Source organism: Perca flavescens, chromosome 4, assembly GCF_004354835.1.
Source record: "Perca flavescens isolate YP-PL-M2 chromosome 4, PFLA_1.0, whole genome shotgun sequence".
Classification (NCBI taxonomy): Eukaryota; Metazoa; Chordata; class Actinopteri; order Perciformes; family Percidae; genus Perca; species Perca flavescens.
In genome coordinates this window covers 33,301,924-33,366,838 of record NC_041334.1, presented here as the reverse complement: position 1 = coordinate 33,366,838, position 64,915 = coordinate 33,301,924, and the positions used below count along the sequence as shown (strand labels likewise).

The window sequence follows — 64,915 nt, the reverse complement described above, 5'->3', positions numbered from 1 at the left end:
ATTAATTTCAGGTATTGATTAATGTGATACTCATTGTACAATCAGTCACTCTTTAAAGTAACCCTACCACCTTTGTAATTGGATGGCAAAAAGCGTTTGACTGCTGTAATGGGTCAAATCATTATTGACATGTTTTATTGATCCTAGCTGTGCACAACCAATAAGGACCACAGCGCTCTTCTGAGACTTGTGTATTTGCCCTGAGCTTTAGATTCTGATTAAGGGACTTCGGAGCAGAAGATATGAATATAACAGACTTTATTAAAATGTCAGAAAACTGATTATGCAGGGATTATTTTAAGATTAATGGAGTTTATTTTGGGACAAATAACTGTGACAAGATAGACAATGCATTATTAAACAGAACCACATCATCCGCTGGTAGCCAAGAAACTCAGGTGTCTTTATGCATGAAAATAGTTTTGTGTAACCTGAGTCAAATAAGAAAACCCTGTTGTCAGCAGTGTGTACTCTCCCAACAATATGAAGCCAGGACCCCCTCCCACCAACCCCCAATGACTGCTTTTGCACGCAAACACCCACCCACACACACACACACACACACACACGCATGCAAGCACGCACGCACGCGCACACACACACACACACACACACACCATGGTAGACCATGGAAGTCAGCACTTCATCAAAAAGCAGCAAATACAGGTTTAATTCCCCACAGGGCCTTCAGAACTCCACAGCAAATCAATGGAACTGGCCTGTATCATTGTTGTCATTTGAATAACAAAGACACATTATATTACATTCAAAAATGTCTGAAGAATGTTATTGTTATAGTGCTGTAGTCATCACAATGTGGATTTTCCCCATGTGTAAGCGCTCTTTAAAAAATGACACAACTTATCCAAATAATGATTGAGTGGTGTTTCAGAGGCTCATTAGGTCACATTACCGTAACTTGTAATTTCAGAAGAGCTGTTTGTGTTGAGACTAGCCTACTAACCTAACCTAAAATAAAGTGGAGGCACTGATCCATTACTGAAAAACAGAGCATTATTGCTCAGCAGTAAAAGGCCACGGCTACGGCACAATAGCTGTCAGATTGCCGTTAATTAGCCTGAAGCCAAGAGAGTAGGTCAGACTCTGATAACAGACACATTTGTTATTCTTTTTCTCCATTGCTGCAGAGACAATCTTCCAAGCTGCACTGTAAAAACAATGATTTACTGGTTCAAAATAAAATGATCAAGGGGCCCTATAAAAAAAAGAAGCATGAATGTCCTTTCTAAATAAAGCACAATAGCACAATCATAACATTATAGGCGTCACAGATTACCGTAACTAGCACTGTGGAGGCCTTTCATTGTGAGGTACTGTTGATTTCATGTGGTCTGTGTCTCTGCAGGATTTTACTGCATTCCTCAATCTCTGCAGTATGTTTGTGTTTACCATTTGAATGTTCCTTGAACACTCCCCATGTGGCAATGTAACATGAATTCCCTGCATGGAATGTGCTCTGAGCATGTAAGGTGCGTGTTATATATGTGTTCATGCAAGTGTGTGCTGTAGTATACATACAGCAAGTGTGTGTGTGTATGTGTGTGTGTGTGTGTGTGTGTGTGTGTGTGTGTGTGTGGGGGCAATCCACCACCGCCAATTCTGACTGTGTACAGCACTAACGGAACTAGAGGGAAAACAATAGGATCACGTAAAAAGCCCTGAGCCAGAATTTACTCTTAATGTGAGTGTTTTGACATTTCTCAGCCAAAGGAGACAGGGAGGATGCAGACACTCCTGCTAGTGAAACACACTTCTTTGGCAGAGCCTCTACGTAGTCTCACACAAGTCTAGCTGTAGGTATGACTTATGTAACAACATGCAATAGAAGAAACTGTGTGATTTAAACCCTTATATGAGGCTTAAATGTATCCATCATCTGCCTAGAGTGCATTCACTGTAGAGCCCTAATGTAAAGCCCTTTGAGTTTAAGGGTGATGAAAAGTGGTTTATAAATGAAATTGCTATTTCTGTTGCTATTTGTTTCTTTGTGATACGTCAGAGTTGCAAAATAAAATATTGTCCTTGATGACGTCACATGAATTGAAAAAAAAACATACAACATCCTGCACAATATCAGCACAAACCATAAGTCCTCTGATGAATCAGTACAATTCATTCTGAGCAATAGCATGTACATAAATTGTGCGCGTTACAAAAACAATGATACTCCTATACGCACACATCACAAGAAGGAAAACATATCTGGGGGCTTTCCTATTTCTTCTGACAGTGCATCTTTCATCACACGGCCCAAGTCCACAGATATGAGTGAGCGATGTGATGTCTGTGTGAATGTGTGTGTTCACTCAGCCTGGCTGTCCGTAGTCTAGATAGCTGCACCGGAGTGTGTGGAAAACACAGATGGTTGTTGCTTTTGCTTCTTCCGCCAGACCTGTGTGACCTTTTACACAAAGATAACAGGGCGGTCTCTTATCCCCAGGACCCCCCCGCCCAAAAAACAGCTAGGCCTGGCAGCTCAGACAGAGGACTTCCTCCCTTCGAGCTGTCTGATAGAACAATATCAACAGCCAGCACCACCACCTCCCTTTTGTGCCTCTCCACCAGGCTTTTGTTTTGGAATAATTAAGTCCTTTCTAATCAAGACGCGTCCCTGACAGACAGGAAATGAGAGATCTGCGTTAAAAATAGAATGAGGCTTTAGGTAGCCTTTGCAACAATGTGAGACCGCTTCTAACTCAATGGTCATGTATGTTTTTGCACTAAGATAAGACTTACTGTTCATGTCATGAAACACATACAACACTAATAGTGGCAGTCAGATCATTAGTTTGAGCATCTTTTGAAATTTAAATCAAAAACATGTTCATAAAAAGAAATTAAATTAAGTTTTTAAAAACAAACTAGGCTTCCACTTTGGATCATTTTGTGGACTTTTATATTCTAAATTTCCACTGACACTGTGTGTCTCTGTACTGTACTGTACATCAACTTTCCGACAGCAATTGTAGAGGATGTAGATTACTTTTTGTGTGCTTGGCCATTTGTAAGCAATCCAAGTGCTTTCAGACTATAAGATAAAACCATTAAATTATATGTATTGTATATTTTTTATTGTTCTCAAAAAATCCCATGAAAATGCTCAAACCAAATCCTTAAAAATGGGTTACAATTGTTTACATTAATGTAAAAGAAAATCTCAATACATTCCTATCACAGCTGGGCACTTTAGTTTTTGAGCAAATGTTACTCAAACAGGAATAAACGAAGATTTATACACATTTGGTTTTAGTATTTTCAGCATTAAGAAAGTGCAAGTGGGAGTGACTCAAATTAAACCGTGTTCATGGTAATGAAGAAACATGTAGTCCAGTGCAACAATGTGGTTCGCTGATGTGTTTCTAATAGGTTTTGGACAACAATGGAGCTCTATGGCACATAGGAATAAGCTGTGCATACACAGACAGTACTTGTTGAGCCCCTGACACATCAACCCAACGGCAAAAAAGGCAGTCAGACTGATAAGTCGGCTCCCCGAGGTCCAAAAAGTGCCTCGGAACACACCGAAGTGACGGCGACTTGAGCGTACGTTCTGCCGCTAATCTGTACTGTCGCCCAAAAAAATGAAAACCGGCAGCTGATTGGATGAATGTGTCACATGGGTCTGGCTGCTCCCGGATTTTTTAACAGGGCATAATGGTGGCTTCGTTCGGAATATGATCTCATATTTTAACAAAGATAGTTCACTGAAACGTGTTTCTGAAAACATTTTAAGCGAGAAATAGGCCGTGCAGTTGCTGAATCCGTCTTCATTTCAGATCGTCAGATTTTGAGAGGCTTCGTCACACTCATCCCGCTCGTCATTTCCGGGTTAGCTCTCCACCAATCAGATTGGTCACTGAGTCCGACTGCCCGCCCTCAGACCCAGCAAGTCAGACTGGAGTCACTGACCTCTCCAGACTGGACACTGACCGATTATCAGGGTGGTGTGTCAGGGCCATTAGTTGGATCGATTTATTGTTGGTTTTGTTCTTTTTATGGGATTTGTTGACAACAAAAAAACTATACATCACCAGACTGATCATTTATCAATATTTTATTACTTATCTTATTTCATTTTAACTTCTCTCCAGGCAGCACATTTTGTTCTCTATATTCCTTTGTGTGTGTTATTGTGTCCTTCCTGAATGTATGCTATGCCAACTGATGCTCAGATTCACATTAGGTGAATTTCCCTTTGGCAGGACAATATTTCCCCAGACATTGATGCCCATTCTGTGAACACTAGGTGACCATATAGGAGGCTGTTATGGCAGCACATGGAAGCCCATTTGAATATATTTGACTGCTAATATCTATTTTACCCATTATTTTTCTCTCCGTTCTCATTCTCAGTAACATCCTTGCTTTCTTTTCTTTTATTTCTTTTTATCTCGCTTTCACACATACACAGTGAAACATTCTCAAGGGACATGAGCGATCTAGCTGTCCCGTCTCCGGTCAGGTATTTTTGCTGAGGTGGTTTCAGCCGGGCTCTTGTGTATTCTCATGCACAGTGAGCCTCAGGGGATGAAGGGTGTGGCGGGGGGAGGATGCTTCATGTACAAACTGGAGGGTTTTCTAACAACATCAGCACAAACAGCATGGTCAATTCTCATTTATGGAAGCCGCAAAATCACCAAAGTGTGGAATATGCTACAGCGTGTATATTTGATCATGCGATTTATCATGACAACAATGCAAAAGTCACAACGTATACAGTCTGGTGGTGTGGTTAAACTGGCGATAATGATGTTGCATTGATGATGCATGTGTGCTCATCTGTCTCTCAGTGGGAGAGAACATTTATAATTACATTATCTATAAGCAATATCTGCCCCAAGTGATGGGTGTCATTCTCGACACTGTGTCCGCTGATGTCAATCTGCTGCTATCACTCCTATTGAGACCATGTATTTCCATGGCAACCTAGAGGTCAAAAGGGTCAGCTTTGATACAATGAACCACAACCGATCGTTACTGTCGTCGCAACACATTGGCAGGGCACTATTGCCTAACTTGTCATTATTTGGTGCAGTGAAAATCCCTCTTGCTCCTCCCCTGGGACTCACTTTCTCTCCTCACCCCTCATTGACCGAGTGGCCATTGTCTGTAATGCCCACAGTTGTTTTCTTGAGAGTCTTGGCTCTGCTGTGTCATATTGGTTTATGAATTTAGCACTGCGGCGCCAGTGCAATAACCGAGATTTAAATGTCAGGTGATGGAGCCACTTAAAGTGCAAGTAGGTAATAAAGCTATATTGCTATCAATGTTGAATATGTAACGGTTGAAATATGTGTTTATATTCCATGTGTGTGTGTATGTGCATGGGTAGACAAATATATATTTTGTGTATTTTTTTTCATTTTCCTCTAATGAAGTTAAGTTGCACCTGGAGGTGAAGCACAGATGCGGTCATAGCTGGACCACTAGACAAAATAATTTGGAGCATTCATTTTTGTCATGTTTTATTCAATTGAGTTTGGTTCCCCTGTAGTGAAGCCAAATTCAACCCAAAGTACAGAGCAGCAGCAAAACATATCTGACTTATTGGGAAATACAATTCTGACTGAGCTAATGAAATATGGCTGATTGGATTAACTAGATGTATTCAAATGGCATTGGTGGCAATTAACTGAGATATCCAGCAGGCCATTACCATCATTATAGTCTCTCCAGCTCTCTCTGTATCTGCAGACTGTATCATATTAAACTGATTTAACCTTGGTATAAGTTGTGTAGGATGCCAATCTTGCACAGCAAAATGTGTTTTAAAGTTTTTAGTGTGTCACTTGAAAATGTAGCTATGAATGCCTCACTTTTAAACGTTTAGCCAATTGTGTTACAGAATATATGAAAATAAAAGAGTAAAAATAACATTCAGAAAAGTACAAGCATCAGTGCCCCTTCCATTGTAGCAGCAAAAAGCCGAACATTCAAGCAGTATGCACATTTTATGAGCTCCATTACTAAGTTTGTGCTAACACAGACATAAACTGGCCATAAAACCAGAGATATCATCCTTGGGGCAAACCTCACTATTGGATTCCTGTTCTCCTCAGGATGGACACATGCTTATTGTGCTGAACAAACCCCTGCTCCCTTTAGCAACAACACTTTTCAGCATTTTCCCCCTCGTGCCTTTGGGAGGGGTGAATGTGTGTGTGTGGGCAGGGAGGTGGTTTACATTCATCCACAGCGGCACTTTTCGTTACTCTCATAAGGTGAGGTCAAGGGGTAAGGTCTGTTTGGGTCTTATAGCGGAGGTGCGTAGTGTCAGTGAAATGAGATGTAATATGTGGCGGAGTGGCTTTTATCAAACCATGCGTCCTTGCAGAAGACAGCGAGCTGGGCGGCCGTGACAGGCAGGGAAATTACTGTAAGCTTTAGGTGGCCGATGAGATGGAACAGGAGATGTCTCAGTCAGATAGATAACAGCAAGCTAACAGCAGAGCCACTGAGCTTCCTGCAGAGACTGTCAGTGGAGCACAACGTAAATCATAAGACAGACACATTTGCACTAGTAGGCTATACGCTACAGTAACTGCAGACTAAAGGGCTGCACATAAACAGAATATTTCATCAGTAAGGTGCTGGTTTTCAAATTTGAAGCATCAAATTTGATGAGATTAAAACACATTTATAAAACAGATTTTGTTCTGTGCTGTGACCAGTGTCCTAACACGCAGAGGACAAGGCTGTCACAATCTCATCTCCGATGTGCATCCATTAGGCCTACTGTGAGGAATTATAATGGGACAGAGCCACTACAAGGGCAGAACCAAACACTAACATGATTATGGTAATGACTGCCAACAGCTACTCCTCTAAGCGCCAGCGAGATGTGCACTGAAAAGACAATTCCTAACAATTAATCAAAACACATAAATAGACATAATGTCATTGACTTTCACTTCTGGCAGACAAGTGATTGGTGAATGTTGTTGATACCTCAAAAGCTATTCAATCAGTGGATGGGATGCATGGGGTTGGAGGTGGGGGGATTTGGCAGGCTACAATACATCATGCCAACATTTAGTTCACACTTTGTCAGCAAATGTAATTAGCCAGAAGCACAATTTTAAATGTGAGAGACCTGTGACAGATATTTCTAGCATCCATCTCTGAAACTGGAGTCTAAAAATTGTCTGGTTGTATTTCAGATTAAACAGTCCCAAGGGGTTATCAAACCACATGGAGCTAAACTATGAATTTCCTCTGGCATGATAAGGAAACGATATTGATAATAATGCTAATTATGTAAATTGGCAAAAAAAAAAGTCTGAGCATGAGGAATTGTAATTAAACAACCACAGTCATGCTAGCGGTTCTGTGAGGCTGCACTTAGGCACAGCTGTGATTTGAGCTAAATTGCTAACGTCAGCATGCTAACATGCTCACGACAATGTTAACATGTTAACAGGCAGGTATAATGTTTACCAACTTGAGCCATGCTGCTAGCGTGGCTAAAAACAAAAATTACATTCTGTTTAACAAGCACCATAATGATGAGGTGAAAAATTATGAAACTATTCCCTTAGCTTTATGTCTGATCACATTAATATCATAAATACATGCAGTGATTACAGAACAAGCTGTATTTTCATCAAATAATATTGCATGGATTGGAATTATATGTGATAAAAACAAGTCTATGCTAATTTATGGGCTAATCAGAGTCAGTGTAAGGTTTTAAAGCGTATTATAACAGCTCTAGCTGCTTGACATCCTAATGATTGGATCTTTCACTGCCGAGGGTAGCAGCAGTCACCCTCACAGGGTGTAAATCCCAACACCTCCTGTGAGCCACCAGCCGTTCACAAGAACATCCCACCTCAGCACATATGATCTAATATATGTGTGATCAGTCTAGCATGTGCCTAAATGCAAGTGTTCAGTACCACTTTGTGCACAGACACAGATGGTTTCACCCCCCCTTCCAAAACCACCTTCCTCTATCTCCTTTTCAAAAATGCATGGGTTTGATTTATGTTCTACTCCCCCATTAGCAACTTTCTCTTGCTTCTCTTTTTTTCTTTTAATTGCTATTTTTTTTCTTCCTCTCACCTTTTCCTCTCTACGCACAAAGGCGCTTACTGAGGAAATGATAAAAGAAGGTGCTGCTTTATTGTGGTGCTGGAGTAAGCTATATGGCTGTTAGGCTTTGAATCAGGAGACAAAGCCTATCTTCTGCTGATACACCTGAGGCTGGACCCACATGCAGGACGGGCCAACCATCGGAGAGAACTTTATACACGTTTCATATAAACTACCATGGAAATCTCAAGTGGTCTCTCTGTTTATGTTACTAGTTTCAGGCAATATGAAAATTCCTAAACCACAATAAACGATGATCCTTTCCGTTTTACCCCCATTTATGTTTTTATTGCTTTCCCTTTAACACATGGTGTGATTTCTCAACCTCTGTATCACCATGGGAAGAATATAACCAAGACAAATATATGGTTCTTATCAAACAGTAGCTTAGGGGTCGCTGTATTTCAGCAAGAGCCTGCAACTCTAAGATATATACCTTGCATTATTGAACACTTGCTCTTATTTGATTTCTCACCATTCATATCAAGGCATTTACAGCATGTTGTTCTTCTCATATGGTTGCAGAGGATGCTTTAGTTCAACACTCACAGTGATGTGGAGCTGATAATAGCTGTATTCAAGGCATCAAATGCTAAAGATATTTTAAGGGCAGATAGAGCAAAAAAACTATATATATATAAATATATTTAAGAAGCACCACTCTGTTTATTTGTTAAGCCCCTTGCAGTGTTTGTTGGATATGGTTTGTCCCTGAACATCATAAAGGGTTGTATGGTTTGTGTGTATAGCAGTGCGAGAACAGCTTAACCATGACAGAGTTGTATTGATCCTCCATCAACACCCCACATGCTAAAATGCTAAATCTTCATCTTGACAACTGTGATTGAACCTGTAGGTTGTTTGTGACAAAGAAATCTGTGGTAAAGATTGTCAGTTATGTGTCTGGTTTTAAAATAAAAATGAAACTTTCTGTGTGCTGAAACCCCCCCCCCCCCACCCCCACAGCAGGTGGTTATTGCAGCGCAGATGTGGTACGGTTGAAATGAAAGACCAGTGCACCAGTTTGTTGCCAAGGCAATTAGGTAAATGTTGTAAATGGGTATTTTAAACTACTTCCATTTTTTTACTGCCGCTGCCTTATATTTTACTGTGGCCAGGTAAAAATGGCATGTGTGCATTAGTGCAAAGTTCAAAATAGTTTTCTCAAAAAGTCAAGACCTACACTGAATTTCCTTCTTCTGAGGTAAATGAATTTGTTCAAAATACAGCTTGATGCTAATGACAACCATTTGTCCCGTGCTGTGCCAATAGATTACTTCACTCTGAAAGACTGTAGGAAGACATTCTAGGCTGTTTAACAGTGGCATTAATACAGTTGTATGTGTGTAGAAAGTGCCAATTCTGTTCTACATACCTGTGCAAGCAAACAATTTGTTGTGGTAATGGGGTAAATACCTGGCAGGACACTTTTACAGTCTTTGTCTCAGTGAGCTGAAAATGCATTTTGTGGAGTGGCGATGGTAGGATGCACACAAAATGCACGTGACAGGACATTTTAAAAGCATTTACACTCTATCAAATGTAACCGGATGGAATTACAAGACATTATAGATTGTTTATGTCTTATTGTCTTCATGTCTTATCTTAAAGCTATAGTGCACAACTTGGTGCACAATCACCAAAGGCTTGCGTCATGTTGATGTAACGTTGTTGTCATTACTTAGAATTCCTCATGGGGGTGACTGAAACTACGCAGTGTAGCTTTAAAAAACAACTACGAAATGTTATTTTTAATGCATTACATACACACAGCACAATGTAGTGAAATTTACTGCATTTAACCCATCCTAAGTATTAGGAGGAGCAGACAGCTACATACAGCATCCGGGGAGCAACTTGGGGTTCAGTGTCTTGCTCAGGGAGAGCTGAGGGGTTGAGGGGCAACCGCTCTACCTCAGAGCCTCAAGCCACCTCCAAAAGTATTGTCAGAAGTGGGATTTGAACCCACACCTCCATTTGGAGACCAGAAGTCCCATATTCAGAAAAGGGTTGTCACCTTGAATCTGTTGCTTAGACTGCTCGGCCATCCTGACTAGAACTGAGTTATCTGACTTTCCCATTAGGGTTTTTATTTTTTTAAATTTATTTATTACTTTTTTTTTTACTACTTTCCCTTTTAAGAGACAAAAGACTGTTGGTAACTCATAAACTGATGTTGCAATAAAAAAAGTTATCCAACCCCCAGTGGAGGAAGAGTTGAAGGACTTCATTTATAATCAAGCATTCTGGTGATTTTGTGCCAACAGTTATGATCACTAGCAGAATCATTATCTACTTCTACAGAGAGTTATAAACTTAATGACTCAGCATAATCTCATTTTTGACTTCATTATTAATTTGTTCCTCGGCAGCTGTTATCAGGAGGGACAACCTGTTCAAAATGAATGGTTTTATGATATGCTTTGTTGCAGTCACTGTGAAAGCTGTTCATACTCACTAGCTAATACTGAACAGACAGCGGTATCATGACTATTAGGAAAATTATATTGCTATTACGATACTAAATCAAATAAGGTAAGATTTAAAATATAAGTACAAGTATGCAAAAAAAAACACTCACAAATAATGCCAACATACCATGTGAGTAAAGCAGAGTAGCAGGACTTTCACCAAATGCAAAAAATGTACAATAAAATGCATGAAACTATTTTCGCTACATTATGACTTGTTGCAGAATATTTATGCCCAAACACAAACTGCCCGGCACACAGCCCACACGCAGCACGGACTAAGACTACAGCTGAAGGCAAGCTTTGTTTTGGAAAAGCGGTAAATCCCCACATGGTGAGGTGTAATGAGGGAGTGCTGGGCTGTGATCCCCTCTGTCCTGGGCTTAATATGGTAATGCCTGCCTCCCCAACACCCCCGGTCGTCGGCAGAGAACACAACCAGAATTGACTCTATTTATTACCTCGGCAGAGCATTTGGCTTCCCGGGCATTTGGGTGGATTAGTGGTACAAGCAGGTGGGTGCAGGACTGGCAATCACTCAGGGTGACGCTGGGAGACAGTGACATACGATAGAGTCATCACTTCAGGCCGTTTTGAGTGAGTGTTGTTCGTGTTGCTATGATGAGGTGGCAGCTGGTCTGGGTTGAGAAAGCGGATGTGTGCTAAATACACTTGCAAGTGCTATATAGATGTGTGGGTGCCTCTGTGATTCCATGTCTATTATACACTCAGTATACTGAGTCATGTCATTGGACGGTCATTACTTCACTGAGTGGCCCACAGGAGCTGGTAAACACCACTTGGCATGCACCTTAATAAATAAGTTAGCACCCAAATTGGTTTAATCAACATAATTTTTTTTTAGTTGCACTTCAATGAATTCATTATGGTGGGTTGGGGAGAACACTGAGTTTAATACTGGTTGGCAAGTTGCTTATATCTATATCCACGACCTTCCACTTCCGGGACAGCCACGTTGCCGGCGGAAATTCGTTATGTCCTTATTTTCGGCCGGATTTCCGTTACCTAACGCTTCCTTTGTGTTGGAATTCTAAACTCTGGTCGATTTATGGTTAACTGCTCCTCAGATCTCTGCAGGGTAAACATAGGCAGCTACCTAGAATATCTGTCCAATCTGAGTTTTCTGTTGCACGACTAAAACAACTTTTGAACGTACACATGGTCCACCAAAACAAGTTCCTTCCCGCGGCTATTTTGCAGTGGCATTGGGGCTCCGTGCAGCGCTTAGTGCCGCCCATGACGATTGTGATTGGTTTAAAGAAATGTAGTCATGTAAACATAGCATAGTCATGTACACACTCACATATTAGTTCAAAACCTTCATTTGGAGGTAAAACTGAAATGTCGGCTATAAGTTATAAGCAGTTTGCGAACAGTTGCTTGTTTACACAACCAGTAGAGAAGGATCATAATTCATGTGGAGTTGTCTTTGTGTCCACCTGACCTAAGTCCGATATTCTCTGTTCGTTTGGCTCTGTTTGGTCTCCATCAATGTCTGAAAAAAATATCTGGCTCTTTCGAAGCTTAATACACTATTATGGTGACCAGCTTGTTGTTTTGGTTTGGTGCTGGGCAGGTATCGTAGACTACTGACAGGCCACAAGTAGTTACAGTGAAATTATTAGTGTCTTCTGAGAGTTTTAAAACCGTATGTTTGTTTCTTGCCCATCAGACTTCTTTTCATCACCACAAATAATTTGGTGAATACGTTATTATTACCGACAGGAATGATTAACAAAACTACAAAAATAAGATCCAAGTTATAATAAATGTAAACTATCCTTTAAACTGCATTACTCGTGTCATCCTATTCATTTGAGTGAGGAATTCTTATTCAAACAGGCCTAAAATGCCTCAACCACTAACAAGTTAACAAGCAGTCACATCATATTGTCATTATGGTTGTTAAATGTGGTGATAAACTCGTAAGTGTTTTCATGGATTAAATTATGACTTGTTACAATGCAGGCTGCAGGCAGATGTACAGCCACTATAAAGATTAAAAGTCAAGAGGAAAACACAAATAATCTTATGATTCATTAATGTGTGATGTCAACATGAGTAATATTATGTTTTTAGCTAACAGTCTCCGCAGTTACTTTGTATAAATTGTGAAAAGTGAATAAAAATGTTACTCTTTTCATTATGTGATATAGTTGATCTTAAATACCATTATGAGTGCACATAAAAATGAGTTATTGTTTCAGTGGATGGAACATCTACCTCTCAGTGATCCAGCTGGAGAGAACTAAAATATTACAGGACTAAAACACATTTTAATAAATACTGCTGCAATGAAGCTGTTATGACAGAAGAGCATGTTTTCTTTTACGTGTCAATATTACAATGCAAATCTCACAGGCAATTTAACTTGAAGGGCTGCCAGGTGCACTGCTGTGTATCATTTGAGTGGGGATAGTGGAAGATTTCAGGATACTTTATCTCCTGTGAATGTTTCATATGAATATTACTTGTAAACATCGGAGTCCACTGACAGAGGAGATTAGCTGTAAATTGCTTGTGGTATCTGTCGTCCTATCACTGGTTCAGAGCCCCAGCCATCCAAGCCTCTCTCCTCAGTCGTGTTCTCAGTGGAAAGGAAGGATATACCCCACTTCCTAAAGCTCCACCCTGCCCCATGCTCTGCAGAGGAAAGAAGAGAACATAAAATGCAACGCTAAGGAACTCCCTGGGGGTTAAACCTTAGGGTGGACAGCTTCTCTATCCTAAATCATGACTGTTTATATGGTAACCTGCGATGCCTTAACCTAAGTGAGTTTGAGTTTGATTTGGGTGCTTTGAACATTGGATTTACTTGATTTGATTAAGATCAGGCACATCTACCACAAAAAAATAAGTCAGAGGAAATATCTGAAGCAATGTTCCTTCAATGACCAAAGGACCACTTGCTGAACTTTGTCACACCAAAACTCACTGGATCAATGGGTGGATTAAGGTTTTGATGGAAAAGGAAAATTAAATTTCCTGCGCCACAGACTCTGTCAAGGGCAGGAATGAAAAATTGACGCTTGGGTTATGGTTACGCTATTCATTGGCCATAAGGTGACATCGGAGTGGCACTTGAGGTGAACATAGAGGTATGTGGGCTGACAAAGTGCTGTTAGCTACATGTACTCTTACATTGCACTTCCACTGTGCACACTGCTTTATTCAACAGATGCCCCTAAAAAACATCAAACAATACATTTGTGCTAAAAGGGAGCTTCCTTTTTTGACATGCATCTTCTTTGTTAGGTTCGGCATTCTTCTTGGATAGAAAATCTGATCCTTGAAGTATCGGATGTTTGCCACTTCAGTTCTAGGTGTATCTCACTCCTGTGAGTACATTCTTGGGTGACTGCTGACAGACTAGATGTTGACTTCACAATGAACAATGTCTCTTTTTAGCAAGGAGGGGACAATAGTGATGGAGGAACAGTAAGAATGGCAGAGCAGGAAGCATGCTGAGGAGGACAGGAAATAGGAAGCGCATGCAGGAGTAAACGTTGTTGAAATAGCCAGAGGGAAATTTCCTTTCCACTGTCTTAAGGTTCTCCTGCAAGTAATTCCTCTGCTGTCCTTGAAAGACACAGAGAGCAAGCCTCCCCCAAACATGAAAGATAGGAGGAATATATCATGGTTGATATTAACACTACACTGATACAAACCAGCATAATGGAGACATAGGTCCATGAAATAGTTTGTCTTGTGACATTTGACCAGCCTGAGCAATATATGTAAACAAGTCTTAGTGCCAAAACCATTGAAAATTAGTATAACCATCAGTCCACCGTATGACACTGTACCGACAGTCTGGTGGCTAAAAGAAGACATTTTATTATCTTTTTCATACACAGCATGATGGCATTTTAAATAAGATCTATTTAATGGCAATAGCTTCATGGCAATAGTGAAGTGCATACACTCCAGGCAATTTTAGTTAAAGGTAAACACATCTATCACATATGAACACACACACACACACACACACACACACGCACACACACACACACAAACACAGGGATCATATAGCAAGACAACACTGTTTTGTGGAGTGTATATATGGAGTCTAATTGCATTGTGAGCAGTGGCGATAAATCACTGGAGTCTTAATCAAAGCACTACAAAAGAGAGAGTCATCAATCACTTCTACAACACAAAATCAGCCTGTAGCGTCTCCTTGTCTTCTGGCTGGCAGCCCCGCTCCGTGCCTAACACGGGACACGTTGCTGTGACACATTATCATTAGCACAATCAACACCACTTTGGACGTCCTCACAGAAAGCCATCAAATGGCAAATAGATATGGAGATATATGGGGCCATAAAGCTGAAAAATCATGATTCCCATGTCAATGCATGCAAAGGAAAAGGTTTTTTGAAAAGCTGGAGAGCTTAGATGAGGAAAGACTGGAAAACATCAACAGCTCCTCTGAGGTTCTTCTTCCCAGCAAGGTGTCACATTATTGTCTGCTATGATCAAGTATTTCAAGTAATGGTCTATTTAACGATGGACTCTTCAATCTCTGCATGGACACACCAAAATGTAGTTTGCTGTGATGGATGGCAGAGAGCTGGGTCACCTCAAAGGCACGGTAGTGACATTCAGAGTGTCCCTGCTTAAGATGTGGGAATGACAGATGGCATTTCAGTGGAATCTATAAAAATGTGTCAGAACTGGAAGATGTTTTGACTTCTAGTCCCCTGCCGCCCTTCAGATCCTGCCTGCTTTTAACAACACTTCAAAAATAATGCTGGAGACACAACCAATAAAGGAGGCATTGCTTCAACCCGAAGATCTAGGCACAATCACTGAAATGCCCATGAGCAATACTCCCACAGCAATCATCGTCATTCATAATATAAGTGTCGTGTGGGCTTCCATCCTTTTTGATGATATTTCATAAAATTTCCCTTCTGTTTAACATAAGGGCACAGATGAGGTTAAAATGAAAGAGGACAAGACAGACAAAACAAATAGAAAGAGACAGAGGAGGGCTGAGATGGCACGCAGTCAGCTATGAAGGACATGGCCGCAGCAGTTATTTTTAGTTATCAGTTTTCGGAGGCTGTCATTCGGAACATCTCATTAAAGATCAGAAAAAAAATCTTGATGCTCCATCAAACCATTCAAATCATAAAAACTCAGAGAAAGAAAAGCTGTACGTCTTGCTGTGCACACACACACACACACACACACAACACACACGCACCCACCCACACACACACACACACACAAACACACACACACACACAAACACACACACACACACACACACACAAATCATTTGAGACAACAATGCTATCAGTGCATACATTAGGCAGATCTCTTTTGGTGACCTCTGCAAAAAGGTATCTACTACATTTCCTATATCAGAGGGGTTGCAGACAGACAGATTAATGTGTTCTGTGCCCACAGGCATGTCTCTTAAAATGCAAGGAAACCTATTATTCATTCTATAATGAGAGATTAAACACCAAGATTCATTAGCACAATGTTGACAGAGTAAATCAGATACTTGAGGAAAATGCCATCACTAGTAAAGTTGTTAAACTTAATAACAGGACCTCAATTTCATGTCTTAATCATGCTAAGTGCCTCATGCAGCAATTCACAATGAAGGCAACTCAAAGCAATACATAGGTATGACATAGTTCATTTTCTGTTGTTCAGATGTTTGTTGAAGTAAAGGGACATAACAACAACACAAGGAATGTGCTGTTAATAAATTGAAAGATTGAATTATTGGTCCAGTTGCATCCAGGAAAATGTTATTAATTTATGCTCTTGAACAGGTTTATTTAACTCAAATGGGCAATTTCTCTCTTCCTGTCCCTCCTTGACTGTAAATTGTTGGGGGTTTTTTTATAGATAATTGCTAAAGTTATAGGGCTTAATCTACAGAGCAGAGCAATTATCAAGTAATTACTAGTAGAGTCAATTATTTAACTCACTTTGCCATTATTAGACCCAGTGCTCCAATAGCACACACCAAGGCCAGTCTCCTCTTCTCTCCAAGCTCCAGTCTTTGATGTGAAATGTCGTCATTCTTTGATCATCCAAATACACTATTTAACCATTAACGTTTGTGACATAAATACAGTTCGATATAAACTAAAGTTAAGTAGGTATAGCTGCATTGTACATCTGAGCCATACAATAAAGGGTAAATGCTGCCACCTGTTGGATCTTTGGTGTAATTGCCGTCTTTGTAGTTTACTGTTGACAATGCTGCCTTCCAAACTATCGGAAATATTGCAATTAAACTTACATTATATAGCTAATGCTAAGTTAGCTTGTATGCATGTTATCTTCTTCGGGGCCTAACTGCACAACACAATTGCGCTACTGGTCTCAAATTAAGAAAGCCTCTAAATCTAACTTTGTCCTTGGGACTACTTTTACATTATTGCCTAAGAGAGGTTGTATTTACCACTGTTAACGTCGGCATTTGAAGGCATATAGCTAGCTAAGTAGCCAAACATGGCCGACACTGATGAGCCGTAAGTAACGTTAGCTGCCGAAGAAACAAGCAAGAAACAGTCATTAACTGCCCGAAAGATGCTTTCAAATCTCATTAACCTACGAAAGCACAGCATGAATGAAACTTCTTTTATTCTCTCTTTTTAGGGAGAAGAAAAGAAGGAGAGTAGTGGAGCTGGCTGAGAAGTTAGTGATGAATTGGTAGAACTGGCGGAAGGTTTGAGGTTACCAGACAGGAGGAAGGTTAACGTTAGCTAGCTCAAGAAGCTAATCTGATAGTTGTTGTAAACCATAAAACAGTGACTAGTTGGACATGAGTAGCTAACACGTCTATTCATTAAAACATGCATGGCATATTTTACCTCTATGCAAAGTTAGTGGTCTTTACTCTAACGTTACCTTCTCAGTGTTGACATTTTAGCTATTTACCTAGCCTAGCTGCCGGTGTTGTATCAAATACTGTTTCCCCGTTGAGATTGTGTTCCCTCTACTGTAAACCGAGTGGGGGCGGGGGCTTTTGATTTTAATAGGAGGGAGACACAATTTGACATAACACCTGGATCTGTCCAGGCAAGACAGATAAACTAGATAACCCCTAAAATGCCAGAGGGTCAGAAACACCCACATGTCAGAAATATGCAGTTTTACTATATTTTCATAGTGGTTAATCAACCAAACGCTACACATGTTAGAGTAGCTGGAATAGGGCAGACGCCAAAACACTAGCGGATGTTAATATAGTACTCTTATGTAGTCTCTTGAAGAATTAAATTAACCTTATTGCTTGATCTGCTGTGAACTGTAAATAGCGCCCTTACTATGTGACAATTAATCCCAGTATTAAATTTAGGTCTTGATTGATTTGTTTTTGCATGAAGTTTTTGTGTAATTTCTAACCATACAAAGCAATCTACCATTAAATACTGCTGACGATACATCCTAAATGTACATATTTATTTTTACAGGATGGTGGTTGATGGAGGCAGTGGACGCACCTGTGAGTGGGAGGGGCGGTGGAACCATATCAAAAAGTTTTTGGAAAGGTCTGGGCCCTTCACGCATCCTGACTTTGAACCTAGCACAGAGGTAACAATTAAAGGGAGTGGAATGATGCAAGTTTTTAATTTGTCATTTGATCTGTCCTGTGTCAACTTGTATTGTTCTTATATATAATGTATTTATCACCTCTCACCACAGTCTTTGCAGTTTATGTTAGAAACCTGCAAAATCCTGGTCATTGGTGCTGGTGGTCTGGGATGTGAGCTGCTGAAAGACCTGGTACGATCACTATAATATATAATATAATAATATTTTAAAATATTTGGAAGATATAATTTGTGCTTTAATGACCGTTTTCGTTCATGTTCTGGCTCAGGCTTTATCAGGCTTTCATAACATTCATGTTGTTGACATGGACACCATTGATTTGTCAAACCTGAATCGACAGTTCCTCTTCAGGTCAGTGCAGTTATGTAAAAAATTCAATGTAACTTTCTGACCCGTATTATTGATAAAAGTAAAATTTGAAGCAATCAGATATGTTCTTTTAAATGTGTGCGTGATGTTGACCAGGCCAAAAGATGTCGGTCGGCCCAAGGCGGACGTTGCAGCTGACTTCATCAACAGCCGCATACCTGGGTGCTGTGTAGTCCCGTATCCTTTTAAATGAACAACCGTTGCAAGATTTTAGATGCATGATATAAATGCAGTTAAAAAAGCCCAAACCGCTATCCACAATTGAAATGTGTAAAATGTCGCAAGCAGCTAATGCCCATGTCAGAAATCACAATTTAAGAATGTAGAATAGACACTATACTTAATTCTTACGTTGTGAAGGCAAGTGAACATTCTGGCCAAACATGAATTTCTCCTAAATGCTTTGTGCAGACATTTTAAGAAAATTCAAGACTTAGATGAAACATTCTACAGACGTAAGTATCATTAATACTCTTCAGTCCCAACTTTCCTTATGTCTGGTTGAAAGGGGTGTAGTGTTTGATACACTCACAATACCAACAGACACAGACCAAAAAGCCAATCCAGCGGTTAACAAGAGCAGACCTGCCAACCTGTACGCATTTTGCGTAGTAGATACTTATTTTGACATCAAAATACGGTGATACGATTTGTCACTTTAAACTACGCGTAAACCAGGTGAGTCATAGACAGTATATAATGGACCAATAGACCCCGTTACTCTGGACGGAGACCAGTGAAGGCTATTAGAAGCACTTTTCCGGTGATCTCTTGGTTTACTGCGCAGCCTCCAACTGACAGAGACAACGTAAATGTGACGTGATCAACGTGTCTGAAAGTGTGAAGTCTTCTGGTAGCTGTGCCAAGAGAAATCTCAATCCGTGCAGGACTTCACTGTGAGCGGACTGTTTAGAGACGATGTGACCGGTAGGTAACGTTAGCGGTTAGCTGCTACTGTAGCCAGAGCTGCAAGGAAACACTGAACTGAGCTGTGTGTTTTCGGTGTTAAACACAGCTGCAGGTGTTCATGGTGATTTCCAGAGGTGGAAGACTTACTCAGATCATGTATTGCAGTAAAAGTAGAAAAAACTGTGTTGTAGAGTTACAAATTACTTGTCAGTTACAAGTCCTGCATTCAACATCTTCCCTATGTAATAGTACAAAAGTATTATCAAAATATTCTTAAAGTACCAAAAGTAAAAGTGCTCATTATGCAGTGTAATATATTTTATTTTATTGGATTATATTATGATCCAATTAATTGTATTAAATTAATTTAATTAAACTGACCAATAATTTAAATAAAATGTTTTATTTAATTCAAGTAGCCTACTTGAACATAATTATTTTTCTAGGGTTTAAAATGTATACACATGTGACATTTAATGGCACATTTATCCCGCAAATTCAAGAACACTAGGGATGCTCGATTATGGAAAAAAATATAATCATGATTATTTCAGTAAATATTGAAATCACGATAATTTAACACGATTACTCGTTGACTTCTGGAAAGATGTTGCAATTATTGAACTTAAAAAATAGTGGAAAAAGTTAAATAAATCAACAGTAAAAAAAACAACGGTGAAATTTGCCTTACAATTTCGATTAATTGCACAGCCCTAAAGAACACTGATTTTTCCAAACTAAATAGCTGCTCCACAGCACTCAAATCCCACTCTGTACCTCTCACATAGCCACAGATAAGATTTAAATGATAGTGCATTCAATTTTTCAGTGCTATAATGCATTATATTTTCGAATCAAGAGATTTTGTGACATCTGTACTGCTTTGACTGTGTCATTATCTGACTTTTGATTGTTTGCATCTAGAATTCCATATCATTGTCTGTGGACTGGACTCTATAGTTGCCAGGAGGTGGATGAATGGTATGCTGGTAAGTTATTTCTCTTCCCTGAAATCTTTTTCACAGTCTTGTAATGTCTCAGTACTAGCCAACCGTTTGTGCATATGTTGCATTTCATATGGCAACACTGTCAGATATGCTAAGAGGAAAATGTTTTATGTAATCCCAAGCAACCCCTCTGTCTTCCTGTGCAGCTGTCTTTACTGGTGTATGAGGATGGTGTCTTAGACCCAGGTTCCATCATTCCTCTAATTGATGGTGGGACTGAAGGCTTTAAAGGCAATGCCAGAGTCATTCTCCCTGGCATGACCGCCTGCATCGACTGTACCCTTGAGCTTTACCCTCCTCAGGTGAGGTAGCATTTTTTTTATTTGATAAAATAATGTACTTATAACCACATTGTCTTACAAAACAGTTCCTGGTCAGTTTGTTGTTTCTAAAACACACCTGTGTTCGTAGATCAACTTCCCCATGTGTACAATAGCCTCCATGCCTCGATTGCCAGAACATTGCATTGAGTATGTCCGGGTGCTGCTGTGGCCCAAAGAGAAACCCTTTGGAGGTATGAGTCACTCTGCAGTTATTATTTCTGTTAAATGATCTTTGTAATGTTTAGAATGATTGTTAAGAATGACTTGAGGCTTAACAAACCCGCCCCTGACTTACTAGACCTCCAGAAACAAGTAAACTTAAGGTCTGCTTTATGTATGTGTTTATGTATGTATGTGGATTAGATGGTGTGATCCTGGATGGGGATGACCCAGAGCACATCCAGTGGGTGTACCAGAGATCCCTGGAGAGGGCAGCAGATTTCCACATAACAGGAGTCACATACAGACTAACCCAGGGTGAGCACATTGCACAAAAACGGTAAAACATTGGTACCAACGTGTCTTTATTGATGTTCACTCTGATCAGCAGATGTACAGTATATAGCTTTCATTTCTTTGATTGACCATTTTTAGAAGTATGCAAAAAGTATATTTACTACATCCTATTTAAATGTTGCAGGTGTTGTAAAGAGGATAATTCCAGCTGTAGCGTCTACAAATGCTGTCATAGCTGGTAAGTAGTCTGAATAAATGTGAAGGTGTGTTAGTAGAGACTAGAGATTCCTTTATAGAAGATTGCATGCCCTGCCATAAAAGATTTAATCATTTCCAAACTGTACTGAGTATATTGACTTCCTGTAACAAAACTGTATCCCCGGACATAACTGTTTTCTTAACAATTTTTTTTTCCTTTTTAACCAGCTGCTTGTGCAACTGAGGTTTTCAAAATAGCATCAAGGTGAGTTTGCAGGTTTAATTGACGATAGATCTGTATAAATCATGTGTGCCTTTCATCATTTCACATGGTAATACCTTTTGCATCTGCAGTGCCTATATACCTCTTAATAACTACATGGTCTTCAATGATGTTGACGGGCTGTACACCTACACTTTTGAAGCAGAACGAAAGGTTTGTCCCAGAATTTCATCTGCCAGCTCATGTTTGCTACTGTGACGAAGTTGCCTTTTTGTACAACACATGTTTCTGTTCACTTCTGATGCAGGAAAACTGTTCAGCCTGCAGCCAGGTACCTCTGGACTTGCACTATTCTCCATCTTCCAAACTCCAGGAGATGTTGGACTACCTGACTGAGAGTGCCTCCCTGTAGGTTTAGCTGCCTTATAATGATGTATTAGTAATTACTGCACTGTGCCACCTAACTTAAGTTCCGCTATTGGTTTTATTCGCTTGTTTAATTTTTAATAGTGCATTACACATTGTCTTCAACAACCAAATTTAAAATATCTTTTCAGACAAATGAAATCCCCTGCTATAACCGCAACAGTGGAAGGAAAGAACAAAACATTATATTTACAGGTAATGTACCTCTGGTTTCACACTGTGTTTCAGTTCATGTGTATCTGAAATGAGTGCTGATAAAATTAGGCAAACATGGAAGTTTTAGTTTGAGCTGACTCTCAATTATTATTTTGTTTTACAGTCTGTCGCTTCAATTGAAGAGAGGACACGGCCAAATCTGTCCAAAACGCTGAAGGGTGAGGTGCTTTATTTACTAAATATGTTTTGTAGAAATGGCAATGCCTACACTCTGAATTGGTGAGATGAATACACTGTAAATATGCTGACTCACCCATGTTATGAACATGTTTTTTCCAGAGCTGGGGCTGACTGACGGACAAGAGCTTGCTGTAGCTGATGTCACCACACCCCAGACCATGTTGTTCAGACTCCGCTTTACCTCATAGGATAAACTCAAGCACTCCCACACAATCAGTTGATGTCATTCTTGTTTATTGGCCAACTATAACTTGATGCAGAATATTTAAAATGGCCTAAAAACTAGAACAGTTTAAAGTGTATTCATTCACAGTGTAAATGAGCAGTGTAATTTAATCGTTTTAATTTACTTATTGACTAAAGTCAATGTTTTGCACTGAAAAGCCAAAATCATAGTTCATACCTTCTCATCTTTTGGTGAAACATTGCTTGCAAATGTCGAGGATTTTGGCATTCAATGTGTTATTTGCACTACAACCTGAAGCGTGCTATGTGCAAACAAAGAGACATAAATTTGTTACTTTGGTAAATGTATTCTGTACATGTTCTAGTTTTAAATATTCTTAAATATTTATTTATTCCAACAGTTTTTTAGTTGCAGAAACCACTGAAGTGCTAATTGACAGACACTGATAATGATGTGTGACCTGGAATAAAAATGTTTTTCTTACAACGTTTCTGTTTTCTCTATGCACTTACATGGATTTGTGGGAGTGAACCAATATTTACTCAACAAGTTTAGTATGTAGAATTGGGAGATAAGATCAACTTAGCTTTAGAGGCCGTTTGTTTCCATGCGTCAATATAAACTAAGAATTTGCAACGTATGGCTAACATCCAAAATGGCTCAAACGCATATAAAATATATTGAGCTAATGTCTATGTATTGCAATTATGTATCCTATAATTAATTGAGTTAAATATTTGCGGCTTTGCAGACTAGGCTTCCTCATTCTAATTTTTTTTTTTATCCTCAAACCGGATGATGACGTCATGATGCTACGTGGAAAGGAAGTAGCGAAGAGGCTAATGCTAGTGGGGATACAAGTTGTGATCGACCAAAACAAACGATGACGGCCGAGCAAGGGAGCCGAAAAAAAGCTTGGATTTAACATGGGGATGCTTTTGCTTTGACCGTTGTGGCAGAGTTATATACGGTATTAGAAATACCTGTATTTCTACATGAGATATGCGATTTTGAATGCCAACTGGCCAGTTTGCGAACTGTAGCTAACTGTATTACGTTACTGGGATTAATGCTGTCCCTGTATTTACAGTGTTGCTAACTAGCTAAGTGGAAGCTAGCTGTCAACAAAGCTTTTCTGGACAGAACAACACGTTGCGAAATATTGTTCGCACCAGGTTATCGTTGATAACGACAAATGCAGAGACAGTTCAAGTTCCTCTGCTTTGTGTGGTAACGCCAAATTCCCTTTTAAATCCGTGTGACAATTTATGAACTTGGTGATAGCTAGCTAGCCTAACAGTCAAAATGAGTTGGTTCAACGCATCTCACCTGTCCAGCTTCGCTAAACAAGCTTTAACAACAGCTCAGAAGTCAATCGACCGAGTTCTGGACATCAAAGAAGAGGACCAATGGGGTGACACAGTTGTAAAGCCCTATGATGGTAAGTAGTGTAACATAGGGTGGTCAAAGCTTATGTTGCCATATGCAAATTTCGGTTAGCTGCTACAACTGGTACAATTTCTTTTCTGTCAGATGTTACAATACCGGGGAAGCTGTCATTAAGTGGAGGATGGGGAATGACGCAGTGGGAAGCACCCCTTGAAGAAAAGACCACCACTCCTCCTCCTTCCTCTGAGGCCATTACTACTCCTGTTACTCGCACAGTTGTGGATGAATCCGAAAACTTTTTTAGTGCCTTTCTGCCACCTGGAGACGTACAAGGTGGCACCAACACCCAGGTAGTGTCTGTACCCCCTACTAAGTCTCAAATAAGGCCTCAGGAGAAAGAAAAGAAAAACATCGAGGCTGTGGCACAAAAAGAAGTAGAGACTCAAAATTCAGCACCTGCGGATGAGAGTCAAGAGAATCAGACAGTTGCTGAGAGCCAGCCAGTTGAGCTTGAGTCCTCACCAACAGCACCGTATGCAGACACTATCCTCCTGCAGCCAGTTTCCCCTGCTTCTTCTTCCATCGATCTTCCTTGTAACCCTGACAGCGAAAAAAGCATTGTAAAAACAGATGCTAGCTCTCCAGTTTTTGTAGACTCAAAAACGGAGCAGTCACAGAAAGCATCAGATCACGAGGTTGAGCAGGATACCACAGATTCATCTGAACCTGCTGCTGTCACTTCTGAGCCTAAGAGCTCTACACCTTCTGATCCTTCGCCCTCCCCGTCCTCTAAGGGGGTTCTCATAGAGCATAAAGACTCAAAGGTGGAGGACCGTCAAAATGACACCCCCTCTCCTCCAGTCAGCGCTTTCTCCTCAGGAACCTCTACCACCAGTGACATTGAAGTTCTTGACCATGACTCTGTGTTGAGTGAGAGCTCAGCCAGCTCCAGACAAGAAACAGGGGAGAGCAAGGCTGGCCTTCACCTAATGCAGGGCTCCTTCCAGCTTCTCACTGCCTCCACCTGTGGAGATTTCCCCCGTCTGGAGGACTATTCCAAACTCACAGAGAGCAGCGGCTCTTCCTCGGATGCATTTGAGCGCATAGATTCATTCAGCGTGCAGTCATTGGATAGCCGGAGTGTCAGTGAGGTTAACTCGGATGATGAGATCCCTGGGAGTCGGACGCTAGCGTCTGTCACTGCAGGCCCTCCTTTAACAGTGTCATCAGCTGTATGTCAGAAGCAGGAAGATGGAGGAGAAGAGAAGGTAGGAGAGGAGAAGGAGAAGGAAGAGGAGAAGGAGGAGGAAGAGGAGGAGGAGGAAGAGGGCTTTACTGAAACAATGAGGGAACAGTCGCTGGATGAGATGGAGGAGAGCGGACGGAGTGTGACACCTGTTAATAGTGAGCAGCCTGAAGAGTTGACAGAACAGGAACAGGAATCCGAGGCTAACCCACTGTCTGGTCCCACCTCCAAAGCTGAAGAACAGACCACTCCTCCAATCACTGAAGAGATGAGAAGTGTCTCAACAGTTCAGATTTTGGAGCTTCAAAAGGTAGCAATTATTATTGTGTTCCTATGTAGCTGGTCGAATCAATTGTGGAGATTTGTTTTATGTACATATTTTACAAATGTTTGTTTGTTTACAAAGTCTATATAGCTTTGTGGTTCATATTGAATACACTAGTGTTTATTGTTCAACTTCAAAAACAACCTACCTCCAGTATACGGTATATTATCTTTGCCACAACACTTTGATAAACAAATATGAAAGATACTTGTTATAGAATCTATCTATCTATCTATCTATCTATCTATCTATCTATCTATCTATCTATCTATCTATCTATCTATCTATCTATCTATCTATCTATCTTACCTTACACTGCTCTGAAAAGTGTGTAGAAAATGTAGAGTATATAACTTCAAGAAACATTCAAAAGGTAACCACTAATTTGTTTAGACCAACCCAGTATTTTGCCTAGCCATCAGTAGAATGCAAAATAGAAGTAAATAGATTTGCTAGACCATAATGTCATATTTTCATATCATCTTGTAAATACTGCCAAGCTTGTTGTCCAGCTTATTTTTTTCCCCCCATCTAATAGCTTCAATCCTAATTTTGCCATGTGGTTGAAGACCATTGAACACCATAGTTTCAAAATATCTGCCAATAATGTTGTCAGAATTTTTGTTCAAAAACATTTGGTCAAGTATCAGTATTTCTCAGTCCCAGAATTTGTTATGCTATATGAAGAAGGCAACCATAATACTCTTACAATATATTTAATACCGTGGCCGGCTTAGCTCAGTTGGTAGAGCAGGCTAGTTTGACTCCGACTCTGCTTTGCTGCATATCATTCCCCCTCTCTCTCCCCTTTCATGTCTTCATCTGTCCTGTGGAAATAAAGGCCTAAAATGCCCCAAAAAATATAAACAAAATATTTAATACCACACTCTACTTTCCTTATGAGTATGTTTTACATTTATAGACTCTGCTGTGTAACTGCTGTTGTAAACACAATAAGATGTTGTGGACATGTTGTAGGTTATTGACGACTTGTCGGGCCGCCTTGAGAAGAGAGAGTCTCAGCTGCTGGCTGTCAGCAAAGACAAGGCCAAGCTGGACGAGCAGTGTGACAATCTCAAAGAGTGAGTATATGGCGCACGCACACACACACACACACACACACACCTGGTGCACAGTGGCACTGTAAATATTCTTGATAAGAAAGCTCTTTTGACCAGGCGACTAATGTGCTGATATCCAGATCAGACAAGGCCACATAGTAGCGCCGTATTATGTTGTTTCTATGAAACTAACAAATGCAGTGTTTTATAAACCTTTTATGTATTCATGTAATTACTCTAACTACACTACAGCAATAGTGCTGACATTTTCAAGTAATGTTGTCATAATGTCACTCTGTTAAATGCCTAAAATAGTCTACTTGTGCAGAGTAAAAGCATGTATAGATTTTGACTATGAGCTCTTACACTAATGAGTCCATTCATCCTCTAGTGAAGTGATAAGCCTGAAGGAGGAGAGCTCCACTGTTCAGTCCCTAAAGGAAGAGTTCACCCAGCGCATAGCAGATGCAGAGAGGAAGGCTCAGCTGGCCTGCAAAGAAAGAGACATAGCCAAGAAGGTAAATCACATTTCAGTGACCCGAGGCTCTACTTTCCTTCCACTTCAAGACCTACAAAGGCTGTGAGAGGAAAAAAAATAAATGATGATGTTAAATCCAAAATCTAACATGTCTGAAGTGTCTGTGTCTAAGATCACATTTTTCTATGCTACAGGAAATAAAGGGTTTGCGAGAAGAGCTTTCTACAAGACTTCACTCCAGTGATACAATGGAGATCATCAAAGAGAAGGAAGAACAGATCAGAGGCCTGCTGGAAGAAGGTAATACTATTTATTATTATTGTTATTTATATAGCAGACTATAAGAGTTCACCTCAACCAACACACACAATTCCACTCTAGGCAGGCTGTACAGTCAAGAAAATGTTTAAAGGGTAACTACCATCGCTGCACTCGGCTGAAAAAAAAACCAGTAGTTACCCTTTTAACATAGAGCCAGTTGGACAATAGGTACCACAACTGCTTTTACTGTATCCAACTTCACAAAAAGTTGCTGAAGTAGCACATAAAGTGTTGAACAAAGAGTAAGAATGATGCTAAGTGCACTGAGCTGTGAAAGACTTTTGTCATTTTTTGATTAATGTAATGAATGGATGGAAAAGTGTCAACACCATACTTTTAAAGGTATAGCAAATAATTTATTAGGGCTCAAGAAATCATGCATACATCAATGTTGAAGGAGTAGAGTGTGGCTTTTAAGAACAGCTGGTGACTTGACTTGTTAATGAAATATTGCTCAGACGTAGTGGGTATCATCTCAGCATCTGTGTTTGACTTTACCTAAGTTGACTGAGTAGGTGTTTATTTCTATTACTTTTAGGTGAAAAGTTGTCCAAGCAGCAGCTGCAGCACAGCAACATCATCAAGAAACTGCGTGGGAAGGAGAAGGAGAGCGACGCAAGGATGACCAAGCAACAGAGGAAAATCAAGGAGCAGGAGGAGGAGCTCGGGCAACTGCAGCAGGTCAGATTTTTGTACATATTTCAAAATGGAAATAATTGTTAACCTGCCATTGTTAAATGACTGCTTTTAGTACTTTGAGGTTTGGGGATCTGGGCAGAAGTTGTAATTTTTTTATATCAGTTACATTTTGAGTCAGAGGAACTTTCTCTAATTTTTTGATTGTTTGATTAAGTTTTTTCGACTCATTACGGTATGCTACCGTGGAAGTGTGGTGCTATTTTGAGCCTTGTTAGTGGTATGAAATAGCGATTTACCATCTTCCCCGAAAGCTAGCGTTAGCAGCTAACCACCGGTTTGCGTTAGCTTGTTTAAAGCTAGAGACGCATTCGATTAGCATGAAAACGTATCCCAGAGAACGTTCGACTCGGTACACATATGTTATTAACCCCTAGGTTCATTTTGCGCCGGAATTGTCCTTTAAATACTTGCCATTTATTCCTCAGTTACTTTTACTGATTATATAGTGTGAGTTTAGATTAGCTTAAATCACTATATTCAGTATAATCATGGCTACAATTCAGTTTTTTAGTTTTATGTGTTTAGGTTCTAGATGGGAAGGAGGAGGTGGAGAGGCAGCACAGGGAGAACATCAAGAAGCTGAACGCTGTGGTGGAGCGGCAGGAGAAGGAGCTGAGCAAGCTGCAGGCGGAGTCTGAGGAGCTGCAGGAGAAGAACCGGAGCCTCCAGGCTGCTCTGGACAACTGTTACAAGTAAACAGTGACACACCCTGCTATTGATACTGAGTACCAACGACAAAGAGCTCTTACTGTAAATCTAACCTCAGAAGCCACAGTTGTATTGTACTTAACATTTCAATATATTATTTAATGGTTGACAGAGTATACATAGCAGACTAAGTATTTGGAAAGTGACTCATTTATTGTGTGGTACTTTAGTTTATTGGATTTGAAATGATGCAATGAAATTGAGGTTGAAGTGTGGACTTCCACCTTTAATGTGAGGGTGTTTACGCAACAGTATGGGAATTGTAACCACTTTTATACATAGTCTTTCAGTTTTTAAGGGACAGAAAGTAATGATCATACATACAAATTAACATAAACTTAAGTAATAAATACACCATTGTCATTGTTTCATTTCAGGTCCAGTGTGCAGAGCCAAACAACAACAAATATACCACTGTTCTTACAAATAGGCACGGCACTGTAATAGGGTCATGATGTTGATGGTCTACTTCTACATCTCTGTTGTCAGGGAGCTGGCAGAACTTCACAAGGCGCATGTCAGCAGGACCAGTGAGGCTGAAGAAGCAGCTCTTAGCAGGGAAACACAGGCCAAGGAGCAGCTGAGCCTGGCTTATGAGAAGGCCCAGGAGGAGGCCAGGATGCAACAGGAGGCTCTGGCCAATCAGGTAACACAGGCTCATGCTGTAGACATGTATGTGTTTCCTATGCATATAAGTAAAGCTCATCAGATCCACTGGGGTTGTTGCTGCACAAGCAACCTAGCCCACCTTGCATATATTAATTAAAATATACACTACAGTAGGCTTTGGTGCCGCCTCACTAAACTGTAATCCTCCATTGTGAGTCAGTGGTGCAACTATTATTTGCAGCTGGTTTTGTTTTACGTGGTGCATGAGGTACAGCAGCCCATACCCAAACAAATGCTTACTCACTCACACAGGCCAACCCAGATTTTATTCACCTGCACTTGCTTTCATTCACAAAATCTTAATCCATGGGATACCACCAGAGCTGCGGCATAACAGTGTATGTTTACAACTTACACTTTACACATAGTGTAAAGTGTAAATTTTTAAACATACATAATATTCATAATATTCAACATTACAAAAGCAACTTTGTGCAAAAGCAACGGAAAAATTTGAGAATTTACACATACACGAGTTTCAGATTTATTGCTGAATTTTCTACACTAGACATTAATTTCAAACACTGCCAAGTTTATCAGGACTTCCTTTATTAACTATTTTTATGTTGTGTACAGGTGGCTGACCTGAGACTGGCTCTGCAGAGAGCTGAGCAACAGCAAGCAAGGAAAGAAGATTATTTAAGGGAGGAGATCAGTGAGCTGCAGCAGGTAACATAATATGCTGGTTAGAAGTTGTCCTACCAAGCTAGTTCCTTTTGACAAGAAGCAAAAATAACCATAATTTTATCCCGCACAGGATTTATTTAATGCACGCCATTTATTTTTATTTTCATCTTCCACAGAGGCTTCAGGAAGCAGAGACTAGGAACCAGGAACTCAGTCAGAGTGTTACCTCTGCAACACGGCCCCTACTGCGACAAATTGAGAACTTACAGGCCTCATTGGGTGGACAGACGGCATCCTGGGAAAAACTTGAGAAGAACATCTCTGATAGACTAGGTAAGAGGCAGGATGTGTCAAAAAGCACACCAAAATACAGTATTGTACAAACTGAGCTACAAGCTTTTTTTGCTCTCCCTTTTCTTTTCAACAGCGGATGCCCAGGCACAGTTGGCCGTTGCTGTGGAAAAGGAGCGATCAGCAACAGAAGACCTTCTGTCCATCAAGTCCCAGCTGGCCTCTCTGGAGTCCCAGAATTCCCTGTTACGCCAGGAGAAGGCCCGGCTCCTGGCTCAGCTGGATTCTGAGAGAAACAAGAGAGAAAAACTGGAGGATGAGAGTAGCAGGTGACAAATTACAATTTTAAAACTCAAGCCTACAAGATTAAGTGATAATCCAGCCATCAACCAGTTATTGTCACTAATTCTATTTTCTAATTCTGTTTTGAAATGCGGACGCATGGTTGAGTTAGTTGGTTTAATTTGAACTATGACATTGCTTTCAAATGAGTTGCTACCAATTATATCCTAATCACTAGACCACCAAGAAAGTGGGTTGCAGGACAGAAGGAAGGAGCTAACCATCAATACGTGCTATATAGATGACTCCAAATGGCAGGTTTTTTTTGTCTGCAGTTGGTTTTATTTTTGTTCATTGTTTCCAGAAAAACATTAATAGACACACACTGTGAATTTCATGCTGCACTCATTCATTACTTCCTGTTGTCTGGATGTTCACTCTAATAATCTAACTTTTGCTGGATGTTTTACACATGCATATTTATGTGGGGAAGTTACTGGCATAGTGTTTCTGGGTAGGATAGTACTTACATCTCCCCTTGTAATGCTAATGCTTCCTGGAGAGTGCTTTTGTTTAACAACAATCCCATTTGTGAGTCAGAGTGTAAAGGAGAGGCCAGGGGAATGCCCCCTCCCCCCCTGAAGAAGCAGTCATGCATGCTGGGTTATGTTTAGTGAGAAGTCCTGCTGCTGTAGCTGGGCCAGTGGCGCAATGGATAACGCGTCTGACTACGGATCAGAAGATTCTAGGTTCGACTCCTGGCTGGCTCGGAAATTTTTTAGCTCATGTTGGAAGGTGTAAATTATGTATGGTGTACTGTGCATGCATCCTTTTACCTACACATCACTGTGAGAAAGACTGAACGTATGACTATTTATTACTGATAGTGATGATTGTTTGTTGTCACTTATTGCTTGTTTTCTCAATGTAGGGAGCATGTTGATTTGGAAAATCTGAGAGGAGAACACAGTCGCATGCTAGAAGAGGCCAAGAAAGAAAAGGTTCCATTATGCTTCTTCCTACTCTTGTTGTTCTCCTCTATGAAACAACTTCCTCATGTGCATCTTTTTGCTTCTTCACCAGCTGCTGCTGACCAATCAATTAGAGATGGAGAAGATGAAGGTGGAGCAAGAGAAGAAGAAATGCTACTTGGCACATGAAGCACTGAAGGAAAAGGTTTAGAGAAGATTATTAATCTTTAGTCCGTTTCATCTCATCAGTTAAGATATTTTTATTCTGTTCTCTAATAGTTGTGAAATGTTTCCCTATCAGGAGCGAAAGGCTATGACCCACTCTGTAGGAGAGGCCCCAGCCTCCTCCACACCCTCCTTATCCCGCTCTAGCTCAATCAGTGGGGCTGACAATGCTGGTCTACATACCTCTGTTCTTTCCCAGGTACACATTGGGGAAAATTGAGAAAAATCTAAAAATGAAGATTAGTTTGTCCATGCTTGGATTTGTGAAGCTTGACCTGCCCTGTACTGTATTTTATTCTTCAACAGGATGACTGTTTAGACCACTCTCTAGGTACAATGACCATGTCTATGTCGATGAGCGGCACCAACCTGTACGAGGCCGCCAGGCTGTCTGGAGGCTCCAGCGTCATAGAGAACCTCCAGTCTCAGCTCAAACTCCGAGAAGGAGAGATAGCACAACTGCAGGTAGCAATTCAGAACAAACCCACATAAGGCTACTTAAAGTGCTCATATTATGCTTTTTGGCTTTTTCCCTTTCCTTTATTGTGTTATATATCTTACAAAGTGAAAAAGCCCAAAATCTTGCCATCTTCCAGAGAAAACACTGTTCACAAACTGCTCCAAACAGCTCTATTGTAGTCCAGCCTTTACTTCCGTGACAAACTGCATCACTTTGTACACGTTATAATGCTCACCTAGATGCTAGCGTGGCACGCCCTCATACTCTGCTTCTGACTGGCTAGTAATTCTTACCTCGCTACTGCGCATGTGCGACTCCCAACAAAGATGGAATAGAAGTGTGATGCCTCACTCTGTAGCTAAAACGGAGAGCTCAACACACAGGGTGAAAAGAGGAGCTGCAGCAATGTGCAGTACAACAGAAACATAGTGTTTTTTTTTGAAAATTAAACCACAAACCTATTTTGGTACAACCTCTAAATACAATTATGAACCTGAAAATGAGCATAATATGAGCACTTTAAGACTTAATTAATTAGTTTATTGGTTTATCTACATGTCAGCAGCACCTGGATGCAGACAGAATGCTTACCTGATCTACAATGTTTTCTTAGAATTAAAACAAAAAACATATCTTAAGTGTGGAAAAAGAACAAGTCAACAGCAAAATTTACAATTTGATAGATAAAAACGATTAATGTCCTGCACTTAAAGGCAGCTTTGTATCGAGTGGTTTTTACTACCCTCTGTCTGATGTTGCAGCTTGAGATCTCCAGTCTAGAGAGGAGTCGTTCTGTGATGGCAGAAGAGCTGGTCCGACTCACCAATCAAAACGATGAGATGGAGGAGATGGTGAAGGACATCCCCAAGTTGAAAGTTCAACTCAAGGTGAGGGCTGTATTAAGCAAACAGAGCATACATGAATGCTGTATTTGCAGAAGTTCTTCTAATTTGTGTGGCTGTGCATTGCAGGATCTGGAGCAGAGGCACAACACTATCCTGCAGATGTATGGAGAAAAGGCTGAAGAGGCAGAGGAGCTGAGACTGGACCTTGAAGATGTGAAGAACATGTACAAAATCCAGATTGATGAACTCCTGAAGAACCAGAAATAATTCACTGAACTGTGCTACTTTTGGGACACTCCCAAACAAATCATTTGACCATCTCAGCCACACATTCACAGACAAAAAGGTAGAGCAGAGAATTTAAATGTAATCACTGTTAAAAGAAAATTATTTTATCTTTATCCATTTTATTTTAATTAATTATGGCATATTTTATTTAAGTGGGAATGTTGGGATTATGCAAAATATACAATGTATTATTACAGAACCAATATGAAGGATAGCCAGAGTTCATGATTTGGGTGTCTATTTGAAATCTTTGGGACTTGGTCATGATTAAACATTTTACATAGTATTGTATAGACAGTTTCTAACTGTAGGAGATGGTCATGGTTTTTTGCACTATACAAATCCATCCTTGTTTATTTCTTAATGCATAATCAGAATGGTTTAAGAAATATATAAAAATATTGTACAGAGAAATTGATGTATTGTTCTCAACTCCTTAGAAATCACAAAAAGTGGTTTAGACCTGAGAGTAGTCTGTGATTGAAATCCTGAAGATTGGATTTTAAACCTTATAAATATGTAAATGAATAAACCTTTATTTGGGTGGTGAACACTACTGATATTCTTAATTTGAATTGTGTGGATTCCACAGAAGTCATTATTTTAATTGCATTCATAAAAAATACTACATTATCTTAATGTTGCACAAAAGTCTCCAAATAAATCTCCATGTCCGGAACAATTTCAAACAGTTGTCCAATCTGTATTTTTACACAAGACTACCCATACTTGTAAAAGTGTAATTGATACAATTTTAGTAAAATTCACAAACATTTTATATGTTAAGGCAAGCATATACTACATAACCTATAAATGAACCGATGTAGGGCCTATTGTAAAAGGAAACATTTAATCAACCAAATTTAAATATATTTTTGAAAATGTTGAAGGGGTTGTAAAATGTTTTCTATTAACTAGCTAATTAATATCTGATATATGTTGTAATTTATGTCAAGATTTAAAGTAAAATGATCCTTAAAAGAACGTTTGGAGAGCACCTGAAGTATTTCGGATCAAGTGTAATCTAAAGACAAAGTGAAGTACACAGCGCCACCCTGTGGCTCTCGCTACGTATTACAAACCGGTATAAGGTTTCCGGTGTTATGGCGACCACCGGCAACATCATCGCTTCAGTCTGGAGAATAGCAGGCTGTACATTCAGGTAAACTGTCTCTCACTCAAACTCAAACCAACCTTATTTAGACGACCGTTGAAATTGAGTTTTGTGCCCGTTGCAAGTCTTTGTATCGTGGAAATGTTAAATATATTTTCCTGCCCTGTTCTTTGCTGCCACATCGGTTACGTTACAGCTTGAATTAACATGAAGGGGTCTTGGCTTTGTCAAGAACTAACGCTACATGTTAGCCACCACATTAAATATTTCAGACATTAGCCTCCTATAAAGTGTTCTCCTATATTACCCCCTGAAAAAGAAAAGAGTACGTAATGCGTTATTATGTTCACATATCCTCAGACTTAAGATTTATCTCACATGCCTATCAAGTCACGCAGTGTTCCTGGCGGGTTGCAACGTCAACGCTATCTAAGCTTAGTTAACTAATTGACGCTAGCTAAAAGTTTGATAGTTACATATTGTAGCTAATTAGCTTGTTAAAAAGGAAGTTTGCTTCTTCTTTGTGAGCCCACGTGCGACAAAAAAGACGAGTAGGCTACTATATAACGTTAGGGAGCACATTTTACTACAGGGCTTGTGGAAAAACCCTCCGCCTTAACCTTTAAAGGAAAGCTTACGATAATTGGCTACAACTAATGCCACCAGAAGACTGAAGCCCCGTGCTTTCACATGTAGCTTTACTCCTGAAGTATCTCAGAAAGAGCCGTTGTTTTAATCCAGCTCTGTAATTTCAGGCAACCCGTTATACGCCCATAGATTTATAACCCCAATGAAGTAGCCCTTTGAGAACATCGTAATGACTGGTGATACATTAACTCTTAACAACCTATTACCAAACCCACTGTATAGACCGTTTTATAATTCTGTTACAAGTCACACACAGCAACATCAGTCCTTCTCAGCTCCTTCAGACGTTGAAAGATTTGGGAGCTATTGTTATAGGACAGCACCGTGCGGTAATTGCAATAACAGCAGTCACACTAATATGCTTTGATCATTGATTTTGGGAGTGGATATTGTCAGTGGTTTTGGGTGGTGTAAGCACATGCATCTCAGACTTAACAAAATTGCATGCATCATGAAAATATGACTGTGTCATGGGTAAATGCTGATTTGGCCATCTGGAACAGCATAGGTCACCAGCCAGCATATTATATGCCCCTTCTGACTCAGTTATGATTGCTCAGACAACAGACGGAAAAAGGTCAGCAAGACTTCCTGCAACAGGACTTTCCTTATGAGGCGCTCTGATTTGCCTGGAGCTTCGTTCCCACACACTTGCTTGTGCCCACATGCTTGCCCAACGTGGTGCTGGGCTTTCAACCAAGAGTGCAAGTCTGAGTGTGTCTCTCCTCTTCTTCTTTTTTTTCCCACTCAGAGTGATGTGAAGAGAGAGGCGGCTATCTCACATGTCTGTGTAATTCTGACTATGCGGCTCTTTGTAGCGCTGGGCATAGTTTTTTCTTTCACTGTGGTCACCACTGAGAAGGCTGAGATCACCACCCACAAACCACCAGCACCGCTGCTCAACTACAGCAGGATCTCCCTGCTGCCAGAGCACATACCGTACTTCCTCTACAACAACAAGAGGGTCGCCAAGCAATGCCGTCTGGACCCACTCTGCCCTTTAAAAGTAAGATATGCACTTTTCTCAGTGTAGAGTGGTAGCAAGTGAGTTAGTTTTGCTGTACTGTGAGTAAAAGCTTTCACTAAGCCCTTTGTTAATTGACTGTTAAGTGCCTTAATATTTAGATCTCTTGACTAATAAGAAAATGAAACTTGATATTAAATTGTATTTTCTGTTAGTGTTGTGTAACAGCAGCATTATGATTTCCAGAATAGGCAGCACATTATTTAATGGAGATTGCACTCATTTGCAGTTTTGAATGATGTAATTTCTGTACATTGATGTGCGTGTAAATGGACATTGCTCTCCTGTAGTTGGCAAGTAATAATAATAATAATAAACTTTATTTGTTTAGCACCTTTCATACAAGAAATGCAGCTCTTAATGCATTACAATAAGGTAATTACATGCACTGAGTGCTTTACATGATAAAAGACATAGAATGAAGGTAAAAACAGGGATAGAATGCCATAATTAATGCAAAATAAGATGGAAAATAAAATTTGTAAAATGAAGTAAGTAAAAAACAACAGGACCCAAAGATTGTCCTGACCCTTCGCCTGTGGTGTGTCACACGGAGGCTCCAAACATCAAATATCAGGATCATTCTTGTCTATAACTGTTAGCACTCATGTAACTTGTTTAAAACGTAATAGTTTATTTAGAGCATTGTGTTCTACCCTAACTGGAGCAATGGGTGAGTGGTGTTCATTCTGGAGTTAACTTTACAATTGCAATTAAATTGTAGTAAGAAGAGTATTAGAGAAAAGCACGTTTTAGATACTGCATGTCCACAGAATCGGCTTTTTGTCCAACAGGGAAACCCCTATTGTCACAGTTTTGTTGTTTCAATCATCAATGTCCTTTTTAAAATGGTAGTTTGATGGTAAATTCTTCACACAACACTATATGTAACTCCCTCTTTCTCTCTCTCTCTCTCTCACACACACACACACACACCCACCCTTGGTTCTACAACAGGGTGCACTGCAGGATCTATCTGCCTGTTGGGGCTACGAGAAGAACTGTGATCCAAGGAAGCGCTTTAGCTATCCAGTCTGTACCAAAGCTGACTCTGGATGGTAGTGTTCCTCAAATCACATTCTAACACACTTTATGTTCCCACTTATTTTCTTTTCAGAAGTATAATGCAGTTTACATAATTCACTTTCCACACTCCTAGCAGCCGTCAATGATGTGCCAGGTGCTCAGTAATCTTAATCATTTCAAATGATGGTAATCGTTAATTCATAGGTATTGAATTTACTGAACCACAGTCTCATTGTTTTTCAAAAGTAATTTTATACTTATTTATAGCATGCATCATTGATGAACTAGTTTTGACTTTGCTGATCTGCCTAAATCTCTGATCTGTCAGGGCCCGTTCTCTGGAGGCAGCACAGGAGCTTTTCTGGAAGCAGGCTGATTTTGGCTACGTCAAAGAGCGCCTCTCTGAGCTCAAAACACTCTGCAAGGCCAGCAGGCCAGTAAGTTTGCACATTTCCTCAGTTCCCATGAGCCTACTGAGTCAACAGGAAGAAACAACAGGTAGAAACAAACACAGTGTTGAACAAGAGTCCACGGACAATAGGCCTGAACATAATTAGCTGTTCAAAGGCAGTAGTGAAGGAAGAGTATAGTATAGAGACTACTCTCACAATATATAAGATCCAGATTTATATATATAACCTAAATTCAAAATCTTTCTACTGTAAATATTTTTCCAGGGGGATTCGTCATTAAGATGTAGTAGCCAAACTCGCTTCTGTAAGGCAACTAACCTTTACCTGGACTTGCGTAAGCCACGCAGAAGTCATGAGAGGTCAGTATATATAAAAGTGACATGTTCATGAAAAAACATCACACTGACACAAACTCATCCATGTTATGTTGCAGGTACAAAGAGGACTTCATTCAGAAGGGTGAGATTGGCGGTCGTTGCAGACTGAACAAGCGATCTCTTGCTGCCGAGGGAGAGCACAAGAGCCCCTTGCAATCTTGGTGAGGCAGGAGACACACATTCACACGCTCAGTTACTGAGCTTTAGCCAGTAACTTTTGTAGAAGCTTTTGGGAATTGGAGGAAACTTTATGGCCTCTAAAAGAGACAAAAAAAAGCATGTTCCCTGACCGGGAATCGAACCCGGCCGCGGCGGTGAGAGCGCCGAATCCTAGCCACTAGACCACCAGGGACTTGCTGTTCTATTTTTTTCATGTTGCAAAATGTTTTTTCAGTGTTTTTACCTAGATTTGTGGAATACTTAGGTTCACTTATTTGGCAAGGGGGTTTAAGGGTCCTCCCTCAAGGAAATGTTATGTTTTTTAATAAAAAAAAAAAATGCAATTTTGGAGCAATATTATTACCATATCTGGATAAAATAAAAACGTTGGAAAAGCTATGCAGATAATAAATAATACCCCAAAAGCTTAGAGACAAAACTTGCTAAAGAATACCACTGGGGACCAACTGCAATCATTAGATCTGAGAAAAAGTAATTTAGTAACATTCATTTGGCTTAGGCGGTGCCCAAAGTGGCTTGGGTGCTGCGCCTAAGCCTTACAATGGAGGGGAAAAGCCTTTTTTTGTATGCATGGTTTATGTATCCTGATAAGGTTGATTTGTAAATTGCTTTCTAATGATTTTATGTGGAGGCACCAGTGACACTGAACAATCTTTGTCAGTGTGTTCCTTGATTTGTAAATTAAATTGAGAATGGTAAGTGCTGCAAGATGTCTGCAAATATGTATGTTTTTAGCATGCAGGCCCACATCTACTTTTGACTTTTTAGTCAATAAACTGGGCCAAAACTACGTTCCCTGACCGGGAATCGAACCCGGGCCGCGGCGGTGAGAGCGCCGAATCCTAACCACTAGACCACCAGGGACTTGCTGTGATGTTTAGTGAACTCGTGTTCTGGATTGAATGGCATGTGTGACAACTGGCAGGATGGGACTCTTTAGATGTAATAACACAGACTGTCATTAGGTGGTGCTCTGTATGTATATTTACTGTATGTCCTGCCTGGAGAATAAGCAGTTACAGTATGTGTCATGTCTACTTTGAGTCAGACCAGCTACTTTTCCATTAGAGGGAGAACAGTGTAGCTGAAATATTAAAATCTGTTACAGAGGCATGTGGAGTTATACATAAGAACAACAGGCTGCCAACGGTAGGAGTAGTAGCTTCCCCCTTCCCCTGCCGTAGAGACTTCTTGTCTGCATGAATTAAAGAAACATGACACATCTCGAGCAGTGTCTTTGCATTGTCTTGTTAAACAGAACTAATTAAGTCAATCCTCCTCACCTCACTGATATAAATTAAATGCAACTCCTAGACTACAGCATATATTTGATGTCTTTCATATGATTCAGCTAAGTTGTCTACTTTTACATTGCATCTAAAGTCTCTGTTGTTATGATCATATTTCTTAAGGTAGTGAAAAACACGTTGCTCCCTTCCAAAGCGGTCCTGAAAAGGGGGGGGTGGGAGGCAGTCAGGAATGTGGGGGTGGAATTCCTGCTCTAACCTTGTCTTTTGTCAAACATGCTTGATGGGCGAGTGGCGCAATGGATAACGTGTCTGACTACGGATCAGAAGATTCTAGGTTTGACTCCTGGCTGGCTCGTGTCACTTTTTTCCTTAGTTATGCAATCTTTCTCATAATGTGCACCTAATATAGCAATTCATAATATCATATTCCAATTAATGAACATTTTCTGTGTAACCAATCATTATCATTTTGATTCTGTCATCCAGGGACCAGCTTTCCTTGTCTTGAAAGATGCATTTCATTAAAGGGATAATTTGCCAATTTAAATCCAGCTCTGTGTGTGCAGATGAACGGTGTTTGGCTTGCCTCCGTGAGTCTGTAGCAGCCGAGGTCTGACGAGATCTCAGCGGATTTCAGTGGCACGTTTTGTGTCATCTGGCGGATCTCGGCAGACCTCCGCTGCTTTGCTCAGCTGGTAGACCTGTGCGCTGCGGCCACGGAGGGAAGCCAAACACAGATCATCTGCCTACACTGCCATGACAGAGCTAGATTTAAATCAGCAAAACACCTCTTTAAGTGTTAAAATTTTCAGAAATTTTCTGACTGAAATTTAAGTTGTCCTTTGGGTCACTGGTACCCGTTCAGTTTATTTGACATTTTGTATTGGCCTTGCGTTGCGCTTTGGGTCCCCGGTGACCCTTGCGTACTATGTGATGTCATTTCACGTGAACTGGCGGGGGCCTCGTCCTTCGGGGTCCCGAGACCCATCCTGCACTTGAACGTGTTAAATATACTAAACAAGTCCCTGTGACACGAAGAACAATACAAGGGCTATCAATGGCACATCACTTTTTTATTCTCAAACCATACTGCTCACCCCTTGAAGTTAACCTTTGTATGAAAGCATCAACAGTCACAGCCAAAAGATCACATTTTTGTGCATTGCTGTCTGCCACAGTTTTTTAATGCTTCCCAACCATACACACGGGTTGTAAAGTTTATTTCCCTGGTGTGCCACCTGTACCATGTTAATGCAGAAGTTTTACAATTCTATTTACAATACTAAATTGATGTGATGTGCTGTTTTTGTAGGTATGCTGAGCTGCAAACATACACAGAGCTGGACTTTCATCCTATAGAGGATGAACACTGTGATATCGTCATTGAAAAACCCACTGTATTTATGAAACTGGATGCTGGTAGGTAACAAATACTTTACATTACTTTTTCTCTTATTACATCTTAATAAAAAAAACAATACACATGCTTATTATGTACAAAATGCAATAGCAAGAATTCCATCGAAACTCACACTTTACAAAAATCTTGTTGGAATGTAACAGTAATGTATTGCGAGCTTGACTGCAGAGTATTCTGTATTCGTTCAGTTAAAAGGCCTAAAACCAAAATAATAATTGTATGTTTTTCTAACAGGGGTGAATATGTACCACCATTTCTGTGACTTTGTCAACCTCTACATCTCCCAGCACATTAACAACTCCTTCAGCTCAGATATCAACATCATCATGTGGGACACGGTGGGTACCTGATGTCTCCCACTACAGTTTTAATAAGAGATGGGGAGAAAAATCGATTCTTAGATGCATCGTGATTATCCCTTGTATGATTGTCTCGATGCAGAAAAGTCAATAATCGGAAATTTAAACTTAAATTCAAGCGAACATGTTTATCTCCACTAAAAAATGACAACAATTCATAAATGACTTACTTTTTTTAAAATTTGCTGCACTCTATGTCACCCTTACAGACTGCGACAAAAGAAGATAAATGCTTAGGATGCTCATGTCATTCCTTTATTTAGCTGCCAAAATAAAACACAAGGTAGGATTTTCCATGCGTCCTGCCTCCATTGAATTGGTAACTTCTTCTTCTACAAAGTAGCTACATAAGAAATAAATGAAGAGTCACACATTGGATCTGTTCTTTGGTCACAAAGATACAACTCAAGATTTGATTACGATTTTTTTGTCAGATGCAGCACAGTATTTTCGATTTCTTTCTCTGTTAAACACTTTGACGTTACTCTTCTAAATAACATGAAAACACAGTCATAAAAATATTTGAAGAGTTTAGTGTGCAAGACAACTGATGTTGGATTTTAGTACTAAAAACCAGTGAGAAAGCCAATCAGAAGTGTATCTGCAATGTACTACAGCCACAGTTTTTGTTTAACAAGTCAGCGGCATGTGTGCCCGATAAAGACATCAATGGGAAACACCAGTTGAAAAACAGAAGGCTTTACAGATAGCCTTATCCGGCCCATTGTTCCCCCAACTGTGCACAGGGGTAAAGAGGAAAAGGGAAAGAGAAGACTGACAGAGAGAAGGAAAGCAGTGACCTTAAATCACTGAAATCCAAACAGTAGCAGGCTGTCAGATAATAGTGTGATAACACATTTTGTTAAAAAAAACCCAACTTAAGAAAAATACAACCAGCGGAGTTTGAAAACAGAAGACTGACTCTGGCACTGCTAAAGGCTGTAGTTGATTCTGATTTTTTTTTCTTTTTCATTTCAGATCTAACATTAATTGGATTAACATTTGATCCCTTCTTTTATGTCTTTTCCCAGAGTTTTTATGGTTATGGAGATCTGTTCGGTGAAACATGGAGGGCCTTCTCAGAGTATGACATCATCCACCTGAAGACCTATGACTCGAAAAGAGTAGGTATAATGTTACCTCTTTGTGGTCAATGTAAGCTCCTTTTTGTAAAGGTCTTGAATTCATCAGTCACTCAAGTATGGCTGTTTAGAAATACCACCCAAATTGGTTGGTAGTCTATGAAAATGAATCAAAGGCTTTAGTTTTGATAAAGACCCCTGGTTCCTGGGTTGGATTTTTACAGGAAAAATTACTCTGGCACACATTAAATATTGTGTTTAGTGTATCCACAAGCAGCAACAAGGGTCTTGATGAAATATATGTGTAAGAAACTGAAATTAGTATGACCAACCATGGCTGAGCTGATAAGAAATGTGCACCTCCTTTAGACACTAAAATGTAATCCATATAAAATCCAATGACCATGATGTTCCATCCAAGCACTTCACACTTGAGTGATCTCTGAGAATAACAGTTTAAAAACACCACAGCAATACGTAGGTTTTACATTTATATTATATGTTGCCTGTTATGTAGCTACACGGACTGATTTCTGTGCCGTGCTGTATGCTTATTCATTGATCTATTCACCCTTGTCCACAGGTGTGTTTCAAAGATGCCTTCTTCTCCCTCCTTCCGAGAATGAGATACGGCCTCTTTTACAACACGCCCCTTGTAAGTTACCCCACATGTATATGTGTGTGTAGCCACTAACCAAATCTACTTTACATACACTCACCTAAAGGATTATTAGGAACACCATACTAATACCGTGTTTGAACCTATCCTATCAATATGGGCCAACATTTCTAAAGAAGGTGAGTGTATATGTACACTACCAGTCAAAACTTTGGGGTCACTTAGAAATTTCCATACCATTCCATTACAGACAGAATACCAGATCAGTTGCATTGTTTTTTTAACCAGGGAAGCAGTTTTCAGATTACATTATGTGCTTACATAATTGCAAAAGGGTTCAACAAATTGCACTGTCTCATACTTTCAATGTTGCTCTGTGTTTCATTTATATGTTTTTATCTCACATTTTGTGATAGATTTCTTTTCGTCATTTATTGGCCCTTCCTCCCCACATGCACAGTGATATCCGGTTTAGTCATAAATATGCAGTTCAGGTTAAATATTTTCGTGATATATTCAAAGCTCAGTAAGTGCCTATGTAATTTAAATGATAATTCCAAGGAGATTACTATAAAGATGATACCATGTAAATATGTGCTGTCCTGTTCTAGCCTTGAGGTGTTAAATATTGATAGGTCAGCCCCAAGCTGAAGCTTTTGATTGCCCCTGCAGCACATGTCATGTTTATATTCATGTGCTCACATTTACAGCTGCAGTGCAGCAGTGTATGTGTGAGATTCTTGCTTGAGAAATGCATAGGCTCATATGATATTCATTCCTGGGAGATTAGAAATATGTTTACATTTGTCAGATTCCTGGTGTGTAACATATTTGTCATCTCAACAAGGTGCATTGTACTAGTGTGGCTATATTCAATTTGCTTTCAATTCATTTCAAATCTAAAATACAAATATTGCTAATCTTTTTGCATGACTACATACAACCAAAATATAAATTTTAATACACTGTTTTAAATTGAATCGATGAAAATTAAATTGCATATGTGAGAGAAATTGACACTCTATGTGATGGCAGATCTCAGACTGCTACAGTGAAGGGATGTTTAGGGCGTTCTCCCAGCATGTCCTGCATCGACTGAACATCCTGCAAGATGGGCCAAAGGTAGGAAGAACGTCTTTTAGGAAACACTAATCTACATCTGTTACTTTCATATTACAGTCTTGTTTATATACATGGCATGGACACAGTTTTATGAACCCCTTTATTTCAATACAAATAAATAGAATAGCAAAGATCTCACTGAAGCTTACATTGTCAGTTTTCTGCAGGTGATGATTCATCTCAGTGGTAATCTTTCAGGTTGCAGTTTGTGGTGCTGTTTGCCATCTCTCGGTCACTTTTAGTAACAGCATATCCTCCTTGCCAAATTAGTTTTCCTGTTTTCTTGATTTTGACATTGTCAAATCAAGATTGTGGTGCACAGCATTTTATCCAAACAAGCATTGAAACAGTCAAGAAACACAGACATAATGCAAGCTTTCCCTGACCGGGAATCGAACCCGGGCCGCGGCGGTGAGAGCGCCGAATCCTAACCACTAGACCACCAGGGAGCTCATATGTTGACTGAGATCGTAAACAGTATAGCAGTCCCACTTGCTTGTGCAGGAATGCCTGTTTGCGTAAGGAATAAAGGGGTCACCTTACCTGTCACCACCTATATCTATTAAATGAAAACCAGAGAAAGAGTTGTGGGAACACAGCACTAATCATCACCCTTTATCCTGGTTAAGTTTATTTTTTTTCAATTTAGAGATCAGAACAATACTAACCAGCAGCAATTAATACTATCTGATCTGAATGTGAATATGTTGAAATTGACCATCATAGACTGGAAACCTCTAAGGTGTCTCTCTGCCTTCTGCCTTGTAAATGTTGGTATATGTTCTAGCACAGTGGTTCTCAACCGGCGTAGCCCGCCCCCCTGGGGGTCGCGGACACTCTCCCGGGGGGGGGCGCGAATAGGCTACAGGATGGGAGGAGAATTTTTTTTTAAAAAAGAATTCAGAATTCTTTTTCCCCCATGTTTAAATGCAAGTGGTTGGACTATAACACACAGACAAATCATCCTCCTGGCGAGTTTTTTGTCAAAAGCTAATCTAGCGACTTTTACTGGTGTTATTGGAGACTTTTGTGGTGTTTGGAGACTCGAAAGCACGTATCACTCTGCAGTTACTGTGCTCAACGAGCAGCGGGTGCTGCCGTGAGCCCCTCCCCCGTCCAAAAGCACTCACAGGCGGTCAGTCTCTCATTGCTGACAGGTGCTCAGACGCTGATTGAAATAGAAAGAAGTCGTGTGACGTGCATCAGTGATAAAGTCTGCAAGGCTGGGGAACATGTCGCTGTTCCCTCGACTGATGCGGCCATGCCATAGGTCAAGTTTTTGTGTGAAGGCGTCCACTCTGTCTGCAAGGAGCAGACAATATGAGTTTATATGAGTGGTGTGTGTCTCCTCTCTGGTCTGACTGCAGGCTGGGACTGCTGCGCGAGGCTTCGCTCTGGGCCTATGGCGGGCAAGGTCAATTGCACTTCCATTCAGTGCATCGCCCTTCGCAGCCACTGACCAAGTGGGAGTGAGAACGGGTCAAATTAATTTCCTTGTTTCTGTTATGAAGACGATCGTGTGTGTGACTCGAACATCTCACATTTACCAACAAAACGTACAGCGAAAGACCATGCAAAACATTTCAGACTCTACTGCCAACGTGTATACATTTTAACATCAATGTACGCTGTAACGTTTTTTCATTATATAGTCACTGAAGCGGCTGCTGTTTCAGTACTGTCTGCTCTCTGCAGCGGGCGGGGCTGCTGCTCCATTTCCCCCGCGACTGACGCGCGCACACACACACACACACACACACACACACACACACACACACACACACACACACACACACACACACACACACACACACACACGGTGGATGCAGGAAAAAACGCAGATGACCTAAATTGAGGACAGCTATGCTCGTTATTGTAAGTGCAATGATAAGTTAAAGTCCAATAAGTACTTTATCAAACCGTGTGTGTGTGTGTGTGTGTGTGTGTGTGTGGGGGCCAGGATAGGACATTAACTAACAATGTAAAGATCAACAAGCCACTGACAGTGACAGATATGTTCATATTTGATTCATTCAATAAATTATTATTTTTTGTCTTAAATCCACCAGCCATTTTCCTATTAAACCAACATTTGCAGCATGCAGAGCCTTTTTGGTAAGGTTCCTAGGAAATCTCAGCCCAGAGTAATTAATTAATAGTAGTAATTATTATTCTCCCCAAAACATGTTTCCTTTTTATTTTTAAAGAACTATAAAAAAAATGGCTACTTTTTTTGCAACTTTCACTGTCTTCTGCAACTTCATTGCAACTCATACAAAAGACACCACAACTATTATTGCAATTTTTAACAAAAGCTCCCGTGAAATCAGGCATTTTGGGCCGCAACAAACTCAAAAAAAGGCGGTGAAATCCTGGAGGGACTGCCCTTGTGTGTTTTTTCATGTGTTATGCGGCGTTTTTTTGTTGTTGTGGTGCGTGTAGGCTACTCCTGATTTTGTCAGTCATCTCATCTCTTATATGCTGTGTCTCTATGATCCTATCCTGTCCTATTCATGGTAGCCTACTCATGGACATTGCGCCGTCATCACGTGCTGTAGTAGGGGGGCCCGCCTTGATAATCCTGCATAGGGGCCCGGTGTTGGCTAGTTATGCCACTGACCTCCTGCCCTCTTTCGTCATTCTGGGCAGCATTGATGCAGGAATACTCTCAACTCTGTGATGTCACCTTGAAGATTCTCCTCCCTTTCGCGTTGGCATATTTGTGTGAGGCAGGATTCTCAGAAATGACTGCACTCAAAACAAAATACCGCAATCGTGCACAAATCGATGATGATTTGAGGCTATGTTTATCAGACATTTCGCCAAGAAATTGGAGGGGGGGCCCAACTGCAATGAACCAGCTTTGGGGGGGCCCAGCTTGCAAAAGGTTGAGAACCCCTGTTCTAGCACCACAAGAGTGATGTATAAATAACAGTTTCAGATTCAGTGACTATACTAGGCTACTCTCTATAGCCGCTTTCCAACCAGAGGGATTTTTGCAGGGAGAGAGAGATACCCATTTCTCTTCGGGAGACTTGTTTAAATTATGACAAATATGCTATATACATTAGATTTAGTATTTAGTTCATACATTTTTTGGTGTATTTGTTTTCTGATTTTAATGCTATAAAGACCGTTGCCATGCTTGCATCACTTCCTTACCCCTCCTATAGCCACTTGGCCAGTGCGAATGCAAATGGAAAAAACAGGGGAGAGTAGTTAGTAGATCTGCTTAGAAGTGGATTTTTCCTAGAACTACATCCCTGTAACTACTTGGTCGGAAAGCGGATTATGTGAGACTTTACTGTGCCATAGTTAGTGAAGAAGGTCCCTGGTAGTCTAGTGGTTAGGATTCAGTGCTCTCACTGCCGCGGCCAGGGTTCGATTCCCGGTCAGGGAAGGCTTGTTTTTGTTTTTTAGCACACTATTTTCCAACCTTTGCAAGATTTTTAAAAATCTATTAGACAGTTCCCCCAGATTTGTAAAAATTGAATACCAAATGTGGAAAATGTTCCCTACTGGTGCTGTAGGTCTCCCTGGTAGTCTAGTGGTTAGGATTCGGTGCTCTCACAGCCATGGCCTGGGTTCGATTCCTGTTCAGGAAAACTTAATTTTGGTTTTTAGCACACTATTTTTCAACCTTTGCAAGATTTTTAAAAAATCTATTAGACAGTCCCCCCAGATTTGTGAAAATTGAGTCGCTTTTCTCTTGCCAAATGGGGGAAAATGTTCCCCACTGGTGAAGTGGGTCTCCCTGGTAGTCTAGTGGTTAGGGTTAGGATTTAGTGCTTTCGCTGCTGCGGCCAGGATTCAATTCCCGATCAGGGAACACTTGATTTTGGTTTTTAGCACACTGTTTTCCAACCTTTGCAAGATTTTTAAAAATCTATTAGACAGTCCCCCCACATTTGTGAAAATGTAATCACTTTTCTCTTGCCAAATGGGAAAATGTTCCCCACTGGTTCACCAGGTCTCCCTGGTGGTCTACTGGTTAGGATTTGGCGCTCTCACCGCCGCGGCCCAGCTTTGATTCCCGGTCAGGGAACGTAAGGTTTTCTGTCATTAGGTTACCTGTCTGAGTAGTAGTGTTGATAATTGTAAAGTTTGTGAAAAAAAAAAGGGGTTGATCCTTTCCACCAGTTTCTCTGCTTTGTATTTTGGTTGAATATCCTTAGCTTAGTTGTATTTTGGAAACTTGTGTCTGCCATCTTTCTACCTGCCACTTTTTCAGACCTCACCAAAACACAAACTACTTTGTGCCACAGACACGTAAACAGAACCATTATGAGAAGAAGGTTGTAAACTGACACGCCCCCCCCCCCTTAAATTAATATTGTACGTCCTTATGTAGAAATAATAGATCCTACATGGAAAGGTCTTGGAGATAGCTCGTAATCATGCACTGGTTCTCACATTCTCCATCTGTAGAACTGACTTGATTCAGTGACTATATTACTCTCCATGTGACACTTTACTGTGCTGTTAATGGGGGAGTTGCTCCACGGTGGTCTAGTGGTTAGAATTCGGCGCTCTCACTGCCACGGTCTGGGTTTGATTCCTGATCAGCAGTGTTGCCACAGTTACCTTGAAAAAGTAACTTAGTTACTTTACAGATTACTTGGTTTTAAAAGTAGTTTAGTTACTTTACAGATTACTTGATTTTAAAAGTAACGAAGTTAGATTACAAGTTATTTTATTAGTTACATGCAGCAACTGCCGACAACACCTCTACAGCCTCAACATAAAAATGACAACCGGTTTACTGTGAGGCAGCTCGGCATTACCAGTAGTAGGATCTGGTTTATTATGGCACGAAAGAGAGCGAGTCAACCGTGTTTAAGGGCAGCATTTCCTCTACAACATACTGCCTGACCAACTTCTTCAACTCTCCACTTACTGGTTTTGCACCGAAGTCCAGCTTTTGTTGTTTGGGTGGTGGGGGGCATCCTGCTCTTTGCTTTGCTCCACCTGCTGGGACTTGCTCTGTAAGTTTGACTGCAGCGCTGCAAGTCCAAATGCTTCTTCAAATTTGATGTAGTCGAGTGTACAACGAACCTTAATATTGCCGTCTTTAGCTGACACAAACTCTAAATAGTGACTGTATTTCCAGCTAGAAAACGCGCATCTCTCTCCTCCCTCCATTATTGTTTACGTTTGTGTCGCTGCGTGGTAAACGTGAACTGTCCACATGCTGAAAACGTGACTTGTCGCATACGTGACTTCACTCCCCGAGACACAAGAAGAAAGCAAAAATATATATTTTTACTAAAGAAAATGACAAATAGTAACGCACAGTGACTTGGATAAGTAACTTTAATCTGATTACTGGTTTGGAAATAGTAACGCGTTAGATTACTCGTTACTGAAAAAAGTGCTCAGATTAGAGTAACGCATTACTAGCAATAAGTTACGTGGCATCACTGCTGATCAGGGAGCATAAGGTTTTCCGTCATTAGGTTACCTGTCTGTGTAGCGGTGCTGATATTTGTTAAGTTTGTGACAAAAAAAGGGTTGATCCTTTCCACCAGTGTCTCTGCTTTCTGCCTTTGTTGCATATCCTTAGCTTAGTTATATTTTGGAAACTTGTGTTTTTCAGGCAGGGAAGCCATTTTGATTTGTGTTGTATAATCAATTAATCCCTGCTCAACCTCCAGCTTACCATGTTGAATATTCTAAACTTTTGTATATTTTAATAGACATTACACTTGATAATATTGCAGTGCTCTAGTTTTAAGCACTGATTTCAGATTATTTTTAAGGAGATAATAGAAACTGCTTTACTGATCAGCCTTTCCTTGCATTTATTTTTGGCAAAAATCAGGTTGTTACAGTACATTTTATATTGAGGAGCTGAATGAGCAACGATGTGCGATGGAAAGCCAATCCACTACACTCACTACGACTCACTACAACCAGACTTCACTGTAGGTGATTTTATCACTGCCATAAACTCCTCACTGATTGTAGCCTTCTGGTTTCTGAAGGAGTACATGCATAAGTACTCTACGGGTATGCACACATACATACTTCCACAGCCACCTGCTTATTCATCCTGTATCTGAATCTCTAAAGCACTCCTTACAGGTGTTTTATGATCCCAGGTTTCAAGTACTTGACTGTATCTTTATGACCAGCATAGCCCAATATCTTCTTCTTTCCTTACGCAGCTCATTTGGTATTCATGGCCTTCACTGGAAATATGCTAAGAGGCTTTTCAGCAAGACACGGGGCTGTTCGTGATAGCAGGCCTGCGACTAAATGAGAGGTCTTCTCGGCCCTGACCCTCTCTCCGGCTCCTCCTTTCATCCCTAGATTAATGGCGCAGCCAGAGACTCACACTGCTGCTCTCCTCTATTGTGTCCTATTCATCCGCCTCTACTGCCCCTCTCCTCTTATATCCCCCTCGTCAGAATTTGCTCTGGCCTGGTCTCGCTCAGAATGGCATTTTTTTTCAGTACTTTCAGGGCAATAGTAATAGTCTCACATTGCAAGACCTATCTCCACAGTGCTGTGTCAGTGCTGGAGTATGGTTTGCTGCACGAGTTAACATTCTGGTATGGGTTGTCTGTGTTTCTTTAAACCAATCACCATTGTCTTGTAGTTAGGCTGGTTTATTGTGTACAGCAGATTGCACAGCTTGTACGTTGCCAATAGTGTCATTCCTTTGAAGTTATGTTATAAATGTTTATACCTCAAACAAGTCTAACTACTCTTTTAGAACACAAGGTGGCAGTAGAAGAATATAGAAAACCTTAGTACACATTGTATAAACTAATAAGAGCACATCAGAAAAGAAAACCTCTAACTGCACTTAAAAAATACTTACAGTATGTAATGTGATTTCATCTAATGTGTCTTTTCCTCTGATCAGTATAAAAGAGACATTTTAAGTAGAGGCTTTTAAGTTATTTTGAATGAGAATCATGTTTTCCCAGACGCCTTTCTTTTCTGTCCTTGGCTGATTGATTATTGGGTGCATTGCTGTTTTCAGGAGGGGCGTGTTCGTGTCACCCTGCTGGCACGCAGCACAGAATACAGAAGGATATTAAACCAAGTGGAGGTGAGTGCAGCACCACCCTCCCTCCTTTCTTCTTTCTTGCTCTCGTTGCATTCTTTCTTACTTTCTTGCACTTGCTCTTTTCCCTTCATCCTGTTCTGCCACCTGTCCTCCTTTTCCTTTCTCCTCTGTCATTCACTTTCCCTCTCTTTGTCTCTTTCGCTTTCTTCACTCTGTACAACTCTCTCACGTCCCAAGCCCTTCCTTTCCACCATTGATTTACTGCCCACATCTGTTAAGTGCCTGTTTAAAATCTTATTTGCTATAAACAGTACAAGTAAAAAAGGCTTGTGATTTATATGGTCACTGCCCATATTTGTTTGCTCTCTCATTGATCAGAGAGCACGTCCCTCTGTTGTTGTTACAGCTAGTAAATGCCCTCAAGACTGTGCCTTTACTGGAGGTCAACGTGGTGGACTACAAATACAAGTGAGTTATAGAGTGCTTGCCACATTACTACATGAGCTCTTCAGCGCTGCTTAGCGTTGATTTTGAGATATAACAGCGCTGCTTTTTAAATTGTGTAATACTGACTGCGTATACACAATAAAGATGATTGGTGTGTGACTCCCTGTCTGTCTTTCAGGGATGTTCCCTTCTTGGTGCAGTTGAGGATCACCCACAACTCAGATATCTTTATAGGGATGCACGGGGCGGGTCTCACACACCTCCTCTTCCTCCCTGACTGGGCTGTCATCTTTGAGCTGTGAGTGACCCTTTTTGTGTGCGTGTGCGTGTGTATGGGAGTAAAAAGGCAGAGAGAGGGGAGCAGGGAGAACGATGGCTTTGACAGCGTGCTGTGCCCAAAGTACCCCTCAAACACTTGTGAATACTGTCTTAATTAATCAGGCATTCATCACACCTGGCTACCCTGGGTAGAGGTGTGTGTGTGTGTGTGTGTGTGTGTGTGTGTGTGTGTGTGTGTGTGTGTGTGTGTGTGTGTGTGTGTGTGTGTGTGTGTGTGTGTGTGTGTGTGTGTGTGTGTGTGTGTGTGTGTGAGAGAGAGAAAGTGTGAAAGTGAGGCAGACCAAGGAGAGCAAGAGATAAATTGTCTGCATCTGTCCCTCCCAGATATAATTGTCAGGATGAGAGCTGCTATCGAGATTTGGCTCGGCTGCGGGGCATTCGATACGTGACTTGGCAGAAAATGGACAAAGTGCTCCCACAGGACAAGGTAGGGGAAACTCCTGTATCAGCCATTAGCTCCCCAGCACCTCAGCGTGAGCTTTCTCAATTTACTCGCATATACACACACTTACACTCTCATGCATACATTTAATTATGTGCAATTGTAGGTACAGCACTATAAACGTTCAGACTCCACTTCTCACTTATGCTATATCTGTCATTTAATTGCAAGGACAACCTGACAATACAAACGCACACACGGCAATGATTTGATGTTGTGTTTCCCCATGTTTATATGTGTCCATTTAATGTATACACTTTTCTCTATTACTTCCCTCAGGGTCACCATCCAACCCTCGGGGACCATCCAAAGTTTACCAACTACTCCTTTGATGTGGGGGAGTTCATGCGCCTTGTGCTGGAGGCAGCTGATTACGTTACACGCCATCCCAAATGGCAGCGTCATACCGTTCATGATGAACTCTAGAGTCTCTGTGAGTGTGGGACAGACATCTGGCTGCTGAAGAACTTTTAACATGAACCTGCTGTTTGTGATCTAAAGACCTCTTCACAATGGCAGCGTCATTTTTAAAGAATATTTAAAAGTTACCTCAGTATTTGTAACCTCCTGTCCGCTGCTTTGATAGGTCTGGATGAGTTAAAGCAAAATTGTCTGCAATTCTGGTTTGTATAGCCTCGACCAGCTCTATTAGTGTCAAATCAGTTAAAGGAGGGGCGCCCTGGTAGCTCACCTGGTGGGGCATGCACCCCATGTACCAAGGCTCAGTCCTTACCTGAGCGGCCCAGGATTCAAATCCGACCTGTGGCCCTTTGCTGCATGTCTTCCACCTCTCTCTCTCCCACTTTCTTATCTACAACTATCCTGTCCATTAAATGCTAATATATATATATATATGATCAGTTAAAGGACAAGACGTGTGCAGTTGCAGCATCTGGAGAGCGTTGTGTCCTATCTTTCTTCATTACCTCTACTGCTTCTACTTCTGTTGCTGTTACGGTGTCCCTTCACACGCGACATCTTGTCACATTTGATCAGTGTCGTCTTGATGCAAGCCTCTTTAAAGCTGTTGACAATCACATCAGAGTTTGAGAGCACATCCAGCATACACCAATCCAATATGATGTGCAGTATTAAAATGCTTTATTCATGCATATAGTGGCAGACCTAGACACTTTTTTTGCAGTAATTTTTGACATATGAATGAAAAAACTAATAACTCTAAAAGTAGTAGACAGGAGGTAAGTGAGACACTCCTACTGCCAAGAGGGGTTTTCTTTTATATCGGTATTAGCATTTGTATGTGTGCAAGTACAGCAATAGTAGTTACTGTCAAACATACATTCAAGTATTTGTCAGTACATTTTCAGTAAAACACTTTTATTTTTGCATCTTACATGGTTTTCTTTTACTAACAGAACATTTAATACTTCATTCAACCTTTATTTATACTCACGAGATCATTGAGGGGCGACCCTGAAATGTATGTCTGTTTTGTTGTTCTGATGGAATATGCAATTGATACCAATGTCTATTTTTTATTATTAATTCCTTTGCATTTTACTAAAGGAAATGCATTGTCACTAAGGTCAAATGATGAGGGTGCTGCTGTTGTTACCTTTCCAAGTCTTTTAAATGCTGTTAGTTTGAATATTTTACAGTAAATTTGTCTGCAGTGGAATGACCACAATTTGCATGCGGTCTTGATGCAATTTGTGTTTCTTGGCCTCTCCGTGAGCTTGATGTTTTATGTTGAACTCAGTCAGACCTGGTTTGTAGGTGATTTCATATTGAAAAGCTGTGTAATATTTTGAAATAAATAATTCTTAAAAACAAAATGCTGAAGCATGTCTTCCTGTCTGTGTTGGCCATATTAGGCATCAGAGATTTAATTCATCCTTATTTAATCAATCACCTTTTGAAGTCTGACCTTGGAGGGGCCAGACCAAAGCTTCTGTCTTGCCAGTTGCTGTGGCTTTCATTATTTTAGTGAGCTCGGGTCACAAAGAGAAGGGAGAGGGCTTTTCACCAAAGGGCACTGGTTCAGTTTTTACTGTCACCGCAATAAATCTGGATGACCTCAAAAACTACTAAATTAGCAGTTACGCATCATAGCCACACAGGGGCAGTATAACACCACACATCAGGCCAAACCGTCACCCTGCGCTGTTATCGTCCCTGACAGACTTGTTCCAGTGTAGAGAGTGAGAACAATGTATTCACAAATCTATCAAATGGTCATAAGAAGACAATGTTTGTTAAAGTGTATTTGCTCCAATATCACAAGTTTGCAGACAGCAGTCGTGCTGCTGCTTGCCCGCTCTTTGCGGATGTTGTGTCTGAACTTTCGGAGTATTGACAGACACCGGGCCTGTCTGGGATGGACACTATTTATGGCCCTACTCTGGTTACTGCCAGTGACCTCGTAAAGAAATGAAGAATCTCTATGCAGGGGGGATCAAAAGCAGAGGAACCAAGATGTCTGTTCTCATTAACCTTCATGGCGGCTCCAAATCGATGGCCAACTGCTGTTGTTTAGCGCAAAGCCTGCCTGCTGGATGGAGCCTATCCAAAATGGAACACTGAAGTGGAAGACGTCAGAACGTGAAAAACATATCTGGTTACCCAACCAACCTTTCGACTTAAAGGAGGCTATAAAGGAAAACAGTGTACAAATTACAAAAAAACTTTTCCTCTGCGTGTGAGGTCGTTACAAGTGTCGTTACAGTATAACTTTATACTTGCTCCATCGGCCACGTACGTACGTGCACTTGTGTAATTAATGGTGTCGCAGGCAGGCATATTTTCTCTCACCCATCATCGGTGAACAGGCCCCACATTTACTGCCTCAGGCCTCTTGAGGTTTACCACCCAAAGTTCTATAACAGCCATGTTTGGGTGGCCTTATTTCGTCGTGTCGTAAGTAATCGTGTGCTTTCCCTCCAGAAATGTTGAATTGCTTATTTCTGTCGCCCTTAATGCAGACATGGTGCAGTGAAGAAATGGGCTTTAGACGCGTCAGGACAGTAGAGCTGATTGCAAAAAAAAGGCTGAGGCGTAATCACTGAGGTGGAAGTAAAGTCATAAGATCACGCTGTGATTCACACTTCAGAATTAGGAGGGTTTTTTTAAATTGTTTTTTACCAGTTTGGTTTCAAACCGTGAGATATACCACTAGCTGTTTTTTCTGACTGTTCGTGTCCTATTTTAGTTTGTTTGACATTTCCACTGGAACAGCCGTATCGGCAGTTATATTCTGAACCCTGTGCTCCGTTATTAAACAACTGCGAGTCCACACACCAGCACATCTTGGCTTTAATTCTTTTGGTTATTGCCCACAGCTAGTTTTTAACAGTTAAAGTTTAAATAGTTGATCATTAGCATAATCTAATTTATCTCAAAAAAACAAACATTTCTCTGCACTGAACCCAGACACATCAATCACAACACGCTCATCTTACATTTGTCACTTTTCCAGGCGTCCCCTACATCAGGAATACCGTGTCTCTCAGAGGGATTAATGCAGGAATATCGATTTAGGAGGAAGAAATATGCCTCACCTTATGAGTAGATATTTCCTTAATGTTTTTTCTCCCCTGGGCGATGGTTATTGGTGGAATAATCCCAGAGGGGATCCTATAACCCCGCTCCTCTGATACATGACACGCCAAGAGGACTTCAGCCTACACTTTTACTTTTTCCACAATACCACAATCTATAGGGATACGTCTGCAACCTGCCATTCCGGTTTAAGACTCAAACACTGGAGCGAATACACACAGTGAACCATGTTAAGAAGTAAGAGTAATGGCTCTGCAACAACTATACATGTAATGGGAAGTATAAGGGAAGCCAAATTAAATTTCACACCGCTCCACCTCACACTTTCAAGTCCGTGTTTTACGTCACATGATCTGGTTTCCTCTGATTCCATCTGGCTCCTCTGAGGATAAGATAAGTGCTATGGGCTGTTGCATCCATTAGCGGCCTCACTTTAAGATAAAAGGCCTGCGATCCCCATTGCGACACACAAGTTCAGTTCGAGACACAACCATTTGTGCAGACAGGATATATTATGTTTTAGTGTTTTTTTTTCCCCCTTCACTTACACAGTTCATCTACTTTTGTTTATTTTGTCTGCAAACTGGATTAGCGCCTTGACAGCAAAGAAAGCGCAAAGAAAAGCCCAGTGACAGGACAGTCTGGAGCTGTCCAACGTCCTGAATTTATATGCAGCGCATCTGGCCCTGTCCATGGTGCTGAAACTAGGATCTTTACTTAGTTGAATGTTTTTTTTTTTTTTTTTTTTTTTTAAATCTAAATCGTACATCCTGGTGAACCCACGTCAATGACTAATCTGTTCTCAGTCCAAAGTCAGACAGATCGATTTGTAATAGATTCAAGCCTAATTGAATCCGTTTCAAATAACATACTTTCTCACTCATGATAACAAAATGGTCATAAGGGTTTGAGGACACTTCCAGACAAGCTTAAGATACATGCCTGTGCTCCTTGATTTAGTCCTGGAATTCATTACATTTCATGGTGTATATTTTTTTGTTGTTGCTTAGATAATTTAGAAGGGACGTATCTTTATACTACTCCCAGCCAAAATGCCTCCAATAACACAGAGCTCACAAAGAAGACATCTGAACGTATCGGATACTCCTCACCTTGGGTCGTTAGCTGACATCGACCTCCTCAAGTCTTAACGACTGCAAATACAGCGCAAAGCAATCAATCGCCATCAACACACTAGAATATTCTAGGGATGGAATAATTGATAGGCTGTCTCCTGGTGCGTAACGGAGAGGCGGCGGTGATTAAATTCTGTTTAACATCGCGGTGGGGGCTAGATTTACACCATCCGCGCGTATAGCCGAGCACAGAACCAAGTATTGATATCCAGACACCATCTGTAACATGATCGAAGTGTAGAGGTGAAGTAGACTATTATGTGATGAGGAGGGGCCATCGACTTGTGCACAGTCCAGCACCTGTCAGTCATCAGACCCCCTCCTCAGCTCAACTCAAGTTATCCACAAGTAATGGAGTGCTGGAAATTGAAGTGTAAGATGACCTCCAGCCTGTGATAACTATTAGGGTAACTTCTACCAATTTGAACACAAATCAATAATACTTTCAGGGACCTTGTACTATCTTACTCTTTTTAACTCTTTACATGGGATGTATTCCCACAATGTATGAAAATGTTAAACGGTGCCTTGTCAGGTGTACATCCAAAGTACTATGTACAGTATATACGTACAGCCTAAGTTTTTCTATTTGTGATCTCTTGTACCCTCTACGTTTTAATACTCATGCATTGAAACAAACCATAAAACGTGGACATGTCAAGTATTCCACGATGACGACAACCGACTTTGCAGTCTAAGAATGGCTGTCATGTATCCCATCTCTCCTTGGACATACAGGACACTTCCTCTCCATCCCAACAGTCCAGGCTACTTGTGAACTACATGACATCAGTGGGGAAGAGGGGGTGTACTTGGGAGCTGGTGAACTGGGCGGGCGCTGTTGCACGTGTTCAGAATGGGGAAAACGGGCTCGCATCGCATTTCTCATGTCCAATCGATCCCTGCTCGGGAGGAGCGACGGGAACGCAACTATCACTCCTGCATCACTTTACCATCACTCCCATCAGTATCTCTCCGGCGACTGTAACGCCTCTGTGTGACAGTCGCGCGCAGGGGGATGAACTTGTGTGGAGTGTTCGCCAAAAACATCAGCCCGTTGTGTCTTTGGGGGATTTACGCACTTTTGATGACTTTCTCCTCAGTGTGGTTTTGAGATTTTACGCGGCAAGATCATGGCACGTTGGAGCACATCGCTATTGCGCGAGCTCTGTTTTCTCACCCGGCTCCGGAGGGCTGGTTCTCTGGTGAAGCAGTAGCCCTCCTCGCCTCGGCTTCAGTGTGTTTGTGCGCGGGCTCCGGGAACTGGACATGAGGCTCAAAATGATTGCCCCGTTTAGTGGAAAACAAAATCAGTGGAGTTGAAGCAGAAAGTGGCAAAGCTCTCTACTATCTCACCTGGATCCTTTACAATTCCCTGTGATCATGCCATCAAGTTGATAGATTTGGGTAAGGTGGTATTTTTTTTAATTCAAATTCAATTAGTATATATTTACACTTTAATTCCCGGTGTCTTCTCATGGCGCGCAGTCAATAGGCTAATGAAACGAGGCTTGGGTCAGAGGGCTTTGGCTGTAGAGAGATGTAGAATTTTTTTTTTCCATGGGCAGCAGGGAGAGAAGGGGTGGTGACTTGCTGACTGACTCACTAAACGCCTGGCGAGCTGAAAGCAACTTAGATGTTCTTGGCTCAGAGCGCGGCGAAAACATTTTTTTTTGCTGAGGAACGATTTCTTAAAAGAACAGCAGGACTTCCAACGAACCCTTCCCTGATCTCCTAGTGACCCCGTTCCCTCTTGGTGCGTGATTGCCATGCGTAAAAATGGGACAGATGATGAGCCGATTCAAACGGCCGTCAATTCCGCTGACCGTGTGTAGCGCGTGAGGGCAGGGAAGATTGAGATGAGATTGATGCAGTGTTTCATCGCTGTGAGGTTAAATAAGCGATCGGCCGAAGCTCGGCGCTGCTTAATACCTATTGAGTGATCTGCGAGGCTGATACGCTGACCGGGCTCTTTTCACGCGCCTTCTAATCGATTTGCATGGATCATGATCGGCTGGAGATAGAGAGGAAAGCGCGCGGAGCTCAGACATGCGAGAGAAAAGAGGTACCGCCGGGCTCTCCGGGCAGATTGCGCACGGAGGCAGGGAGGTGTGATGCAGATGCTAATGGACACGCTCTATTGGGCGCACACACTCGGCACGCACATACACACTCCCTCCCCTCTCTCTTATCCGCACACACAAACTGAGAGGGGAAAATTACTTGGCGCATGTTAATGGACGCAGTAATGAGACCCAACCCCTATCGCGTTGTAATTGTTAGTCATCCTTGTCTCAACCCCTCCCTCTCCCATCATCTCCTTACCTCCCTCTCCCTTTGCGTACATCCCTCGCTGTCCCGCTGCTCAGCTCTGCGATTTGTACTGTATTGAAATAGTGTAATTATTTCCCCATTGTTTTTAGCGCACCGCACTGGCACTCCACAGAAAGTGGTGTCATTAGTTTGACAGGGCAGACAGGAGAGGAGGGAGAGGGAGAGGAGAGCCGGATGGAGAGGATCGGTCCATGGACTTAATTCTCATTGACAGTCACATTAACACAGGAGCAGCACTCTTAATCCTGGGGAGATTACTCTCTCCAACCTGACCCCCTGTCACCCAGCCATCCTCCACACACACCCACACATACACACACACACACACACACACACACACACACACACACACACACACACACACACACACACACACACACACACACACACACACACACACACACCTGTATGAGAGTGGCACTCTTAGGTCTGGCTGTGCCGCTTTAGTGGATGACTTCTCCTCTGTCTTTGTCACCCTTTTCCATCTCCTCACACCCACACACACTCCCACTGCACATTTCAGAGATACACACACACAGACACAAAAAAATTCACACACTTGGTAATTACTCTTTTCTCCAGGCTCACTCTCATCTGAACCCTCCTATAGTATCTCCCAGTGGTGGGACAACTGGTATGCTCAGAGGGCTGTTCGGCTCTACATGTCTCAACAGCCTCCTATTTACTTACCCCACAGAGGGCTGTTCAGGATGACTGGCTGGGGATGAGGGGGAATGGATTGTGTGCATTTGTGATTGTGCATGAGGACATGGCCATGGCCAAGCAGAGAGGCGATGGACGGCAGCGAAGAGAAGGGAGAGCAAGGGAGGCGAGATAAATGAGCCTGAGAGATTGAAAAAATATTTGTGAGAGATGAGGTTAAGGGAAGGAGATAGTGTGTGTGTGTGTTGGTGTGTAAGGGAGAAATAGACAGCCTATATGTGAAATGACCTATGTGTGCGTGTGTGTGTGGTTGTGTGTGTGCGTGTTCCTCTGCGTAAGTAATATGAGGCACTCTGCACAATGGAATCTTGTGAATATGTGTGCTTGTTCATGTAAGGAAGAGAAAACACTGAGATGATGATGATCTTGTGTGTTTGTGTGTGTGTGTGTGTGTGTGTGTGTGTGTGTGTGTGTGTGTGTGAGAGAGAGAGAGAAAGGCGTTTTTTGAATAATATGCTTGATGAATAAACAGGAATCAGCCATGTAGGACTGGTGAGGTGACAGCAGCGCGACAGATTGGAGATCACCTCCACACACACACACACACACACACACACTGGCATTAACAGGTTGACTGTGATGAATAGATACTTCCCGACTGAGAGGAGGAGGAGGAGGAAGAGGAGGAGGAAAAGAGTGAAGAGGGAGAAAAGAGACAAGGAGAGGAGAGTCATTATTTCATGTCATAGGCAGAAAGATGGAGAAAGGCCTTCCTTTTGTAAATGACAGTGTCCTGGACAAAGGCTTTTCATCTCGGGCAGTTTCTAGGTGCATCGAGTCTGACAACATGAATAGGCGTCATGCAGTCTGAGTGGACAATAACGTCTTCATTTAGAGAAAATACACCCAGAGACTGAGGTCGCTTCTCAAACAGGACATCCATGACTCTAATAAAGGAGAGAGGGATATTAGACCAAAAAGCGTGTGTCTGTTTCTTGTCTCAACCACAAAACCGCAGTTGGACAGAGGTCACAATCCATGGTAAAAAAGGATAAAGTTCAGATGTTGCTGACAGGCCAGAGTAGTAACATGTGATACCTTGTTAATAGTGTGTGGTGATCCACCAAGTTTAGGCCTCAATGCATAAAGGAAATCTGTGCCCCCCTCCCTCTTTCTGTAGCCAACAGACTGACACAGATCCTCTCCCCTGTCGTGCATATTGCTCAGCAGTCTTCTTTAATGCGTTTACTAACTCAGGCTGGGAGAGTTTTATTTAATCCACATTCATCACTAAATGTCTGAATTGTGATTGACCACTTAATCTGTTGAAATACTCATGCTCAGAACGGTTTTAACTTTGGTGTTAAAACAACAATTTATTTAGTTTAATTTGAATGATTTTCTTAGCGTTTACAACCCTAATTGTTTTAAATAGAGCAACATCACACTAATGTATTCAATTTAGAACTACACCGATAAATCAGCCAGACCAATATATCGGCTGCTATAAGCTTATTTCAGCCATGTTGGTATCTGTGTATATGTCAGCCGATATTTGACAACCTGCAGTACAGAAATGCCAAACTAGGTTTGAGGTTATTTAGAAACAGTGTCACCATTAAATTTTTTTCCACCATCCATCTATCTATCTATCTATCTATCTATCTGAAGACATCATCATAATCCTTTTTTCATTACCACCACCAACACAGCACAGACAGGGATCATGCACCAAAACATATGAGCACAGTGGGGTGACTTTATCAATACAAATGAAGTAACAACAAAGTTGATCCAATCCTTAAAGCATTCTAAGGTGCCTGTAAAGCAAAGGCGTGGGGATGGTTCTTACTTTCCTCTCACACAGCAATCATTTTGTAAGAGCAGGTACCAACTTGTCTGGACAGTGGGGGTCACATGTTGGAGCGCCACAGCTGTGTGTGTTCCTTGACTTCCATTCTCCCCTCTGTCAGTCAGTGACAGCAAGGCCTCAGTGTCCTGTGTGGCGCCATCACACAATCCAGACTCTCTCTAATTCCATCTAACAGTTCCTGCTTTGACTGACAGCCCACACTACCACACTGTTTCAGCCCAGAGGAAAAAGTGAAAGGCACACCAGCCGCATTCAAACTTTTTGCTTTAATGGCTCATGGTTAGTGGATTACCGTTCTTTAGGTGTTGAGTGCTTTGAAGGAGTCAGTCATGTGCCGTTGAGGATTTTTTTTTTTTTAAACATCTGTTTGGAATTTTGGAGTAATCAATTTATGTTAAATTCTTAGTCATTTTCAATTGGGAAAGAGTTTTTGAGGACGTCGTCGCCCTTTTGTGAAAACTGAAAATAACACCACTTCACAGGCATCAAGGTGATTTCCCCACAGCTCCAACTGACTTTGGCCATGACAAATTTCCCAGAGTGATAGTAATGATTGTAATTGAACAGATACAGTTCCTTCCCACAGTGCTCTATCTATCACCTTGGATGCAATCTGCTGCTTCCGCTCTTGTGTGTGCGTCTGTGTGTGTCTCTGCGAGAGAGAGTGTGTCCCTGTTCGCTCCCCTCTGGCAGCTGGCAGATGTGCTGGTAACCGTGAGCGACAATGTTAGTGTGTTTGTAGGATTATGAAAAGCTCCCAGCATGCTCTGCAGCGTGGGTCCACTGTGAAGCCGTAGTGAGGAAGCAGTGTGGTAGTGGCGAAGCCTGGGGCGGTCATCACAGCAGCCCTCAAACAACACTGTATCTGATGAGTGGGGGTGGTGGGTTCAACCCTGTGGGATGCAGAACATGAAAGCGGGAAAGTGGTGGAAGGGTGGGGAGGAGAGGAAGAGATAGAAAACAACAGAAAGGAATAGAGGAAGCCAGGGCCTAAACTGAGCGCAGAGTTGGAAGGAATAGATGTCGGAGAGAAATGCTTCAAAAGAGAGGAGTGTGAGTAGTCAGAACTGAGGGGAAATCTGTCAGAGGAAGTGTAAGTGTGCATAAATGTGGAAGTGATGCGATATGTCGGTGCACACAGGTTATATGTGTGTGTGCTGGAGGTGATGGCTTTGTAATGAAAACAGCAGGCAGCCAGTGGGTCAAGGGTCCCTCTTGGTGGCTGACTGATTTCAGTCACCAGCGGACAATAGTTTCCCTTGGGGATGGCTGCTCAGATGAGGATGAATCATTGTTTTGTGTGGGTGTGTGTGTGTGTGTGTGTGTGTGTGTGTGTGTGTGTGTGTGTGTGTGCATTGTGCAAGTCAACCTTCATTAAACATTGTTTTCTCATATATTTGAGTCCGATTGCTGTGACTCTGCTCACTCTGTTCATCTGGAAAGTGTGAAATCTGTACATTGATATCACACGTGGTAGGACTGGAAAACAAGTCAGATGGAGATCATACTGTAAGCTTTGCTGACACCACTTGCATCTAGGTTACACTCTACAGTGAGAAGTCAGATGCTGCACATATGACTATCAGCCTATGCTTTCTTAAGCCAATCAGGTCTTTTCCTCCCAAATGTGCGTGTGGTAAGACTATGCATCTACAAGCACGGGAACATTTGTCTGATATCTGTGTATGATCCTTGTATGGAATTGCTTTGTATGAGTGAGCGAGTACTTGTGCCTGTTTGTGAGTGTGTGTCTCTGGAAGAGAGAGAGGGTTTGAAGCCCTGCTTGTCTCAAGGGAGCGGAGTGATATGGTGTCATGCTCCGGAGACCCACAGACAAATTAATTCACTTATTGACACTGCTGACACGTCTCAGTGACTTTGTAAAATGAACAATTGATCAGGCTTCCTCACTCTCTCTGTTCCCGCTCTCTGTCTTTGTCTCTATCTCACTCTCTCTACACTCTATTTTCCCTGACCTCTCTTTCTCTCTCTCTCTCTTTCCTCTCTCCTTCTTTGCCATTTCCCACTCTGACCACTTTCCAACTCCTTTATCTGTAGTGTTCTTCTTGTCCCTTCCTTTCGCTACTTTTCTCCTTTTTACTTTTATCAAGCTCTCCCTTTCCTTTGGCTGGCCAATTGACAGGCGATGCACATACAAGGCCATAAATATAATTACGCGCAAGTTGGTCATAGCAGCTGAGGGGACTGATATAATCAAGATGTTGGTTTGTCTGCATATATGAGTTTCTGTACGTATCCGGATGTGCAGAGATAGCAAGAGAGAGAGTTTGTTTGTGTTGTGACAAGGAGAGGTTGCGAAAGCAGCTTCTCTATCTGTGTGTCCATTGATTTAAAGCTGTTGTGTGAAAGCGTCGAGAGTTGAGCTTCAGTGAGCGTTGGTCCGGAGCTTTTTTCTTGGCCAGAGGAGTAGCTACAACTACAGCGAGGCTGGGGCTCATAGAAAATCAAAGCAGGCTTCACATCAAGGTTGTTTATTTTCCATTAATCATAATTTGGGCACAAAGCATAATGAACAACGTTGCTCTCGTGAGACTCACTGTCAGGGCCTCGGCTGACTTTTGTTTGGCTCAGGGCCGTCATTCGATACCAGCAGCCACTGAGGAAGTGTCCAAGCAGGGTTGATAATACACTGCCACACACACACACACACACACACACACACTTTGATGTTATCTTTTTCTTTGTACAGACAAAGGAGCATTGGTGTGTAGAAACCATGTTTGAAACCCGCTGTGGTTCACCGCTTCTCTCCTACCTCTCCTCCCTTTTTCTCCCTCTACAGGTTGGGAAGGGAAGACAAACTTGGGGACAGTTTGAGGAGATGCTCACAGTGAAAGAGTAAATAGAGGGAAGATATAGAAAGAAAGGAAAGAAGCACACTGTAGACTAAAGAATTGGTTCCTCATCACAGGA

General features: G+C 41.2%; 3 protein-coding genes and 5 non-coding genes across 14 annotated transcripts; 5 read left to right on the top strand and 3 right to left on the bottom strand.

Annotated features, from left to right (window-relative positions):
* Positions 1-16,900: 16,900 nt before the first annotated feature.
* uba3 (ubiquitin-like modifier activating enzyme 3) lies at positions 16,901-23,174 on the top strand. Of its 7 annotated transcripts, none has more exons than XM_028575715.1 (18): positions 16,901-17,110; positions 17,238-17,276; positions 18,056-18,176; positions 18,288-18,368; positions 18,466-18,548; positions 18,663-18,743; positions 18,978-19,021; positions 20,400-20,464; positions 20,629-20,784; positions 20,894-20,996; positions 21,169-21,282; positions 21,446-21,499; positions 21,688-21,724; positions 21,814-21,895; positions 21,990-22,090; positions 22,240-22,303; positions 22,428-22,482; positions 22,604-23,174. In XM_028575715.1, exons 1-18 carry the CDS (start codon positions 17,091-17,093, stop codon positions 22,690-22,692), a joined length of 1,389 nt encoding a protein of 462 aa, XP_028431516.1. In that variant the 5' UTR covers positions 16,901-17,090; the 3' UTR covers positions 22,693-23,174. The 7 variants fall into 7 exon arrangements, with proteins under 7 accessions (XP_028431516.1, XP_028431521.1, XP_028431520.1 ...); XM_028575720.1 differs by having other exon boundaries at positions 16,903-17,110; positions 17,238-17,329; XM_028575719.1 differs by lacking the exon at positions 17,238-17,276 and having other exon boundaries at positions 16,903-17,110.
* Positions 23,175-23,490: 316 nt separating this feature from the next.
* On the top strand, positions 23,491-34,265 carry tmf1 (TATA element modulatory factor 1). Its single transcript, XM_028576590.1, has 17 exons — positions 23,491-24,132; positions 24,225-25,636; positions 26,630-26,733; positions 27,104-27,230; positions 27,385-27,490; positions 28,050-28,192; positions 28,736-28,902; positions 29,408-29,564; positions 30,164-30,256; positions 30,391-30,547; positions 30,642-30,834; positions 31,719-31,788; positions 31,871-31,963; positions 32,060-32,182; positions 32,290-32,448; positions 33,205-33,330; positions 33,415-34,265. The coding sequence occupies exons 1-17, from the start codon at positions 23,997-23,999 to the stop codon at positions 33,553-33,555; spliced, it is 3,507 nt and encodes a 1,168-aa protein (XP_028432391.1). The 5' UTR covers positions 23,491-23,996; the 3' UTR covers positions 33,556-34,265.
* trnar-acg (transfer RNA arginine (anticodon ACG)) lies at positions 31,485-31,557 on the top strand. Its single transcript has one exon. It is a non-coding gene; the product is annotated as a tRNA-Arg (tRNA).
* A 392-nt stretch (positions 34,266-34,657) lies between the features above and the next one.
* On the top strand, positions 34,658-54,229 carry eogt (EGF domain-specific O-linked N-acetylglucosamine (GlcNAc) transferase). Its single transcript, XM_028576676.1, has 16 exons — positions 34,658-34,738; positions 36,090-36,344; positions 37,320-37,420; positions 37,717-37,825; positions 38,066-38,160; positions 38,235-38,339; positions 40,921-41,027; positions 41,263-41,366; positions 42,419-42,511; positions 43,053-43,124; positions 44,124-44,210; positions 51,202-51,270; positions 51,635-51,696; positions 51,854-51,973; positions 52,339-52,441; positions 52,736-54,229. Exons 2-16 carry the CDS (start codon positions 36,141-36,143, stop codon positions 52,880-52,882), a joined length of 1,578 nt encoding a protein of 525 aa, XP_028432477.1. The 5' UTR covers positions 34,658-34,738; positions 36,090-36,140; the 3' UTR covers positions 52,883-54,229.
* trnae-cuc (transfer RNA glutamic acid (anticodon CUC)) lies at positions 38,460-38,530 on the bottom strand. Its single transcript has one exon. It is a non-coding gene; the product is annotated as a tRNA-Glu (tRNA).
* trnae-cuc (transfer RNA glutamic acid (anticodon CUC)) lies at positions 39,151-39,222 on the bottom strand. Its single transcript has one exon. It is a non-coding gene; the product is annotated as a tRNA-Glu (tRNA).
* On the bottom strand, positions 44,588-44,659 carry trnae-cuc (transfer RNA glutamic acid (anticodon CUC)). The gene has a single exon. It is a non-coding gene; the product is annotated as a tRNA-Glu (tRNA).
* Positions 47,539-47,610, top strand: trnae-cuc (transfer RNA glutamic acid (anticodon CUC)). Its single transcript has one exon. It is a non-coding gene; the product is annotated as a tRNA-Glu (tRNA).
* Positions 54,230-64,915: the final 10,686 nt, after the last annotated feature.

What these genes read in the sequence shown, in the direction of transcription:
- eogt (XM_028576676.1), top strand. Translation starts at nt 36,141, where the DNA reads ATGCGGCTCTTTGTAGCGCTGGGCATAGTTTTTTCTTTCACTGTGGTC. An exon ending in TCTTTTACAACACGCCCCTT is followed by an intron (nt 43,125 to 44,123) that starts GTAAGTTACCCC and finishes ATGTGATGGCAG; the next exon opens with ATCTCAGACTGCTACAGTGA. An exon ending in TGGGCTGTCATCTTTGAGCT is followed by an intron (nt 51,974 to 52,338) that starts GTGAGTGACCCT and finishes TGTCCCTCCCAG; the next exon opens with ATATAATTGTCAGGATGAGA.
- tmf1 (XM_028576590.1), top strand. Translation starts at nt 23,997, where the DNA reads ATGAGTTGGTTCAACGCATCTCACCTGTCCAGCTTCGCTAAACAAGCT. An exon ending in AGGAGGCTCTGGCCAATCAG is followed by an intron (nt 29,565 to 30,163) that starts GTAACACAGGCT and finishes TGTTGTGTACAG; the next exon opens with GTGGCTGACCTGAGACTGGC. An exon ending in GAACATCTCTGATAGACTAG is followed by an intron (nt 30,548 to 30,641) that starts GTAAGAGGCAGG and finishes TCTTTTCAACAG; the next exon opens with CGGATGCCCAGGCACAGTTG.
- uba3 (XM_028575714.1), top strand. Translation starts at nt 17,209, where the DNA reads ATGAAACTTCTTTTATTCTCTCTTTTTAGGGAGAAGAAAAGAAGGAGA. An exon ending in CCTGGGTGCTGTGTAGTCCC is followed by an intron (nt 18,744 to 18,977) that starts GTATCCTTTTAA and finishes TGCTTTGTGCAG; the next exon opens with ACATTTTAAGAAAATTCAAG. An exon ending in TCTGTCCAAAACGCTGAAGG is followed by an intron (nt 22,483 to 22,603) that starts GTGAGGTGCTTT and finishes TGTTTTTTCCAG; the next exon opens with AGCTGGGGCTGACTGACGGA.